At 40.8% G+C, this 72,089-nt stretch overlaps 1 protein-coding gene across 1 annotated transcript; it reads right to left on the bottom strand.

Moving 5' to 3' along the window:
- Window positions 1-41,156: 41,156 nt before the first annotated feature.
- LOC134574675 (olfactory receptor 5AR1-like) lies at window positions 41,157-42,107 on the bottom strand. The gene has a single exon (XM_063433800.1). It carries the CDS (start codon window positions 42,105-42,107, stop codon window positions 41,157-41,159), a length of 951 nt encoding a protein of 316 aa, XP_063289870.1.
- Between the last annotated feature and the right edge of the window lie 29,982 nt (window positions 42,108-72,089).

Raw genomic sequence — 72,089 nt, 5'->3', positions numbered from 1 at the left:
AATGGTTCTTGGAGTATAAGAGCTAAAGTCCTTATTCTTCAAATAAAGTTGTCACAATTTTTTGTTCACTTTTTCAATGTTTAGGATTCTAATAAAACTTGAACTGCTTAAAAAGCTTTTTAAAGTCCTTATTTTTCAGGGTGTAAATAAGAGGATTCAGTATTGGAATAAGTATAATAAAGGGCAAAAAACTTGTCCTGTTCTGGAGAATACATCGATATTCGCCTCATGTACAAATTGATAATTGTTACGGTTGCCTCCAGGCTGGCTGGAAGTTGGACCGTAGAAAAGGATGCTCCTAGCGCTCACCAAAGGACCATCAGCACCGCAGCCACCATAAGCACTGCAGACTCCACGAACCACCGCTGCTGGGCTGGTATCTCGCCGTCTGCTCTGCGCCCTGGACCTACGACCAGGCTCCAGGTTCCAATAGGCGAACCTCTTCCTTCTGTAGAGCGAAGCAGGATCAGGAACAAGAGCTCTTACAAGAGCTCAGTAGCTAAGGGAGTATGAAGAGCATAGCAATCCCTGTAGTGATTATAGCTGTCCCCTACAAACATGAGTCGAGGCTGCAAGTTAGAGGGTCAGAAGAGGTCTGAGATGCTGGAACACCCAGCCTGGCTTTTATTGAGGTTACATGCAAATAGGACACTCCCAGGGGGAGGCATAAAATCACCAATCACACATCTGGTGCAGCCCACACATTCCCTCCCCTCAGATAAACAGTTAAACCAATTATTACATACAATAAAAATACAGTTTTTACACACACACTGTAACTTTAAAACCATACATCCAATTTCAATAAAAGTATTGCATATTCAGACTCAGCATACATCAAATATAAACACTTCCAAAAATCAGCCAAATCCCTCCAGTGGATCAAAAGTTAGCTGGAAGTCCTTTATGACCGACCGCAAGCACAATTTCCTGCCCAAAACAGTTCCATAGATTTGGGCTGTGCGGTCGGTCAATTTCATGCGAAAAAACGACTAAGTCCCATTTCGAACGGGACTTAGTCTCTGGAGCTGCAAGTTCCGTATGGGAGAAGGTAAGGGTCAGCGGTGTTCGGCAAAATGTGTAGCCGATTTTAGTTCCACAGAATCTTTAGCATACACCGCTGACCGCATTCGAGGAAACCAAGATGGCCGCCGCCACGTGCAATTAACCGGCAGTAACCTCACAGCCTGGGAGGTAAATTGCCTGCACACTTTAGCTTCTGGGTGGTCCGCCTGTGTAATACTTGGTTCAGTAAGCCCTATTTACTGAACCAAGTGGGGGAAAGCCAGGAACAAGTTATTTTAAAGGTCTGGGGACATAGTCTTAAAGGGGCATTGTTCAGCAAAGTCACAATATGTCCCCAGACGGTTCTTAAAGGGCCATACACACCCAATAAAAGTTAATACATTTTCAGGGGCACAATCTTCCAGGGGCCATAGTCATGAGGCAGGAGGCTGGCAAATAGGCTTCTCCACAATCCAGGGAAGCAGGGCAATTTTTCATTTAAAGGGCCAGTTACAAATAGCCATTTGTAACATATCTCCCCTTTTGGAGGGAGACTAACCAGGCACCTGACCTTCTGTCGGTCAGTGCCTAAGTTAGTCTCGCAGCCCACCCACAAATAAACATTAGCAGCAAAGTAGCCCCCCCACAATAAATAGTACTGGCCTGTAGGTCCCAGGTTGTAGGGTAAAAATGCAGCACCCGCTGCCTTCCTGGCGCAGCTGGGCAAATAGCTGGTGGTACTTGGGGGGCAGGGGCCAGCGGCACTCTGCCCTGGTGCCAGCGCTCCTGCTGGGGTGGGGGGTTTGTAGGCCAGTCCTGTAGCAAGGGGGTCTGTAGGGCAGAGGCCAGCGGCGCTCTGTCCTGATGCCAGCTCTTCTGTTGGGGAAATTAGGGCATAGTCCTGCCCGGGGGCAAAGGGAACGTGGGGGTCAGTGGGGGTTAACATCTCCACTGTTAACTCTGGGCCCCAGTTAGGAGTTAGCTGAGGAGGGGGGAATTGGCTTACCTCCTCCTCCTGATACTCCTGCGGCTGTTGGGAAGGGAGGTCGATGCTCTCCACTTCTTGTGGAACATGCTGTGGCTGGGGAGAGAGACCGGTTGTCTCCTCTCCCTGGAAGGCACACTCTGGCTGGGGAGGGAGGTCGATGCTCTCCCCTCCCTGTAGCTGGGTCTGTCGTTGGGGATCTGGGCCACCTGCCCAGCATCCCTGTAGGGCCGGTAGAGAGACTGCGGTCCCATCTCTACCTGCCTGCTGGGGGTCCTCCCAGGACCAGTCTGTGAGGCCTGCTGCCTCGGGTATCTCTGGTTGGGGTTGGGGAAGGAGACCGGTTGTCTCTTCCCTCTGCACGGTGCACTGCCGCTGGGGAGGGAGGTCGCTGCTCTCCTCTCCCTGTAACTCAGGCTGCCGCTGGGGAGGGAGGTCGTTGCTCTCCGCTCCCTGTAACTCACCCTGGGGTTGGGGATCTGGGCCGCCTGCCCAGCATCCCTGTAGGGCCGGTAGAGAGACTGCGGTCCCATCTCCACCTGCCTGCTGGGGGTCCTCCCAGGACCAGTCTGTGAGGCCTGCTGCCTCGGGTATCTCTGGTTGGGGTTGGGGAAGGAGACCGGTTGTCTCTTCCCTCTGCACGGTGCACTGCCGCTGGGGAGGGAGGTCGCTGCTCTCCTCTCCCTGTAACTCAGGCTGCCGCTGGGGAGGGAGGTCGTTGCTCTCCGCTCCCTGTAACTCACCCTGGGGTTGGGGATCTGGGCCGCCTGCCCAGCATCCCTGTAGGGCCGGTAGAGAGACTGCGGTCCCATCTCCACCTGCCATCAGAGGTTCCTCCCAGTATACCTCTACGATATCCTGCCAGCTGAAGGGCTCTCGACCTGGCTCTGCTGCTGTGCTCTCCTGGGGTACCTCTGGATGCTGTGGAGAAAGGGGACCGGTTGTCTCTTCCCGGGACCCATTGATGAGGTGCTGGTACTTCCACTCAAGGTCCCATTCGATGGTGACTAGGTACCGCAGATCGGCCTCTAGGTTAATAGTTCTAGGGAGACCCAGCTTGTCTTCCCGGTCATCATACAGGTCCCAAAAGCGTGAATCTGTAGCCCTACCAAAGTCATCATCGTCCATATTCTCCCAGAATAGATCAGGGCCATTGTAATCCCCACACTCTGGGAATTCATACTCAGCCATCTCTGGAGCAAGCTGAGTTGCGTACCACTGTAGCGCCTGGTATGCGGTGTCGAGCCACAGTTCGTTATATACTAGATACTCTAGTTTAGCTACCCACACTGGAAGGGGTTGTTTGCCCAGGAAGGGCATCCGCTCTGCCATTCGAGCCCGGATTTGCTGCTCTCTGCTGGTACTACGATCCCCTCGCCAACGCTGAACTTCCTGTAGGGCTTCTTCCCACAGCTCAAATCTGGCCTCATGTCTGTACCCACACATCTCCTTTTCTGAGACTTCCCAATCTCTCCAGGATAGGAAGCTCTGCAATCTGTCGGGGAACCTCTCCTCCATTTCAACTGCTGTGCAAGGACTTGCCGGCTCCATGCTGCTATAGGTAGGGATGCTGCGCAGAGGCTAGCGTTGCCCTCAATAACTCTCATACGATACCAGTGCTGTTGGGGTGCTGCTCCTTGCGCTAGGACGCCATCCCACCGCTGCCACCAAATGTTACGGTTACCCTTAGGCTAGCTGAGAGCTGGACCGTTTAGTCGTCTGGACTCCTAGTTGCTGAAGAGGGGAGAGCCGATTTCCATAGTATTCCATACGAGTCCTGTAAGTGTAGAATCATCCCACTAGCTATAGCATAGCTAGGATACCTTTCTACCCACAAAACGAGTCAAAGCAGCGATTTGAGGGTCAAGTAAGAACTGAGGACTGGGCTGACCAGCCTGCTTTTTATTGTGGTTACATGCAAACAGGATACTCCCAGGGGGAGGCATAAAATCACCAATCACATATTGGGTACCTCCCACACATCTCCTCCCCTCAGATAAACAGTTAACCCAATTATACAGTACATATTTTTAACCAAGTTCTGGATGTACCCCAAAACCAGGGGGTACCCCTTTAAATCCTACACCGCTGTACCGCTCTTGTTCAGGGGAGCAACATATCCGAAAACCAACCCGTTCGGATGAACGGTTCGGGAGTTAGGGGTTTTCAAAGTTTTGACCGACCGCACAGACTTTCTGGCCGAAAATAGTTCCACACGTTTAGGCCTTGCGGTCGGTCTCCGTTCGTACGGTAAAACTCCACGAACCCATTGCCATCCATAGTTATCCTGGGGGTCGCTGTACTCCCCATGCGAAGAGTAATCGTCCTACCGAACGGTGGGCCGTTCGGTAGGTCCAGCACGAAGTTATGCTATCCTGGAGGTCTCAGCGGTGTTCGCCTGTGTGCGTCTCCGTTTTTAGTTCCAGACGATTGCTGGCAAACACCGCTGTTCGTACGTAAGATGGCCGCAAACACGTGCAAAGTCCCGAAATGGCGGCCACCTATACGTTTACACAAAGGATTCGTGCTGAACCATACCAACGACTGCAAATAAGTCAGAAAGGCGAAAATAGCATTTAAAGGCACACAGTGCAATAAGGTTTTTGTAACAGTTTTTGTAACAATAATTGTTCCGTAAAAGATGATAATAGAGGTCAAGTGAGAGCCGCAGGTAGAAAAAGCTTTATGTCGACCACTTGCTGATTGTATGTTTAGGATTGTAGAGATAATAAACACATAAGATATCAAAGTAAGTATAAATGCACTAACACACACAAGAGTTCCATCAATATAGGTACATAACGCAATAGTAAATGTATCACTACAGGTATGTTTAAGCAATGGGGTTAGATCACAGAAAAAGTGGTCAATGTGGTGAGAACGACAGTAAGAAAAGTTAGCAATTAAAATTATATGTGCTACAGGCTCTAATAAACCTATGACCCACACTGCAAGTATTAGTTGAGCACAGTGCTTTGGACTCATAAATATTGAGTAATGAAGTGGCTGGCAGATTGTTACATAGCGATCATAAGCCATGGCGGCCAATTATAAGCAAAGTACATGAAAAAATACACCTGAATAAAGCAGTCTAAAAAGGATATGGTGTTACACTGAGTGAGAAGCATGGCCAACAGTTTGGGTAGAATGGTCGAGGTGTATGAAATATCAATGACTAATAGGTTACACAAGAAGATGTACATGGGTGTGTGTAAATGAGAGAACAAAACTACAGATGCAAAAATTCGAAGATTACTGAAGACAATGACGAAATACACCGATAAAAATGCTTTAAAAAGAGGAAACTGAAGATGTGGTAAGTCTGAAAAACCTTGTACAGTGAATTAATTTGGATTGGATTCATTTTCTGACATCATATGTAATCTTCTGGTCTACAAAGCAAGACACAAAGGTGTTTGAAGTGGACCAGTCACTTGCGACACTTTCTCACATTAAATTAATGTATTTAAATTGTTTGTATTCTCTTGTAAATTTTTGGCTGCATTAGAATAATTTCAAGGCTTCTGTTTTACATTTTTTCCTGTGCTTTTTGTTTCAAGTACAGAAAAGTAAAGCCAGATACAAACAATAGAAGGTGCTTTTGACAGTGGACAGAGGTCATCATGGGCTCTCTGACTAATCTGCAGCTATGCATCCCCATATGCAGCAAACTGCAATACACTGTCTGTACTGTGCAGAAAACTGCAATACACTATCTGTACTGACACATTTATATCATGACTAGCATTGAGGTTTTTTTTTTTTTTTTTTTTTTAGCAATTTGAGCTTCTGTAACTCTTCTGTGTAGCCTTTGCTCCCCTCAATGAGCCTTAAGTGCATATGATCATGACACTGGTTCGCAAAACTGTCTTTTCCTTGCACCACGTTTGATAGATGCATTCTGGGAACATGCCACGAGACTTGTCATTTTGGAGATGCTCTGACCCAGTCACCTAGCCATCACTATTTAGCCTTTGTCAAGTTCAGTTACATCTTTTTTTCTTGCCAATTTTTCCTGCTTCCAACACATGAAATTCAAGAGCTGACTGTTCACTTGCAGCCCAATATATCCCACTGCTTGGCAGGTGCCAATATAATGAAATAATAAATGTTATCCACTTCACATTTCAGGGGTTTTAGTTTTGTGGTTAATCAGTATAATTAGTCTAGTTGGAGACATTTTTTAACTTAATTACTCTGACCTAAATTTTACAAACTGCATTGGCACAGAAGACAACTATGAGAATCATGGAATTGGAATATTCAACAGAAGAGCAAACTAATTAAACAGCTAGTTGAATGATTCCTATGATATAAATTAAGTATATAATCTAATAAAGTGTGCTTGTAAGGCTTGCTACAGTGTGTAGCTTCTATTTATTTTATTACAGTTAAATGTTAATTTCATAGCTACTATATATTGTTATTTAAATATTAATAAATGTTGCAAAAACAAACTGCCCATTAATTATTGTGAAATAAAATACTTACAATACGGTAAGTAAAATGTAATCAGTACTTACAAAGAGTAAATAATTGTCTCCGTAATACATAATACGGTGTTGTTAAAACTCTCGGTATAAAGGTTCTGCAGATGATTCTGAGAGTTCTTATTCTCCAGTATTATCCATTCTGTGTGCATGTGGCCAACTGTTTACACTTTCCATAGGGAGTATAGAGCATTTAGGGTATAATTACATTTATTCTCTACCATGAGGCAACCTGCTCCACTGTGTGCATGTGTCACTGTGCGCACATTTTCTGTTGGGAAATTGGAGCACTTAATGTATAATACTATGTGTGGCTTCTCAAAAAAAAGAAAAAATATATTAATGTTTATATTTAATAAATGGTTTGAAAATACCCCAAAATAAATAGAACTCTCCTAGCACCCAAAGCCCACACTTCAAAACTTGCCAATATAACCCAGAACTTACATTGCTGCTCAAATTACACAGATAACAATGCAATATAGATTAAGTAATAACTTTTAGGAATCTTGTGTCCAAGGCAACAGGATATGTAAATATTAAGTTGTCCAGAGACACGAAAAAAAGTTAATATCAAATATCTCAGAAATGTACTTGGTATATGTATAAAAAACAAAAAAAACACAAAAACAATGTAGTATTTCCTCTGTAAAACTGTACCCCCAATTTTCTTTTTATTACAGGTTTACTCCAAGCTCCAAGACCACTGCAATCATTTGAAGTGGGTATAATCCCTGAGTCTCTATGTTCAGTATTGTGCCATGCCATGCTGGACATACTGAGTTGAACCCCATGGCTGCTGTAACTTCACAACCGGCAGTGTCAGAGCGGCGTCCTTATCCATCCGACAACAGCCTGCTTTATGTTAATTCTGTTTAAATATTTTTGCACTGTGTGCTGTTCATTGTTCATTGATGTTATATTGCTCTTTCCCCCAACAGATGCTTCTGCTCATTAGACACTCCTCTTCTAATTCCTATGTATCATAGTCAGGGAAAACTGACCATCAAACCGAGGAATTAGAAGAGGAGCACCTGAAGAAAAGAGGCAGGAACCCACTATTTTGTTTATCTACTTTGCATTCTCCACTTTGTCTAAGTCCATCTCTGTCTGCAGTAAAATCACCTCATTCAGTGGAAACCCAGTGAGGTTATTAACACGACCACCTCACCTCCTGTGCCATTAGCATTAGTCAATCAACTGCTTGTGTAGAGGCTAATGTTGCCAAAGCTTCTAAAGATGCAAATACACTCACATCTTCATTAGCCACAAGGCCAAGGGTTGTGGCTAGTAGATCGTGTCAAAGCAAAGTTTGATGGCCTCTCAGAAGAGTGCATTGCAAAGTTCAAATTATGCAGGAAAGAGGTGGATAGTGGGAATATCAAGGGTAAGCTCACTAGTGCTGGTTTGAACCAACAATATTCAAAAACATCACAAGATACTAGATATCTGATTTTCCGCAACCAAATACCTCCTTCGATACCTCCTTCACTACTACCACCCTAATGTTTAGCAGGAGGATCTTAAGCCTAGTGCCACTAAACAACATGGACAACAGACTACCAGTAAACATTATCTATTATAGACAAAGATATAGGGACACCAAAGGACAGATAAAAACAAGTAAGGGAGAAAAAATATATGAAATACAGATACCCTAAGGCAATAGCAGTAAACTCAAAATAAAGTCTAAGCAATGTAAATATTTGAGAGTCTCTAAGTGCCTGGATAAGTATTTCTCCTTCTTCAAGCTTGATACTCACCGAGATGCTCAGGGTCCACAGGTATATGTAAAAGGGAGAGAAACAAGACTCCAATAGAGCAATAAGTCCAAATTAAGTGCACAAATATAGAAAACTTCCACATTTTCTACTCACATATGGTAGAGCTAAAACCAGCTCTAGTGTGAAGCGCATGCAGTGGTTTTGATTCCCCACCTATAGGATATCAATGGAAGGTACAGTCAGCAGATGTCAAAGCAGCCGGGTGATTGTGAAGGCAATGACCAAATGCAGTGTAAATATGGCCCATGGATACTCTCCCAGCTGCAGTATCTCAATGCCTTCCTCTGTCTGATTACAGATTACATATATACTGGGGACAAGTCCAGTCCTCCAGTGACACACACTGCCCTCTTTTTCTGGCACTGCAGACTCTGCTCTCATGTAAGTGCGTTATCTCATGGACATGCCTGCCAGCCCAATCTTGAATAGTTTGCTGTATTTCATGCCACAGACATGTCAAAATAGCAGGCTAAAAAAAGGCTAATCCATGCCTTTTTTTAAGTTTATAAAATTTCATATGCACAGGCATGGACACATTTGGTCCTTTACATTGTAATGCAAGCCCTTTTTTTAGTTTAAAAAATGTCAGATCCACAGGTATAGAAAGAATTCTACCCCACTGGCAAGCAGGTGGCAGAACTAAAAGACTGGCCCAATGTGAAACTTTTTGGATCCATAAACTATACGTGGATATAGATTTAGGTTTTTTTTTTTTTTGAGAGGGGATATCAATTGACTGGAAATATGTGAGATCTCAATAAAATAGAGAAAGGGATAAATATTTTCTTTTAGACAACAATAATATAAAGATTACTTTAAAGTTTATTGTCACTTTAAACATCTACATAATTGTTTAATCTACATAATTGTATAAAAATACAAATATATTTAATATACATTTAGAATAATTAAAAGAAATGATTAATTTAGAAGATTTTTGGATAGGGATAAATATTTTCTTTTTGGGTAACAATAATATAAGATTAAATTAAATTAAAAAACATTATTAAAAAAAACTATTGTTTGGTATTAACATTATAAGGATTTAAATTAACTTATTAATATAGCACTTTAATTGTATTGTCACTTTAAATAATGTATTTACAAAATTGCAAGGAAAACACAAATATACTTTGTGTAGCAAACGTGCTTATGCCACTAGCTCCTGGAGGAGCCTGCTAGCTAGCCCAAGGACTGTGGGCCGTATCCAAGGACCCCATTCGGGAGTTAAACCTCCCCAGCCACTATGAGCAGCTTTCCCTGGGTTCCCCTGTTTCGGCACTTTCCCTTCTTTCGAATTGAACAAAACACTAGCTCCCTAGCGGCCTTCCACATGAAGAAACCTACGAATTGTCCTCAGAAGTACTTAGCCGCGATGGTTATGGAACTAAATTCTGCATGAGGACTTTGTGGGTTTCCGGTCACCTCAGCGGAACTTAGTTGCGAATGTTATGGAACTGTTTTCGGCATGAGGTGACTATGCGGTATATCCAAATCATATCAAGGGTGCACTCACAGGACTTGTAAACTTCAATAGTGTATTTAATGAAAAAATAAACAATTACATCTAAAAATTGATCGACGTTTCGAAACTGAGGGTCTTTCTCAAGATCCCAGACTGTAGAATAACGTGACAATATATACATAAGTGCATAAATCACTTACCAATCTGATGTGTGAAGAGATCGTGTGTTACTCCCACCACCTTCAGACTGATTCAAAACCCGGAAGTGTTGGGAAGCCGCACGTGACATCACATTGTCATGACATACTGCGGGAGTAACATGGTTGTTAAGTTCAGCATAAACTGTGTATACCAGCTAATCAAAAAGGGTAGAAGCAATGAGTGAGGGGGGATAAAAGTATAGAAATACTATATAATGCACCAAGGCAGAGTTTATTATTGAAGAAGCCAGGAGAGTGCCAAACTGTTTTGATATATATATATATATATATATATATATATATATATATATATATTTGTGCTCTGAATCTCTATTAAGTTAATGGAATGTAGAGGAGAAGCAAAGTTGGTTGAGGTGTGCCGAAACCAAAGTATGAGTAGGCCTATAAAAAAGAGGGCCCACAAAGAGAAATGTGTAAAGGAGGGTATAGGTGGGTGGGGTCAAAACAGCTTGAACGGCAAAGGTAAGTAGGGGGGTAGGGTTTATAAAGGGTCATAACTCCTCCCACAAATTCAGGCCAAAGGGCCTTCCAACTTGTGCTCAGAATCTCTATTATGTTAATGGAATGTAGAGGAGAAGCAAAGTTGGTTGAGGTGTGCCAAAACCAACGTACGAGTAGGCCTGTGAAAAAGAGGGCAAAAAGGAATTCAAAGTAAACACACTTTATTGCAAGTTTAAACAGCGAGATTTCTGAAAGCCTGCCTGAGCTCCCTTTCTGGTCGAGGGATGTAGGAGTTGTATATTGAGGATTTCCCAGCCTCTTAATGACGTGTACCGGAGTGTTAGTGCTTGAAGCTGATGATGCTGCGCCGATGCGTAATGAGTGACCAGAGAAGGAAGTTGGGTTGTAGCCTAACCTTGACAATAGAATTCTGATGTGTGACTTAAATTTAGCTGTGGTGAGTGGGTGTCCTTGGAGTAGAAGTAGTGGAGTATCTGGTGAGTGCGTGAGGTGAGAAACCAGGAGCATATCCAGAACATGTACAGGGCACCACAAATTCTCGGTAGGGAAGAGGGGAATGATATACGGCAGGTTGCTTCCACACTGTTATTCTCTGAAGTTCGGCCTGTGCATGACACTCAGAATGACAGGCGGATGCGTATTAGGGACTTTAACTTGTGGCTTGGTGAATGGTGTCGGGAGCAAGGATTTGGCTTTATTGCTCATGGTAGCTCTGTTTGGAATGGAAATAAACGGTACAAAAAAGATGGTTTGCATCTTTCTCAAAAGGGAACAAATGTTCTCAGTGAGCAGTTCAGAGGTTTTGCTAGGATGTATTTAAACTAGGAGGGGGGGGGCAAAAGGGTGATAAAACATTAATCCAATTGTCCCCCAAAACAAGGACAGAAGGTGCCTGTAGCAAGTGTGTTACAAAATGATAAGCTTAGAGTCATGTCTACAAATGCTCACAGTTTAGGAAATAAGATCCATGAACTTGTGGCAATAATGGCAACTGATAGTGTAGATTTAGTCGCTGTTACTGAGACATGGTATAATGAGAAAAATGACTGGGACATAGCAATACCAGGGTACTCTTTATATAGAAAAGGCAGGGAAGGCAAGAAAGGGTGAGGGGTGGCCCTGTATGTGAAGGATAGCATAAAATCTAGCCTAATAAAGGTTAGTGAGGCGAACATAGAACAAAGCAGCCGGGTGATTGTGAAGGCAATGACCAAATGCAGTGTAAATATGGCCCATGGATACTCTCCCAGCTGCAGTATCTCAATGCCTTCCTCTGTCTGATTACAGATTACATATATACTGGGGACAAGTCCAGTCCTCCAGTGACACACCCTGCCCTCTTTTTCTGGCACTGCAGACTCTGCTCTCATGTAAGTGCGTTATCTCATGGACATGCCTGCCAGCCCAATCTTGAATAGTTTGCTGTATTTCATGCCACAGACATGTCAAAATAGCAGGCTAAAAAAAGGCTAATCCATGCCTTTTTTTTAAGTTCATAAAATTTCATATGCACAGGCATGGACACATTTGGTCCTTTACATTGTAATGCAAGCCCTTTTTTTAGTTTAAAAAATGTCAGATCCACAGGTATAGAAAGAATTCTACCCCACTGGCAAGCAGGTGGCAGAACTAAAAGACTGGCCCAATGTGAAACTTTTTGGATCCATAAACTATACGTGGATATAGATTTTTTTTTTTTTTTTTTAGAGGGGATATCAATTGACTGGAAATATGTGAGATCTCAATAAAATAGAGAAAGGGATAAATATTTTCTTTTAGACAACAATAATATAAAGATTACTTTAAAGTTTATTGTCACTTGGTGAAACGGTCCGTTACAATTGGTGGCAAGCGGCGGGATCGTTCCTACAACCAGAGGGACAGCTACAGACAACACCATTCCTGGATTACAAAGTGAGGGCAACGCCAGTACCCGTACAGCGCCCCTATCTACAAGGAACCAACTGCAGCAGAGCAAGCATGGCACCCAGCTACACTCAAGAGGCGTATGACAGAGAGGTCACCGCGGTGCTGGCTATATGCGGACCCAACCTCTCAGAGGAGCTAATACAGTGTGTGAAGAAAGCAGTGCGAGAGTACTTGCCGCGGGAATCAGAGTGGGCCAGGGGGTTTGCAGACCTCCCTCCCCAGCGGCAATGTGTGGCCCAGGGAGCTGATGGTGTCGTCCATCCTCCCCAGCAGCCGTGTGTGTCCAAGGGAGCCGAAGGTGCAGTCCTTCCTCCCCAGCGGCAGGCTGAGTTACAGGGGGCAGAGGTTGTTGTTCCTGCCCCCCAGCAGCAAAGTGAGATGCCAAGAAGGCCGTGTGAAGTGAAGGGAGAGGAGAGCAGCGTCCTCCCTCCCCAGCGGCAATGTGTGCCCCAGGGAGCTGATGGTGTCGTCCATCCTCCCCAGCAGCCGTGTGTGTCCAAGGGAGCCGAAGGTGCAGTCCTTCCTCCCCAGCGGCAGGCTGAGTTACAGGGGGCAGAGGTTGTTGTTCCTGCCCCCCAGCAGCAAAGTGATATGCCAAGAAGGCAGTGGGAAGTGAAGGGAGAGGAGAGCAGCGTCCTCCCTCCCCAGCGGCAATGTGTGCCCCAGGGAGCTGATGGTGTCGTCCATCCTCCCCAGCAGCCGTGTGTGTCCAAGGGAGCCGAAGGTGCAGTCCTTCCTCCCCAGCGGCAGGCTGAGTTACAGGGGGCAGAGGTTGTTGTTCCTGCCCCCCAGCAGCAAAGTGATATGCCAAGAAGGCAGTGTGAAGTGAAGGGAGAGGAGAGCAGCGTCCTCCCTCCCCAGCGGCAGTGTGTGCCCCAGGGAGCTGATGGTGTCGTCCATCCTCCCCAGCAGCCGTGTGTGTCCCAGGGAGCCGAAGGTGCCGTCCTTCCTCCCCAGCGGCAGGCTGAGTTACAGGGGGCAGAGGTTGTTGTTCCTGCCCCCCAGCAGCAAAGTGAGATGCCAAGAAGGCAGTGTGAAGCGAAGGGAGAGGAGAGCAGCGTCCTCCCTCCCCAGCGGCAGTGTGTGCCCCAGGGAGCTGATGGTGTCGTCCATCCTCCCCAGCGGCAGTGTCTATCCCAGGGAGCTGATGGTGTCGTCCATCCTCCCCAGCGGCAGTGTGTCCTGCAGGGAGCAGAGACAGTCAGTCTCGCACCCCAGCAGCCGGACAAGAGAATGAAAGGGGAGACAGCTGGTCCCCCTTTCCACCAGCAGAGAGAGTGACAGGGAGAGGAGCCTGCTAACCCCCCTCCCCAGCGGCAGTTTACCGTCCAGAGAGAGGAGCTTGTTACACCCTCTCTCCAGCGGCAGCCTAACCCACCAAGGGGAGATGTTAAGCCCCACATCTGGGCAGATGGGACCGTAGTCTCTGCACTTACAGCCCCAGGGGTAGGGACGGTCGGTCCTGTCCCCCAGCCACAGAGCGATATACCTAAAGGGGAGACAGTCGGTCTCCAGCAGCCAGGCTCCCACCAGACTACTCCCGTGGTAGTGCTGGCAACAGGACAGAGTACCGCTGGTCTCTGCCCCCTCAGCAACCCACCAAGACAGCATATCAGTCTCTCCCACAGCCGTGGGGAGACACCTGAACTTGGACAAAATTCTCCCTCACCCAGGTGTAGTAACTGTTTATTATGGGTGGGCTGCTCTACTACTTCTGTTCTGTGGGTGGGTTGCTGGACTAACCAGGGCACTGACCGGCAGGAGGTCAGATACCCTGTTAGTCTAATTGGTAAAGGGGAGAATTGTGGCGAAACCAACTTCGCCACTGTGGGCTGGAGAAGCCTGGCTGCTAGCCTCCTGCCCTGCGACTATGGCCCCTGGACATATTGCACTTTAAAGACTATATTTGGGCATGTATAATTTATATTGCTGCTACTGGCCCTTTAAAATCAGCGGTGGACATTTTGGGACTAATGTCCCTTTAAGACTTTGTAACATATCACAGTAATACTGTCTTAAATATTATGTAGGTATTTGTGTTCAGTTAAACTGGGGATATGTAGAAATGTGTGTTTTATGTGTTAAATGTATCAGTATGTAATTTTATGTCTTTTACTGTCTTTTTGCAACCATGTGGTTAATGGAGTCTGACTCTAGTCCTAGATAATTGGATTACTTCTCCAATTATCTCCAGGGCAGAAGGGAGGAAGCCGGGATGCATTGTGGGGGATGTTTTACTTCTGTTTGGGCCAGATTGTGCCATGCTGCAAGCAAGGGCCCAAAAGATACTTTTAGTAACTTTTAAACCCCTGGTCGGATTCATGCCATTTTTTAATATGTTGTTCCCCTGAATGGATTGATTGTGGATATGTATTTTTATGTGAATGTGATGTATGGTTTTAAAGTTATGAAAGTTGTGTAAAAGTATATTTTACTCTGTATGCATAATGGGATTATGTGTCACACTAAGGGGAAGGGATGTGTGGGAGGTAACATCTATGTCATTGGTTCTTTTATGCCTCCCCCTGGGTGTGGCCTGTATGTGTGAGTTGGAAATAAAAGCCAGACTGGGTGTCCCAGTCTAGAGTTCCTGCTTAACCCTCAAAATGAAGTGTCGTCTCGTTCTTGGGGGGGATTGGATTGTAAGCTGACTGCCAAGAGTGTAAGCCGATTGTATGCTTTTCTTGTTCAGCTGTTCCAGTTCGGAGTGTTATTTCGTATCCAACTCGTGAGTTCTGATGTTCTGCAGTAACTGTGCCTGTCTCTAGAAAAGGGGATTATCGCCTAAACGGATTTTTCCCCTTTTATGCTGAAACGGTCCGTTACACTTGGCATTGTAGTAAAAACACAGTTCATTTCTCGACGACGGAGCGCGACGTGATGTGACGTGAGCGCGCACCAGGAGGTGGAGCTCAACAGGGGTAACGGAACGGGAGGAAGGTGCAGCCACGAGGGAATGGCGTATGGCGTCTAGGCTGAGTCCGTCCGGGAAACGATAAGCAGCAGCAGCCCAGTCTGGAGTAATGCGGACGCAGCTATGAGGAGATGAGGACTTGGGGTATATACAAATATAAGGCATGAATGCTGTGTGTAGTTATAATCGATTATCCGGCCGTATACTTGACTATCAGCTGGTAAATAACTACAACGATTTTCTTGTTTGGTTTACTCTGAAGAAGTGGCCGATATTATTCTTTGAAATATAATTGTTGTTGGAATTGCAAGAATATAGAGCTGAATTTGAACCCTTTTTTTTTTTTTTTTTTGGCTGATACTAAGGGACTTTTTGCAAACAATCTCCTAAATAACAGGATTATAATAATACTGGATGAAAAACAGTATAGAGGTCAAAATATAATAAGTGGTTTAATACTATGAAAAGTTTATGACCACAAGAATTGATTGCAACGACCGATTGCTCAAATAATAGATGAGCAGAAAAGCTATTAGCTTATCTATCACCTGGTAAACAACTATAAGGATTTCTGTTGTTTGATGAAGTGGCTGATACCACTTAAAATATAATTGCTGGAACTGTAAGTTTATAGGTTTGAAATTAAAAACGTTTGATTTTTTCTGATTGGCATCATTGGACCTCTAATTGGACCTTATTTGGACCTCTGGACCTCTTGTAAATAATCTTGTAAATAATAGGATCATACAACTGGAAGAGAAAAACAGTATAAAGGCCAAAACATAATAAGGGGTTTAGCACTCCAAAAAAGGTTATGACCATAGAAATTGACCAAAAGAACTGATTGTTCCAAGAAAGAGAAAGAAAGGGAGAAATTTTCAGGGATAAAGTGGAAAGAAAAAGGAGAGAGGAAGAGAAAGGAATACAGAATTTCCATATTGGTTTCTTGATATAATATTAAGTAAAGATGGCGATGCCAAAGATCTCAAAAAAAACCAAGGAGGTCAAAAAAGATAATAAAAATGAAAAAACTGTTTCAAACTTCTTCTCACCACATAGTAAACAGAGTGAAGATCTATCTTTTCTGGATGAATCAACATTGGAAGATAAAAGAGGCTCAATAACTAATTTCCAGGACTTTATAAAGATACGTTTAGATAATCAAACTGAAATTTTCAAGAAAGAATTAGAAAACAGTACAGCTCAAATGACAAGACAAATGGAAGAAATTAACAGAAAAATAACTAAAGTGGAAGAAACTCAAGAACAAATAACTAACCACTATAATCTAATTACAGAAGAACAAATTAAAACAAAGGTGGAATTAAAAAATTTAGAAGATCGACTAAACATGATGGAAGAAAAAATGAGAGCTAAAAACATAAGGATAAAAAATATCCCAGAAGCTATTTCGCATGATAAAATCAAGGACTATCTGAACGGTCTGTTTGCAGCATTAAATCTACAACCTCAAGTTTCGGCAGTGTGTATGGAAAATATATATAGAATTAAGAAACCCCAAGGAATCCAGAATGCTTTTCCTAGAGATACGATTGTTACTCTTCATTCCCTGATAGCTAAGCAGCAAATAATAAATGCAATAAGAAGTAAAAAATTTTCAGAAGATGACAAATTCAAAGATATCCAAATTTACCAAGATTTATCCAGAGCAGTAAGAATGGAGAGAAAAAGCTACTTTGAAAAATTGAAACCATTGAAAGAAAGAAATATTGGATATCGATGGGGACCAGGCAAGGCTATTACAATAAACTGGAATGATAGAAGAAAAGTCTTTATGAACCCAAAAGAACTAGAAGAATGGACATCTCAACAATTTAAGTAATAAGGACAAAAATGCAAGAGCTCTGGCGAAAAAGGGAAGAGGAGTGGAGAAAGTGATAAGAGATGGGAGAAAGAAGGGATTTTTTTTTTTTTTTTTTTCTGCCTCTCTTCCCCGCTCTCCCCATGCAATGAGTAATGTTAAGAAGCAATTGGTTGGGTTTCCTAAAAGGGAGGAGGAAGGAAAAAAAAAAGGGGAAAAAAAAGAGAAAATCTTGTATACGGGGGGGAACGGTTGGTACGAGGGGGAAATGTTAAATGATGGTAAAACTAATATTTAAATAATTAATTAATAATAGGTTAATAGGAGTATTGAATGTGATATTTGAAATGTGATTCGTAGTCATGGATAAGCTCAATATGAGATTTCACAAATATAAATACAATGGATGGAGTGGGTTAAGGGATATAATTTGAACGGGATTTTTTTTTTTTTTTTTGTATAAGGGGAAATAGGGAGTAATGGTAAAATAATATGAGCAATTAAGTACCAAGAGTAACACTATATTCTCACCAATGGAGTTATGAGATGTATTTTGGGACTTAGAGAGGATTTTTGATGAAAAGACCAAAGGATCACAGGAGCTATTATAAATAATAAGATGGATATAAAGATATTTGCACAAATGGAGGGGTGATATTTTGATTGTGATATGTTGATAAGGGATATGTAAAAATGGATACATTAACAAGAGATCTCCTAAACAAAAGGGAAAAGGGAAAAAAGAGGAAAAAAAGGAAAGAATTTATACAATAGATGGAGTGTGTTTAGGGGATATAATTGAACACGATAATATAGCACTTTGTATCATTAAGGTGAAACAAGGGATTAAGGGTAAATTAATAAAAACAAGTAAATATTAAGGGAAAATATATAGTTTCACCAAAAGTTTTGAGAGATGAAAAAGTGATCTATGGAAGATTATAAATAAATAGAGTGGATATATTGCTATGTGCACAGTGGAAATGGAGGGGTGATATTTTGATTGTGATATGTTAATAAGGGATATGTAAAAATGGATAAATTAATAAGAGATCTCCTAAACAAAAAGGAAAGAAGGAGAAAGAGAAGGAAGGAAAAAAAAATAGGGAAAAGATCTATACAATAGATGGAGTGTGTTTAGGGGACATAAATGATCACGACAATATAGCACTGTGTATGATTAAGGTGAAATAAGGAATTAAGGGTAAACTAATAAGAACAATTAAGTATTAAGGGAAAATATATAGTTTCACCAAAAGTTTTGTGAGATGAAATAGTGATTTATGGAAGATTATAAATAAATAGAGTGGATATATTGTTGTGTGCACATTGGAAGGGAATTTTTTTTTTCTTTCCTCTTTGTTCTTCTTTTCTCCCCCCTCTCTCCCCTTTCTCTGTCTCACTGAGTGGGACCAAAGGGAAAAAGAGGGAGGGGGAAATAATGGCTGCATATTTAAACAAATATATAAGAATGTTCTGATTGCCCCTGAGTAGCTACCACTTTAAGGTCAGAAACAGACCTTAGCCCTAGACGGTACACAAGATATTGTCAAGGCTTACAGGTTGAAGAGATGATTAATATTTATTATCTCTTGAAACAACAAGTAAGAATGATTGGGAATGAGTTTCTCTGTTTTATGAGAGCTCAGACGTGTGTGAATGATGTGGGAGGGATGGCAGCAGGAATAGGTGTTACTTGAAAAATATAACTAGCATGAAGTGTATTTCATTAAATGTACAAGGGCTAAATACCCCATATAAAAGAGTTATGATGAGAGAATTGCTCAAAAAAAAAGGAATAGATTTAGCGATGTTGCAGGAGACACATTGGAAACGAGAAGATAGGAATAGGTGGACCTATGAAGGATATGAGATAATTTCACAAGCTGCCTTGAATAAGAAAAAGAAAAGAGGAGTGGCTATAATCCTTTCAAAAAATATAAATAGAGAAATCATATACGAAGATGTAGACATAGAAGGACGGTATCAGATACTAATATGTAAGCTGGACGAGATAGTTTACACCTTGGTAAACGTATACCTCCCAAACGTACAACCAACGAAATGTCTTAAAGAGATCATGGAAAAAGTAGATAAAGTCAAAACAGGATTATTAGTCATCTCAGGAGACTTTAATTGTGTGGTGGATACAGTTCTAGATAAAAAAACAAAAAATAATAAACCCATAACTAAACATTTGATAAATCAAGCTAGGATCTTGAGAAATATACTTCTAGAAAATAACTTATTAGATATATGGAGAGTATTTAATTCAGAGGAAAGAGAATACACGCACACCTCAAGGGTACACTCCTCACTCTCCAGAATAGACTATGTGTTGGGGGAAGCTAATTTAGTAGAACAAATTAAAACCATATATATAGAAGAGAATGTCTGGTCAGACCATAGTTATATTATTTTTTCCATAAATGATGTCAAAAAATATAGACCTAATACGACATGGCGTCTAGATGATAGTATTTTGAAGAATAGTAAAAAACAACTACAAATTAGAGAACTGATTCAACTGTACTTTAAAGAAAATATCTCAGAAGAACTCCCAATAACCACTATATGGTGTGCATTTAAAGCTGTAGTACGGGGGTACCTGATTAAACTTAAAAAAAGGATCCAAAGAGATAGAGGTCTGACTAGAGAAAAACTATATATAGAATACTATCTGTTGGCCAGAAGAAATAAAAGATTTTTAAATAATGAATCATCTAAACAACTATCTGAGATTAAAATGAAAATAGAAAAAATGGAGAAAGAACGAATAGAGAAAAATCTAGAGAGGATGAAATCCAATTTTTACTATGATAGTAATAGGATCAATAAATGGTTAACAAAAAAACTTAAGAATACAAAAAATGGTAAAAATAGGATTAGTAGTATTAGAAATGAATCAATAATTTGTAGAAAACCAGAAACAATAGCAAAGGCATTTCAAATATACTATGAAAAATTGTATAATTTACCAAATCAATCAAAAGAAGAGGCTATAAATGATTACCTGAGGGAAATTAATCTCCCCAGGGTTTCTGAAGATCAAAAAATAATGCTTAATGCCCCTCTACAAATTAGGGAATTTACAGGTGCTATTAAAAAACGTGTGAACTATAAGACCCCTGGCCCAGACGGTCTGACCAATAGATTCTATAAGATATATGGAGATATTTTGGTAGAATATTTGACTAGAACATATAATGAAATCTCATTGAAAGGTACAGGCCCTAAAGAATTATTACAGGCAAACATAATCCCTATTCATAAAAAAGATAAGGATCCGCAAGATTTAAAGAACTATCGTCCGATTTCACTTATTAACGTCGATTCAAAACTGTTTTCATCTATATTGGCAGATAGGTTGAAAAAGATAATTATGGAACTGGTAGATAGAGACCAGATAGGGTTTGTCCCAACTAGACAGACTAGTACTAATATAAGAAGAATGATCAATGTTCTGGATTGGAGTGATAGAACGCGAATTCCCCTCCTGACCCTGTCACTGGATGCAGAAAAGGCCTTTGACAGGGTCGGGTGGGGATACATGATGGGGGTGTTAAGGGCAATGGGCATAGATGGTTGGATGTTGTCAGCAATAGGCTCTATTTATCAAAATCCCATGGCGAGAGTAGTCGGCATAGATCTATGCTCAGATTGGTTTCCATTGAAAAATGGCACACGGCAAGGGTGTCCACTCTCACCTATTCTATATATTCTTTCAATGGAGCCCTTTGCAATTAGAATAAGAGAAAACCCAGATATCCGGGGAGTACCAACCTCCGATAGAGAATTAAAAATAAGTATGTATGCAGACGATACCATCTTGACCCTCATAGACCCAACCAGATCAATTGACAACTTGATAAAAGAAATAGAAATATTTAGTACTATCTCAAACTACAAAATAAACTCAGATAAAACAATTGTGTTATTTAAGAACTGTAGCAAAGAGTGGAAAAATGAATTTTTGAAGACATATTGCTTTACGGATGCGAAGAGGAGTTTTGAATATCTAGGGGTAATATTATCAGATAAATTGGACAAAATGGTGGAGATTAATTTTACTAGGCTTCTGAAGTCCACTGGGATATCGTTAAAAAAATGGAACCCCCTGTTTCTTAGTTGGCTGGGAAGGATAAATGTAATAAATGCGTACATAGTGCCTAGATGGACATACTTTTTTAGAATGGTTCCTCTAAAAATCCCATTGTCATGGCTGGAGATAACACAGAGGCTTATTAAAAACTTTATCTGGAAGGGGAAAAAAACCCGGATTAGTTTAGATCAATTAACAAATACTGTAGAGCATGGAGGGGTGAACTTTCCGAATATAGTAGGTCACTATGAAGCCTCTATCATATTCCATACACAGTTATTAACCAAAAAAGATTCTGAAAAATCTGGCTGGTTTGGTTTAGAGACTCAAGACCTAAATGGAAAAGAACTATTTAGATATATCTGGCAACCCAAGAAGATCGGGCAAGAAATTAATAGTGTAATTCTAAAATATTTACTGAATGACTGGAATAAGATTAGAAAAAAACTAAAAATCTTGGGAAATATTTTTGGGTTTATGAAGATAGAAATACTAGAAGCCCTAATGCCAGACCTAAAAATAGATTCTTGGAAGGATATGAAAATTTAATTTTTTTTTAAGATATATTAAGAGGAGATAAAACCAAAGATTTTTTAACTTTATCTAAGGAATTTGGTCTCCCTCAGGCTGAGGTTTTTCGTTATCTAAGAATAAAATCCTTTATAGATAAATCACTTGCTAAGAGTAATCAGTAGTATCCTCATAAAACAGATTTTTGGAAACAATAGCTCTCGGAAAAATATGGCAAATTGCTATGCCCTGATAAGAGCAATCCCTAAAAATATAAGGTCCAAACAAATAAAAAGTTGGGAAAAAGAATGTAATCTAAAAATAGACCCAATAAAGTGGGGAAATATGTTGACACAGTTAAAAAGGAGTGTTCACAATGTTACACTGTTTGAGACACATTATAAAGTTTGCTATCGCTGGTATTTAGTGCCAATGAGACTAAATAGAATTGATCACAATGAATCTAAAATATGTTGGAGATGTGGAAGCAACTTGGGAAGTTTTATTCATATTTGGTGGAGTTGTAGATTAATTAAGAATTTATGGGATGAGCTCTTTAGAAAACTGTATGTTTGGGACAAAATTATGATAGAAAAATCCCCAACAATGGCCCTTTTACACCTTCAATGGCCTGATTTACTAATATACCAACAATTTTTGGTCTGCCATTCTTTTATGGCAGCAAAGATTCTGATAGCAAGAGGATGGAAGAACTCTGTGACAATTGAGGTTAATCACTGGGAGAAACAACTAATACTTCAAATTAAAAATGAAATAGGGCTTTTTAAGAGGAGGGATATTGTACAGAAGTATGAAATGGGTAAGAAATGTCTAAAATTCTTAGAAAATAATGAGCAATAACAATAATTATTTAGGATGAATACACTGAAGTGTTTAAATGATAAAATTTGATTATGTATGTATAACTGATCCTATTGTATGTTGCGGTCTACTCCCAGTTTGTATGTATGCAGGACTTAGAATGTACTTCGACGGAAGTTATATGATATAGCTTGAATGGTTTGATGGTCAATACTACTGTCATAACTGTTTATATTTTTGTATTTGGTATGATGTATGTTCTTTGATATTTAAAAAGTATGATGTATGTTCTTTGACTTAAAATCTTTTTTTAAAATCAAATAAAGATATATTTAAAAAATAAAAATAAAGTTTATTGTCACTTTAAACATCTACATAATTGTTTAATCTACATAATTGTATAAAAATACAAATATATTTAATATACATTTAGAATAATTAAAAGAAATGATTAATTTAGAAGATTTTTGGATAGGGATAAATATTTTCTTTTTGGGTAACAATAATATAATATTAAATTAAATTAAAAAACATTATTAAAAAAAACTATTGTTTGGTATTAACATTATAAGGATTTTTTTTTTTTTGAAAATCAAGTAACATTATAAGGATTTAAATTAACTTATTAATATAGCACTTTAATTGTATTGTCACTTTAAATAATGTATTTACAAAATTGCAAGGAAAACACAAATATACTTTGTGTAGCAAACGTGCTTATGCCACTAGCTCCTGGAGGAGCCTGCTAGCTAGCCCAAGGACTGTGGGCCATATCCAAGGACCCCATTCGGGAGTTAAACCTCCCCAACCACTATGAGCAGCTTTCCCTGGGTTCCCCTGTTTCGGCACTTTCCCTTCTTTCGAATTGAACAAAACACTAGCTCCCTAGCGGCCTTCCACATGAAGAAACCTACGAATTGTCCTCAAAAGTACTTAGCCGCGATGGTTATGGAACTAAATTCTGCATGAGGACTTTGTGGGTTTCCGGTCACCTCAGCGGAACTTAGTTGTGAATGTTATGGAACTGTTTTCGGCATGAGGTGACTATGCGGTATATCCAAATCATATCAAGGGTGCACTCACAGGACTTGTAAACTTCAATAGTGTATTTAATGAAAAAATAAACAATTACATCTAAAAATTGATCGACGTTTCGAAACTGAGGGTCTTTCTCAAGATCCCAGACTGTAGAATAACGTGACAATATATACATAAGTGCATAAATCACTTACCAATCTGATGTGTGAAGAGATCGTGTGTTCCTCCCACCACCTTCAGACTGATTCAAAACCCGGAAGTGTTGGGAAGCCGCACGTGACATCACATTGTCATGACATACTGCGGGAGTAACATGGTTGTTAAGTTCAGCATAAACTGTGTATACCAGCTAATCAAAAAGGGTAGAAGCAATGAGTGAGGGGGGATAAAAGTATAGAAATACTATATAATGCACCAAGGCAGAGTTTATTATTGAAGAAGCCAGGAGAGTGCCAAACTGTTTTGATATATATATATATATATATATATATATATATATATATTTGTGCTCAGAATCTCTATTAAGTTAATGGAATGTAGAGGAGAAGCAAAGTTGGTTGAGGTGTGCCGAAACCAACGTATGAGTAGGCCTATAAAAAAGAGGGCCCACAAAGAGAAATGTGTAAAGGAGGGTATAGGTGGGTGGGGTCAAAACAGCTTGAACGGCAAAGGTAAGTAGGGGGGTAGGGTTTATAAAGGGTCATAACTCCTCCCACAAATTCAGGCCAAAGGGCCTTCCAACTTGTGCTCAGAATCTCTATTATGTTAATGGAATGTAGAGGAGAAGCAAAGTTGGTTGAGGTGTGCCGAAACCAACGTACGAGTAGGCCTGTGAAAAAGAGGGCAAAAAGGAATTCAAAGTAAACACACTTTATTGCAAGTTTAAACCGCGAGATTTCTGAAAGCCTGCCTGAGCTCCCTTTCTGGTCGAGGGATGTAGGAGTTGTATATTGAGGATTTCCCAGCCTCTTAATGACGTGTACCGGAGTGTTAGTGCTTGAAGCTGATAATGCTGCGCCGATGCGTAATGAGTGACCAGAGAAGGAAGTTGGGTTGTAACCTAACCTTGACAATAGAATTCTGATGTGTGACTTAAATTTAGCTGTGGTGAGTGGGTGTCCTTGGAGTAGAAGTAGTGGAGTATCTGGTGAGTGCGTGAGGTGAGAAACCAGGAGCATATCCAGAACATGTACAGGGCACCACAAATTCTCGGTAGGGAAGAGGGGAATGATATACGGCAGGTTGCTTCCACACTGTTATTCTCTGAAGTTCGGCCTGTGCATGACACTCAGAATGACAGGCGGATGCGTATTAGGGACTTTAACTTGTGGCTTGGTGAATGGTGTCGGGAGCAAGGATTTGGCTTTATTGCTCAGGGTAGCTCTGTTTGGAATGGAAATAAACTGTACAAAAAAGATGGTTTGCATCTTTCTCAAAAGGGAACAAATGTTCTCAGTGAGCAGTTCAGAGGTTTTGCTAGGATGTATTTAAACTAGGAGGGGGGGGGCAAAAGGGTGATAAAACATCAATCCAATTGTCCCCCAAAACAAGGACAGAAGGTGCCTGTAGCAAGTGTGTTACAAAATGATAAGCTTAGAGTCATGTCTACAAATGCTCACAGTTTAGGGAATAAGATCCATGAACTTGTGGCAATAATGGCAACTGATAGTGTAGATTTAGTCGCTGTTACTGAGACATGGTATAATGAGAAAAATGACTGGGACATAGCAATACCAGGGTACTCTTTATATAGAAAAGGCAGGGAAGGCAAGAAAGGGTGAGGGGTGGCCCTGTATGTGAAGGATAGCATAAAATCTAGCCTAATAAAGGTTAGTGAGGCGAACATCAAGTCCGTTTGGGTTACGTTAGAATTTGGTAATCACACATTAACTCGAGTAGGACAAATTGAAGAGTTAGATAATCTACTAGTTGAAGAAATAGCTAAAATGACAATGAAGGGGGAAGTTATCATCATGGGTGACTTTAATCTTCCTGATGTGAATTGGAAAACAAAAATAGCTACTTGTGCCAGGAGCACACATATTCTAAACTCCCTACTGGGATTGTCTCTAAAACAAGTCGTTGAGGAGCCAACTCGTAAAGACGCCATACTAGATTTAGTGTTAACAAATGGAGATTTGGTATCAGATATTACTGTAGGTGAAAGTTTAGGATCCAGTGATCATCAGTCAGTGTGGTTTAATATAAGAACAGTGACCGAGTCACACCACACAAAAACAAAAGTTTTAGACTTTAGAAAAACAGACTTTTCTAAAATTAGAATATGTGTAAAGGAGTCATTATCAGACTGGAGCTATTTAAATGGTGTCCAAAAGAAATGGGATTATTTAAAAGTTGCACTACTGAAGGCAACAGAAAATTGCATTAGGCTCATCAGCAAAAGCAAAAAATTCAAGAAACCACTGTGGTACTTCGCAGATGTGGCCAAAATAGTAAAAAACTAAAAGTTAGCATTTAGTAATTATAAAAAAAAACAGAGTGAGGAAGACAGAATGACCTATAAGATTAGGCAGAAAGAGGCTAAGCAAGTTGTAAGAGCTTCCAAATCACACACAAGAGAAAATAGCACAGTCAGTAAAAAAGGGGGACAAAACTTTTTTTAGATACATAAATGAGAAAAGAAAAGTAAAACAAGGATTAGTTAGATTAAAAACAAAAGAAGGAAGATATGTAGATGAGGATAAAGGTCTAACTGACTGACTCAATGAATATTTTTGTTTGGTATTTACAGATGAAAATGAAGGAAAGGGACCTCAGTTAAGAAAAAGGATAAATGGGTCATTTATTACACGTGAGTTTACAGAGGAAGAGGTTCTATTTCAACTGTCAAAAGTAAAGACAAATAAGTCAATGGGACCTGATGGAATACACCCAAAGCTATTAAAAGAGCTTAGTGGTGTACTAGCAAAACCATTAACAGATTTATTTAACCAATCATTGTTAACAGGAGTAGTCCCAGAAGATTGGAAGTTAGCGAATGTTGTGCCCATTCACAAGAAAGGTAATAGGGAGGAGTCGGGCAACTATAGGCCAGTAAGCCTTACTTCAGTAGTGGGGAAAGTGATGGAAACCATGTTAAAGGATAGGATTGTTGAACACCTAAAACCACATGGATTTCAAGATCAGAGACAACATGGGTTTACTTCAGGGAGATCATGCCAAACTAATCTTATTGATTTTTTTGATTGGGTAACTAAAATTATAGATCAGGGTGGTGCAGTAGACATTGCTTACCTAGATTTCAGTAAGGCTTTTGACACTGTTGCACATAGAAGGCTTATCAATAAACTACAATCTTTGAGTTTGGATTCCAATATTGTTGAATGGGTGAGGCAGTGGCTGAGTGACAGGCAACAGAGGGTTGTAGTCAATGGAGTATATTCGAAGCTTGGGCTTGTCACCAGTGGGGTACCTCAGGGATCTGTACTTGGACCCATTCTCTTTAATATTTTTATTAGTGATATTGCAGAAGGTCTTGATGGTAAGGTGTGTCTTTTTGCGGATGATACTAAGATATGTAACACGGTTGATGTTCCAGGAGGGATAAGCCAAATGGCAAATGATTTAGGTAAACTAGAAAAATGGTCAGAGTTGTGGCAACTGACATGTAATGTGGATAAGTGCAAGATAATGCATCTTGGACGTAAAAACCCAAGGGCAGAGTATAGAATATTTGATAGACTCCTAACCTCAACGTCTGAGGAAAGGGATTTAGGGGTGATTATTTCTGATGACTTAAAGGTAGGCAGACTATGTAATAGAGCAGCAGGAAATGCTAGCAGAATGCTTGGTTGTATAGGGAGAGGTATTAGCAGTAGAAAGAGGGAAGTTCTCATGCCATTGTACAGAACACTGGTGAGACCTCACTTGGAGTACTGTACACAGTACTGGAGACCATATCTTCAGAAGGATATTGATACCTTAGAGAGAGTTCAAAGAAGGGCTACTAAACTGGTTCATGGATTGCAGGATAAAACTTACCAGGAAAGGTTAAAGGATCTTAACATGTATAGCTTGGAGGAAAGACGAGACAGGGGGGATATGATAGAAACATTTAAATACATAAAGGAAATCAACACAGTAAAGGAGGAGACTATATTTAAAAGAAGAAAAACTACCACAACACGAGGACATAGTCTTAAATTAGAGGGACAAAGGTTTAAAAATAATATCAGGAAGTATTACTTTACTGAGAGGGTAGTGGATGCATGGAATAGCCTTCCAGCTGAAGTGGTAGAGGTTAACACAGTAAAGGAGTTTAAGCATGCGTGGGATAGGCATAAGGCTATCCTAACTATAAGATAAGGCCAGGGACTAATGAAAGTATTTAGAAAATTGGGCAGACTAGATGGGCCGAATGGTTCTTATCTGCCGTCACATTCTATGTTTCTATGTTTCTATGTTTCTATGATAGTGGGATAGGCAGAGTGATTAGTTTTGTAGAAGGCAAAGAGAGTCTACTTTCTTTAAGTGAGAAAGTTTGAGGCATCGTACTGTGTCCCTTTGACGTATCACGGTGAACTCTCTAGGTCTGAGGAAACCGTAGAAAGCCAAAAAAAGGCAGATTTCAAGACTAAATTAGTATTATGGTCAAACAGGGATTTGTCCAATAAGTCGCTAAGGAGCTGGAATATTGGGCCGTCTATTGGTAGCCTAGTCGTGCTAGGAGGGACTGTGACCTTGAAAATACCTTTGAGGATTTTCTTAATTGGGTAGGAAGACAGAAAAGGAGCTTGGTTAGGGAAGCTAGTGAGGATGTAGAGTTTGATGGTATTATGTGAAAGTTTTAGGTGTAAATGGCAAAAGGAGGAAAAAGCCACCATGGTTTTGATGGAAATGTCACCTTGTAAGCAAAACTCGGCTGTGAATTTGTTAAAGATAGTCAGTGCCCTAGCGTAAGAGATTGTGGTGTTGGGAGACAGTGCATGGTGCGTGAGTGTTTGTGCGTGGAGTAATAGTTCATTTAAACCAGGGTTAGCCATAGGAACGATTGTGCCCCGGCAGATTGGAGGTGTGCCGGATGGGGAGCCGGCCGGAGACCTGCAATTTAAGAGCATAAAAGAGTGTTAGAAGCTGAGTAGAGGAGGTGTAGTGAATGAGGTGTAAGATATATCTATCTTGCTTAAGCATGTATCCCTACATAAAAAAAAGTGGGGTAATGCAAGTGAGACAGAGGGGTCACAACAAACAGAACCCAGTGGAGCGCTAAATTAGCGCTCCACTGGGTTCTGTTTGTTGTGACCCCTCTGTCTCACTTGCATTACCCCACTTTTTTTGCACGCTATTGTGTTAAGGTTTGGAGGTACTTACACGTGTGTGAGCTGCTTAGCGGAATCAGGTTCTTCACCACACTATATTTGAAGCGCCTAAAAAGCACGGTTTATTTGTTATTACTTGTCTGATGTATCCCTACATGCTGGAATAGTGCAAATTACAACAAAATTATACATTGGTATGACAGAAACTACTCCAGGATCTGGAGGGAAAGAAAAAGGATACAAAAATGTCAAATCACACTTTATTACTTAGAGTGCAAGTAAGCAGCCCCCCGAGATGGGTCAGGTTGCGAAAGGAATGGGCCATTGTCTGGACGTGGTGTCATCGTATGATTTAATGTGTGCTGAACCAGCTTATTTGTTAGGTGTCAGACGGGTCGGGCACATAGACTTGGTGTGGGCTCTGAAGCATATGGAGCAGATGTGCAACAACCTGCATGTGCTGTAGCTGCATATGCCTGTGTTAAAGTTATTGCACACCTGCGCCTTTCCCAAGAATGTGATTGGTCTGCCCAGCTTGTCTCTCTGGACACCTTCCTGTCAAGGGAGTGGGGTGAGGGAGTGGTGGGGTGATAAAGTGGAAGTGAAAGGGTCTGCGTCCCCAGGGCATAGATCGGTGGAGTAGTATTTTTGGAATAGTCCAATATCTTAGGGATCTGGGAGTAGAAGGAGTGAGGGATTCCACTGGAGACCCAGGCCTGGCTGGCGTGCTGGAGATATCGTCTGATGGGGGATCGATGATTGGTTCTTGAGACATCCTGAAAGGAATAATGATATGGATAAGTAGGGTATAGTGGAGGTGGGATGAAACCTCCGGAGAACTGGCCTGCTAGCTAATGCCGAAGTGAAGAATTATAATTAGAACCAAGTGACAGATGAGGCCCTGCTATTGCCAAGCGGCAGTGAGAGGCTCTACCTATGATTTGGGCCGAGGGGGTTTTGTGGCCACCAGAACGAGGTGGCAGGAAGTCAGCCTCTCGGTGACTGTAAGAGATTCAAAAACGTGTGGCCGTGACATGGGAAGCCCTGACTGTAGCCCTAAAGAAGAGCGAGCGAGATGGCTAGCTATGATTTGGTCGTGGGGCATAACTTCCGTGTATGAGGTACGGCTGTAGACCTTGCAGACCGCAGTATTATTGGGGGAAGCTAGGGCCAGCACCTGACCCTGAAAGCCAGTTCTCTACCCTAATGGGGGCTTGTCTCTTGAAGGAAGTATATAACGTATGTAGATACTGACCTTAAGTGTTTGTTCTGTATATTTGGATAATGCTCAGGGCGACTTCAATATATATGTCTATATATACTGTGAAGAACAGATCCAGTCCAGGAACCTAGGGGTAAGAAAGATGCTGGTAGGCCTGAGGCGTGCCATTGGTATGGAATGGTGTGTAACAGTAAAACTGTATCATAAACACTTGTGCAATCAGAGGGACCTGAACGTTGGTCCAAATTTGTGTGACAAGCTCCTGGGATCCCACATTTGAGCAGTATTTTTTGACAGATATGAAGGCTAAGTGAGGCCTTAGAAGGATGTAATAGTAGTGAGTAAGATTTAGGGATACCTGCTACTGAAACATCGGGAACCAGGTAGCCTGATGGTCGTTGAAGGTGTAGTGATCTGCGCAATGGTGCAGGTCTAAGTAACGATATGTAGAAATTAAAACAGAATTAACATTTAATATAATAGTAACCTGGAGATTGAGGCATCTTTAACCTGGTGTGTTTAAAGTTTTGAGCCCACTTTGGGAGGTGGGAGGGTATTGTAAAAAAGGCTGTGGAGGCTGAAATGAGGCCACAGGAGAAATGTACAAATTTTTAACCTTGTTTACCTGATACCGTGACACGGGATACGGGAACCACCTCCTGAAGTCTTCTTGAAAAATGAGTAGTATAACCTAAGACATTTTCATTAAGTAAAATAAGGAACCTGAGTATAGTATTACAATATAAATAGAGATTGGAAATAAGAGTTACTGAAAAAGTGAGCGTGGAGCTTGATAACTTTAAGAGGTTTGATGGGGCTCAGCCCTTTTAGAGAGGAGAAAAAAAACTGTAAAGGGGATAACTGTTACTTTAAGAGAATACCCCTGGGGATATATACATAAATATATGTGACAATGAGTGGCGGAAAAATGCCATTAAGAGTAAGGGAAAACATAGGTAGAACCATGAACATATGATGTAAAATAATACATAGAGGAAGATACTTAAATGTAAAAATTAAAAATGCATAGAACCTTATGCTTTCGGCTACTGAACGTGCAAGAGAAATATAATAGGACCCCGTGTGTTAGATTAACTAAATGCTAGTGACCCAGCCGTTCGTATGTGTTTCGTCTAACGAAAGTGAGAAACAGGCGAACGTAAGGTGAGTATAAGCGTTCGGTAAAATTTTATTAACGGAAGAAAAGAATGAAAGGCGTGTGTACTCTGCGGTCGGCTAAAACCGCCCAAATGCAGAAGTACACGAACGGCGGATAACACGAACAGGTAAGTAATATATCTAGGGAGCCTATCCCTGCGTTTTTAGGCCCGAACGTGGGAAAGAGCCGAACGCTATTTCCCACGTTGAAGCTTACGTTTGCGTGCCGGTCTCGTGACCGGAAGCTTGACAGCCGGGTAGCGAGTAGGAAATGCCGTGGGGCAGCCGGTGGATGAGCCCGGAAGTCTGCGGTAGGTGCTGCTGGAGGGAGACTGTTTGCTTGATGCAGGATTTGGCGGGAACAGCTGACCGGAAATGCAGGTAACTATGGTGACAGTCAAAACAGCTTGAACGGCAAAGGTAAGTAGGGGGCAGGGTTTATAAAGGGTCATAACACCTCTTACAAATTCAGGCCAAATGGCCTTCCAACATATGTATATTGTAATATTTTAAACAATATATTTGTAAAACAAATTAAAAATACAAAATACTCACCAGTATGAGAGGTCGGTCTGGGAGAATAAAGGATAATCACCAGGATTAAGAGCAATGTTTAGGTAATAATCCAGTTACTTTGGATATAATAGGGAAAATCCAGAAGGTTTGTTAAAGTCCAATCCAGTCCTATCAGTAAATCAGTCCATAGGAATATCCAGGAGAATGGTTAAGTCCAATCCAGTTCAGCAACTGTAAATCAGTCCATAGGAATATCCAAGAGAAGGGTCAAATCAAATCCAGTTCAGCAACAATTAATAAGTATATAAGGAGAATCCGTAAGAAGTGTCAAAGTCCAATCTTGGTCAGTAACAAGTAATAAGCAAATCATTTTAACTAGGATTAAACTTTGAGGGGAATTGGAAGAGTCACTGGGACTTGGTAGAAAGGTACCTGTAGCAGAGTAAATAGGTGTCTACTGCACACAGGTAAAGACACATTAATTGTGCACTGAGACATTGAAGTTGAAGGTTTAAATAGGTGGATCCATGAACGTCAATTAGACTCTTAAAGTGATAGATTGGAAAGTGAACCATTTAAAGGAACCGTTACACACCCTCACCCATTGATTGTGTGAGTCATCATACCATTTTCATTTGACAAGATATTCAAGTCTACGTTAAAGAATTTTAGAATCCAATATCTGCTCAATTTCGTATTCCTCCTCATCATTTACAATAGGTTGGGGAGGAGGAATGGTAGGTGAAGTATCATCAGTAAGGTAGAGGTTTAAAGGGGATGAATGGAATACAGGATGAATTCTTAGATTTTGATTTTGAATTTTTAACGGCACTTCATGAATTGTTCAAAAAATTCAAAAGGACCAAAAAGGTGGAAGATAGTTTTTTAGATGGAGTTTGAAGTTTGAGGAATCAGAATTTTATCAAGCTGAAAATTTTTAGAGGTAACAATTTAGGGTTATAGCCATAATTGGAATAGAAAGGAGATAATTTTGTTGATGTTTGAATGTTATTGTTGTATAAAAACTCAGCAACAGATAATAGGGAAGTCCAAAAGTCCAATTATCCTGTTGGTGAGTGGTGTAAATACAGAGATATTGTTATAAAATACAGTTTAATCTCTTACTTTGCACATTTGTTTGGGGAGGAAAAACAGTGGATAATTTATGTTCTATTTGTAGATTTTTTGTAAATTCTCTCCAGAAGAGAGAAGTAAATTGAACTCACCTCTCTGTAATAATCTCCCCAGGAATTCCTTGAAGACAGACATATTCCTTTATGAAGATTTTAGCAAGTGAAGATGCAGAGGGAAAAGAAGGAAGGGAATGAAATGAACCATCTTTATGAGATGGTATACAATAGTAAGAATATAAGTATTACCCTCCGACAAAGGGAGGTCAACAATAAAATCCATACTTATGGAAGACCATGGACGAAGAGGAGTTGGGAGAGGATGTAATAGGCCAAAGGGAGGAGTGGAAGTTTTTTTCTTCCTTTGACACTCCTCACAATTTTTTCAATACTTTTGTTGGATTTGGGCCACCAGAAGTATCGTTTACATAATTGAATTGTTGTATTGATCCCTGGATGACCAGAAAGAAGTTTGTCATGAATATAAGACATTATTTTCCTTCTTAAGGGGAGACGTACATATAAAAGAATACCTTTGTACCATAACCCATCTTTCTTGGTTAATTTAAGATCAGGGGAAGGATCGTTGGGATAATAGGAAGTCGCAATTTCCTGAGATAAAGAAGTCATTAAACCAATTATGGTATCAGAGTGGAAAATAGCATCAGATGTATTCTTAATAAAGCATCAGCTTTACCATTTTTATTACCTGGACGGTAGTTCAGGATTTAACCTTTTTACTTATTGTCCTATAACTTGCACAAAAAAAAAAAAGCAAAAAAGCATGTAAACACTGGGTGTTTTTAAACTCAGGACAAAATTTTGAATCTATTTAGCAGTTTTTTTAATTACCGTATATACTCGAGTATAAGCCGACCCGAATATAAGCCGAGGCCCCTAATTTTTCCCCAAAAAACTGGGAAAACTTATTGACTCGAGTATAAGACTAGGGTGGGAAATGCAGCAGCTACTGGTAAATTTCTAAATAAAATTAGATCCTAAAAAAAATATATTAATTGAATATTTATTTACAGTGTGTGTATAATGAATGCAGTGTGTGCGTATGAGTGCAGCGTGTGTGTATGAGTGCAGCGTGTGTGTATGAGTGCAGTGTGTGTATGAGTGCAGCGTGTGTGTGTATGAGTGCAGCGTGTGTGTGTATGAGTGCAGCGTGTGTATGAGTGCAGTGTGTGTGTGTATGAATGCAGTGTGTGTGTGTATGAGTGCAGTGTGTGTATGAATGCAGTGTATGAATGCAGTGTGTGCAGGGCCGGTGCAAGGATATTTGCCCCCCCCCCATATGTCCTGACCTCCCCTCCTCCTCCCTCAGTGGTCCTTACCTCCCCACCCCCGTGTTCCTTCACCCCCCTCCCCCAGTGGTCCTGACTCACCCCTCCCCTAGTGGTCCTTACCCTCCCCTCCCCTAGTGGTCCTTACCCTCCCCTCCCCTAGTGGTCCTTACTTCCCCCTCCCCTCCCCTAGTGGTCCTTACTTCCCCCTCCCCTCCCCTAGTGGTCCTTATCCCCCCCTCCCTCCCATAGTGGTCCTTATCCCCCCCTCCCTCCCATAGTGGTCCTTATCCCCCCTCCCTCCCATAGTGGTCCTTATCCCCCTCCCTCCCATAGTGGTCCTTATCCCCCCCTCCCTCCCTCCCTCCCATAGTGGTCCTTATCCCCCCCTCCCTCCCATAGTGTTCCTTTTCTCCCCCCCTCCCTCCCATAGTGGTCCTTATCCCACCCCCTCCCTCCGATAGTGGTCCTTATCCCCCCCTCCCTTCCATAGTGGTCCTTATCCCCCCACCCTCCCTCCCATAGTGGTCCTTATCCCCCCCCTCCCTCCCATAGTGGTCCTTATCCCCCCCCTCCCTCCCATAGCGGTCCTTATACCCCCCCTCCCTCCCATAGTGGTCCTTATCCCACCCCCTCCCTCCCATAGTGGTCCTTATACCCCCCCCCCCCACAGTGGTCCTTATACCCCCTCCCCCACAGTGGTCCTTATACCCCCCCCCCCCACAGTGGTCCTTATACCCCCTTTTTTTTATTATTATTTTTTTTTATTATTTATTATTTCTTATTTTATTTATTTTTCGTCCCCCCTCCCTGCTTGATACATGGCAGGGAGGGGGGCTCTCCTTCCCTGGTGGTCCAGTGGCAGTTCAGTGGGGGGAGAGGGGGGCTGGCAGAGCTGTAACTTACCTGTTCTGCAGCTCCTGTCAGCTCTCTCCTCCTCTGCGCCGTCCGTGCAGCTCCTTCTATCAGCTCACACTGTAAGTCTCGCGAGAGCCGCGGCTCTCGCGAGACTTACACTGGGAGCTGACCGAGGTGCTGAACGGACGGCGCGGAGGAGGAGAGAGCTGACAGGAGCTGCAGAACAGGTAAGTTACAGCTCTGCCAGCCCCCCTCTCCCCCAGGCTGTATTATGGCAATGTAAATTGCCATAATACAGACCTTGACTCGAGTATAAGCCGAGTTGGGGTTTTTCAGCCCAAAAAATGGGCTGAAAAACTCGGCTTATACTCGAGTATATACGGTAGCTTTTGTAGATAAGTAAAATACTTTCCAAGTAAAAGTAAAAAAAAAAAAACATGTTTTTATTTTCAATTTTTCACCATATTTTATCATTTAAAAAAAAAAAGCAAATTATATGAGATGATACAAATAATGGTATGCAAAGAAAGCCCTTCTTGGTCTGAAAAAAACAATATATAACTTGTATGGGAACAGTAAATGAGAGAGAGGAAAATTACAGCTAAACACAAACACCACAAAAGTGTTAAAACAGCTCTAGTCCATAATGTACAATATGGCCAAAACAGTCCGGTCCTGAAGGGGTTAAAGCCATTGGTGTTTTTCCTGTCCTATCGGCTGTAAGGGGAGGAGCTAACCGATTTGTATATGCAGCCATGATTAGCCAGGAAATATATATACATATATACACACATTCTGGTTGTTTTCATATATAGCGCCAGCATGATTCTGTAGTACCTTAAAAACATTCAAAAATGTTTACAAATATTAAAAAAATGTTTGAATATTATGACCTGAATTATATGTTTTTTTGTTATGTATTTGTTAAATTAGGTATTGTCTCTTATACACTGGTATGTGTAGAGACATTCTCTCTTCCTTTGTCTGCTTTTCTTCATTCTTTTCTCTTCATTTGCACCAACACTATTCACACACCTTTTCACCTTTTCACTTATATAACTGTGGAATTGTTTAGTTAGCTTTATTTTCATATACAGTGGGACCTACGTTTACAAACGACTCGGTTAACATAATTTTTTGGTTTACAAATGAAAATCCATTGAAAATAATGCCTTGGTTTACACATTTTTATCGCAATACAAAGCAAGTTTTCCCAGGATGCATTGCACCTGGGAGGTTTATAGCACCGCCCCCTGCATGCTGGAGCCTGTGGGTAGCACATGGCGTCGAGTGTGGAGTTTTTGGAGGTGTTGGAGCGGCTTTTGCATCAAGTTTTGGAGCCATTCTGGAAATTGTTTGCAGTTGTTTTGGGTCTTTTTGGTGCACTTCTCAAGCAGTGAAAAGGTAGGGAACTGAGCTTCATCGTTTGCATGCCTTTTATTGTGTGTTCTGCATTGTGGGTTGGTTTCCATGCCAGCTCATTTTGACTTTTTTTATGACCTCCAGAACGGATTAATTGGTTTTCAATGCCTTCCTATAGGAAACCATGTTTTGGTTTAAAAAAAATTAGCAATAAAAAACGTCCCGGAGAACACATTAAATTAATAAACTGAGGTCCCACTGTACTCTTAGCACTACTTAGTATGACACTTTTTACTTTTCTTTCACACACAGACACTTTAACATCTCTGATCTATTTACATCTTTTTCATCTCTTCATCTACTCAATATTTAACTTCTGACACTTCTTCTTTTGCTTTTTTCATTAGATCGTTCTCTGTACTAATTTTTCTATTTGTTTACTTCTAGTTACATAGTTACATAGTTACATAGTTACATAGTTACATAGCTGAAAAGAGACTTGCGTCCATCAAGTTCAGCCTTCCTCACATATGCTTTTGCTGTTGATCCAAAAGAAGGCAAAAAACCCAGTCTGAAGTGCTTCCAATTTTGCAACAAACTAGGAAAAAATTCCTTCTTGACCCCAAAATAGCAGTCAGATGTCTCCTTGGATCAAGCAGCTATTAGCCCACTAATTAGAAATTGTATCCCTGTATGTTATGTTTTTGCAAGTATTTATCCAATTGCAATTTAAACATCTGTATAGACTCTGACAAAACCACCTCGTCCGGCAATGAATTCCATATCCTTATTGCTCTTACTGTAAAAAAACCTTTTCTTTGCCTTAGATGAAATCTCCTTTCTTCAAGTCTAAATGTGTGACCTCGTGTCCTATGTATAGCCCTGTTTATGAATAGATTTCCAGATAATGGTTTGTACTGGCCCCGAATATATTTGTATAATGTTATCATATCCCCTCTAAGGCGCCGTTTTTCCAAACTGAAGAGATTTACATTTTTTTTACCTTTCTTCATAACTAAAATGCTCCATTCCTTTTATCAATTTTGTAGCTCGTCTCTGCACTTTTTCTAGTGCTATGATATCCTTCTTTAGAACAGGTGCCCAAAATTGCACAGCATATTCAAGGTGTGGTCTTACCAGCGATTTATAAAGAGACAAAATTATATTTTCATCTCGAGAATTTATGCCCCTATTTATACATGACAAAACCTTACTGGCCTTAGCAACGGCAGATTGACATTGCATATTGCTATAGACAATTTGTTGTCTATAACAATTCCCAAATCCTTCTCGTGTGTGGTTATCCCTAGTTCACTACCATTTAGGGTGTAAATTGCTTGTGCATTCTTAACCCCGAAGTACATAACTTTGCATTTTTCTACGTTAAATTTCATCTGCCATTTTAGTGCCCAGTCCCCCAATCTATCCAAATCCCTCTGCAGCAAGGCAATATCCTGCTCACATTTTATTACTTTACAAAGTTTTGTGTCATCTGCAAACACTGATACATGGCTTTCAATGCCCATTTCAAGATCATTTATAAATATGTTAAATAGAAGCGGTCCCAAAACAGAACCCTGAGGGACACCACTTACCACTTTTGTCCAGTTTGAAAATTTACCATTTATGACAACTCGCTGTACTCTATCCTTAAGCCAATGTTCTACCCAAGAACAAGAATATTCATCTAGACCAATTTCTTTTAGTTTGAAGACTAACCTATTGTGAGGAACCGTATCAAATGCCTTGGCAAAATCCAAGTAGATCACATCCACTGCAACACCCTGATCTATATTTCTACTTACTTCTTCGTAGAATGCAATTAGGTTAGTTTGACATGACCTATGTTTCATAAAACCATGCTCATTATTGCTAATAACACAGTTCTTCCCAATGAATTCCTGAATATTATCCCTTAATAGCCGTTCAAATAATTTCCCAGTCACAGAATTTAAGCTCACAGGTCTATAATTTCCAGGCAAGGATTTTGAACCCTTTTTAAATATAGGAACAACATCTGCCTTCCTCCAATCCTCCGGTACAATACCTGGTATAGGAACATGTTGTTTTCTTTTGATAGTTAATTCTTATATTATCTTCCTTGAGTATGGTTTTAATTCCTTTGCACTTTTCACATTTCACCTCAAGGCTGACAGGTTTCTGTCACCATAGCAACCTGATGCCATCTAGCTAAAGAGGTCATAAGGGACTACGTCATTACGCACGTAGGGGTGTTCCATTTGTTGTACCGGCAGCCGGCGCACAGCACTGGGCACTGTTGTTTCACCGGGTTTAGGGTAAGTTTAATTAATTATTTGATATTTGTTATAAATACTACACATTGTAAACTGTTTAGCATCTTGATAAAGGTCGGTTGTCGGCCCAAACGTTGATCTTTTAAATGTGATTGTGAATACACTTTTTTTTTTACTTTACAAAACCATTGAGTGCACTCATTGTTTTTGGTTACATTATTTGTGCTGGGAAGCACTCTGGTATTTCAATAGGCTGTGTGGAAGAGGGAAGAGTGCCAGAAAACTACAATTTGTAAATATATATATATGTTATATATATATGTTTTTGAGGTTGCAACGGAGGTAGAAATTGCATTGTTGCTAAATATTCTAAAGCACTTTGTTTTGTTTGTTTTATGCAATAGCACTTTGGAGGTAATGTTTGAGAGTCACAAGCACTTACAAGGGAATGGGATTCAGTTGTATTTTAGACTGTATTGTACAAAAATGTTTGTTTGTTTTGTTTACTTTATTCTATATACAGTTGCAAGAAAAAGTACGTGAACCCTTTGGAATGATATGGATTTCTGCACAAATTGGTCATAAAATGTGATCTGATCATCATCTAAGTAAGAACAATAGACAATCACAGTCTGCTTAAAGGAATAACACACAAAGAATGAAATGTTGCCATGTTTTTATTGAACACACCATGTAAACATTCACAGTGCAGGTGGAAAAAGTATGTGAACCACTAGACTAATGACATCTCCAAGAGCTAATTGGAGTGAGATGTCAACCAACTGGAGGCCAATCAATGAGATGATTTTGGAGGTGTTGGTTACAGCTGCCCAGCCCTATAAAAACACACACCAGTTCTGGGTTTGCTTTTCACAAGAAGCATTGCCTGATGTGATTGATGCCTCGCAGAAAAGAGCTCTCAAAAGACCTACGATTAAGAATTGTTGACTTGCATAAAGCTAGAAAGGGTTATAAAAGTATCTCCAAATGCCTTGCTGTTCATCAGTCCATGGTAAGACAAATTGTCTATAAATGGAGAAAGTTCAGCACTGCTGCTACTCTCCCTAATAGTGGCCGTCCTCTAAAGATGACTGCAAGAGCACAGCGCAGACTGCTCAATAAGGTGAAGAAGAATCCTAGAGTGTCAGCTAAAGACTTACAAAAGTCACTCCAAATGCTAACATCCCTGTTAGCAAATCTACAATACGTAAAACACTAAACAAGAATGGATTTCATGGGAGGATACCACAGAGGAAGCCACTGCTGTCCAAACAAAACATTGCTGCACGTTTACAGATTGCACAAGAGCACCTGGATGTTCCACAGCAGTACTGGCAAAATATTCTGTGGACAGATGAAACCAAAGTTGAGTTGTTTGGAAGAAACACACAACACTATGTGTGGCTAAAAAGAGGCACAGCACACCAACATCAAAACCTCATCCCAACTGTGAAGTATGGTGGTGGGGGCATCATGGTTTGAGGCTGCTTTGCTGCGTCAGGGCCTGGAAGGATTGCTATCATCGAAGGAAAAATGAAATCCCAAGTTTATCAAGACATTTTGCAGGAGAACTTAAGGCCATCTGTCTACCAGCTGAAGCTCAACAGAAGATGGATGTTGCAACAGGACAATGACCCAAAGCATAGAAGTAAATCAACAACAGAATGGCTTAAACAGAAGAAAATACGCCTTCTGAAGTGGCCCAGTCAGAGTCCTGATCTCAGCCCGATTGAGATGCTGTGGCATGACCTCAAGAAAGCGATTCACACCAGACATCCCAAGAATATTGCTGAACTGAAACAGTTCTGTAAAGAGGAAAGGTCAAGAATTACTCCTGACCGTTGTGCACGTCTGATCTGCAACTACAGGAAACGTTTGGTTGAAGTTATTGCTGCCAAAGGAGGTTCAACCAGTTATTAAATCCAAGGGTTCACATACTTTTTCCACTGGCACTGTGAATGTTTACATGGTGTGTTCAATAAAAACATGGCAACATTTCATTCTTTGTGTGTTATTCGTTTAAGCAGACTGTGATTGTCTATTGTTGTGACTTAGATGATGATCAGATCACATTTTATGACCAATTTGTGCAGAAATCCATATCATTCCAAAGGGTTCACATACTTTTTCTTGCAACTGGATGTATTACCTGAGTTGTGAACACTTTGTAATTTATTGAGAACATGAAATGTTTGCATTGTATTTATTGAGATATGAAAGGTTTGCATTATATTTATATTTAAGTACTTTATATTTAACCACTTTGTTATTCAGGTGTGTTTTTAAGTGAAGAAAAATGGAAGCTATAACATTTCACAAGGCTTTTTACATAACAGGTATTCTTTCAAGACTGCAGGCTCTATACTTGTCCTTCAGGTGCACATATTATGCTTTCAAAAATCGGAAATAGAAAGCATTTTGAATGTTACTACTTTGCAAACCATGATGAAATATTTTTGACTCATCATATTTTGACTTTCTGACACCTGATTCTTTTTTTTTTATTGAACTTAATGTTTGCAGGTATGGATCATTTAACTACTTTAATATGTAGTTCAGTAGAAAACAATGTTTTATTAATCTTTTTAAAATATTGTTAAAGTCTTTATTCTTCAGGGTGTAAAGAAGAGGATTCAACATTGGAATAAGTATGATATATAAAAGGGCAAAAAACTTGTCCTGCCCTGGAGAATACATAGATTTTGGTCTCATATACATACTGATAATTGTTCCATAAAATATAATAACACAAGTTATGTGAGAGCTGCAGGTAGAAAAAGCTTTATGTCGACCACTTGCTGATTGTATGTTTAGGATAGTAGAAATAATAAACACATAAGATATCAATGTAAGTATAAATGCACTAGCAGTGAAGAAAGTCCCATCAATGTAGGTACATATCTCAATAATAAAGGTATCACTACAGGTAAGTTTAAGCAATGGGGTTAAATCACAGACAAAGTGGTCAATTTGGTGAGAACGACAATATGAAAAATTAGCAATTAAAACAGTATGTGCAACAGGATCGAGGAAACCCATAACCCACACCGCAAGTACTAGTCGAACACAGTGCTTTGGACTCATAAGTATTGAGTAATGAAGAGGGTGACAGATTGCTACATAGCGATCATAAGCCATGGCAGCCAGAAGTAAGATCTCTGTACAAGCAAAGCACATGAAAAAATACAGCTGAATAAAGCACTCTAGAAAGGATATGGTCTTACACTGAGTGATGAGCATGGACAAAAGTTTGGGTAGAATGGTCGAGGTGTAGGAAATATCAATGACTGATAGGTTACACAAGAAGATGTACATGGGTGTGTGTAAATGAGAGTCCAAAATTATAGATGCAAATATTATCAGATTACTAAAGATAATGATGAGGTATGCTGATAAAATTGCAGTAAAAAGAGTTATTCGAAGATGTGGTGAGTCTGCAATACCTTGTACAGTGAATTCATTTGGATTGGATTCATTTATTGGCATCATTTCTAATCTTCTTCTCTACATTGCAAGACACAAAGATGCATAATGTGGACCAGTCACTTGTGACACTTTTGACTCATTACATTTACCTAAAAAGCTGTTTATCTATACTTTGCAGTTCTGTTGTTTCAAACTGTACAAGATGTTTGGAGACATTAAGTGAAAAATATATAATCAATTAAAAAGCCAAACACAAAAGATACATAGCAAACCATACAATCAATAAATAATCACCTTGTATTACTCTGTTTGAGGAAATGCCGGGTGGACTGCAGTGGTCATGGGGCAAAAGCCAACAAGGGAGCTCAAAGGATCAGCAACAGATCACAGAGGGCTTTCTGCCCATTATTGTTTGATGGGGAGATTAAATATCTCCCTCACTGGCCCAGCAAACTCTAATGGCAGGGGGAAGGGATTCTGTCAGCCTCTTATCTACATCTCTGCTAGATGCAGACTGTGTGTATCTATCGCCCGTGCTTCTCTTCTCCTCTGGCCACATGGGCAGACCATTCTGCATGGCTGTATTGCCTCAGTCCTTGGGCAGCACGTCCCGAATGCTCTACGTGGCCGCGCAGAATGAATATAACGCTTACCTTTGGTCTCGCGAACGGCTCCCTCTGCTGGTTTGTGGGAAGAAATACAACCCCTAAAAATAAAAGATAAAACCATTACGTCATTACCTTAAAGGGACCACGTTCCCGCTCTCTAATGGCACACGCCAAGGCTGCCCCATATTACCACATATTTTAATACTATGTTTAGAGCCTCTAGACAGACAACTTAAAGCTAGAACAAGGAATAGAGCAGCATTAAACAAACTAAGAACACTAGGATGAGAAGCAGCACACAAGTCAAACAACAATATACAGGTAGCGCCAAGAAAAATACTCCCAAAACAATAGTATATAACAATAAGAACAATAAAATCAATAATAGCAATAACAAACCCCACAGGATATAAAAACAGTCCACAAAAAAACTTAAAAGAATAAAAAATACCAAATGGTACGGCACAGTCTCAAAGGTGGCAATATATCTTGTCTAGTCCTTGTCTAGTCCTGGTATGGGACTTTCTTGGTAGCTTTGCTTAATAGCAGAATATGAAAAGGAAGCAAAAACAGAGGCAAAACAATAGTGCAACACGGTAGTACGTGGTAGGACAAACAATACTTAGATAAGATGTAAACTCACATATGGTAGAGCTATAACAAGCTCTAGGTAAAACAGCATGCAGTGGCATACAATCCCCACTTGCAGGATATCCCTCTGGTTTTGGTACACAGTAAAATGATGGTTAATCACAACTGGATAACGATGAAGTAGATAATATGGAATGACAAAAAAAGCAGCCAAGAGTGCTCTGTATATAGATAGGTAAGTATCAATAAGGTAAATAAAAATATTCTTACAATAAGGTAAGCAGACTAACCACTCTATGTATCAAGCCTGGGTGGTATAATACCATCTCATCCGTACTCTGTACCATCCGTACTCTGTCTACTCTGTCTTCTTCTCTTTCTCCACCTCTCACTAAAATTCTCAATCTCTCTCTCTCCTCTGGTATATTTCCATCACCCTTCAAACATGCAACTGTAACCCCAATTCTAAAGAAGCCCAATCTTGACCCTAACTCCCCATCCAACTATCGTCCTATATCGCTACTGCCTTTTGCATCCAAGATCCTTGAAAGAATTGTGTATGCGTGATTGACAGACTTCCTTGAATCAAACTCTCTGCTAGACCCGCTTAGTCTGGTTTCCGCGCTAAGCACTCTGTGCAAACGGCACTGACCAAAGTATCCAATGATCTACTCGCTGCAAAATCTCATGGTCACTATTCTATCCTAATTCTCCTTGACCTGTCTGCGGCTTTTGACAATGTTGATCATCAACAGCTTCTTCTCATCCTCAGCAATATCGGTCTACAAGATATTGTCCTCTCCTGGTGCTCCTCCTACCTCTCCCAGCGCTCTTTCAGTGTCTCTTTATCTGGCTCTGCTTCTTCTCCCCAACTCCTCTCTGTTAGTGTCCCTCAAGGTTCAGTCCTTGGTCTCCTACTGTTCTCCATCTATACTGCCTCCCTTGGTAAACTCATTAGCTCCTTTGGCTTCCAATATCATTTCTATGCAGATGACACACAAATCTACCTGTCCTCTCCTGGTCTCTCCCCATCCCTCTTGACTAGTGTCTCTGACTTCCTCTCTGCTGTTTCTAACTGGATGGCTGCCCACTTCCTTAACCCTTTAAGGACAAACCTCTGGACTAAAAAAGAATAATGACATGTCACACATGCCATGTGTCCTTAAGGGGTTAAACTAAACTTGACCAAGACTGAAATTCTGGTCTTTCCTCCCTCAAGTGTTGTTACTCCTGTGTCTGTCTCCCTCCAAGTCAATGGTGCTACCACCAGCTCCACCACGCAGGCTCGCTGCCTAGGTGTTCTCTTTGACTCCGACCTCTCCTTCAAGCCTCATGTTCACTCTATCGCCAAATCCTGTCATTTCCATCTCAAAAACATTGCGCGCATCCGCCCCTACTTAATGCCAGATGCGACTAAGGTGTTGGTCCTTTCTCACCTTGACTACTGTAATCCGCTTCTCAGTGGTCTTACGTGCTCCCAACTTGCGCCTTTACAGTCCATAATGAATGCGGCTGCGAGGCTCATCTTCCTGTCCGCCCGCACCTCCCATGCCTCACCCTTCTGACAGTCCCCACATTGGCTTCCTATAAAATATAGAGCTCAATTTAAAATTCTGGTTCTTGCTTTCAAATCTCTACATAATGCTGCTCCCACCTATCTCTCCTCCCTTATACACAAGTATGTCCCGTCTAGGCCCTTACGATCTGCTGAAGACTTACGTCTGTCTTCTGGCCGTACTCCCACCTCTGATGCTAGCCTTCAAGACTTCTCGAGGGCTGCACCGTTCCTGTGGAACTCGCTTCCCTCCTCCGTTAGATGCTCACCCAGTCTCCACTCCTTCAACAAATCGTTAAAAACACACTTCTTCATAAAAGCATATCAATTAAACTCTTAATAGCTCCCAACTAATTCCTCTTCTGAAACTGTCACTAGTCTAATACTATCCTTACCTTTTGTGTAATTTTACCCCACTCCCTCTAGCATGTAAGCTCATTGAGCAGGGCCCTCAACCCCTCTGTTCCTGTGTGTCCAACTTGTCTGGTTACAACTACATGTCTGTTCGTCCACCCATTGTAAAGCGCTGCGGAATTTGACGGCGCTCTATAAATAATATAATAATAATAATAATAATAATATGGAATGACAAAAAAAGCAGCCAAGAGTGCTCTCTATATAGATAGGTAAGTATCAATAAGGTAAATAAAAATATACTTACAATAAGGTAAGCAGACTAACCACTCTATGTATCAAGCCTGGGTGGTATAATCCCCACCAAGGATTTCTTTGGTTGGTTGTCCATAGTAGGTGATGGGTTCAGATGTCACGTAAAAGTATAAAAATACATAACAATACATTCTAAAAATACATGGCTAAGGCAGGTAGTGAAGTAGTTAAAATACTTTTTTTTTAACAACAGCATAAAAACCACAACACATTTCTCCCCTTAGGGCTTTCTCAAGTAGTAAAAAAAAACAAAACCCTTTTTTTTTTACCACTTGATAAAGCCCTAAGGGGAGAAATGTGCATTAAGAACATTCTGACAACAAAACATATACGGCTCTCAAATTTTACACATCTTTCTGCCATGGGCAGATCTTACATGCTTGGAAAACACAAAGGGAAGTCCTTAGCAGAACGCTATGCAAACTTATGTAACCTTGTGTGGTTTTCACTCACATTTCATTGAGCAATCTCAGAGCTCAGCTGTACTGCTCATGGACAGAAAATACCTGTCTAAGGATATATGATGTTAGGAACATAAAGTGCAGTATACAGGACATATATAGGAGTGAATACAAAAAAGAGATACTCCAATGGTGAAGTAAGTACTATTAGATCTATTTTCTGCCCAAGATCCATAAAAATTTAAAAAGGAAACTCCAGGATGACCTATTGTCTCCGGCATTGGATCTCTTCTTTCAAACTTATCAGAATACATTGATATTTTATTGCAACCCTACATCGTCAAAACAAAATCATACCTCAAAGACACCATACACAATTGTATGCGCAATTGAGTTAGCTCAATACAATGTGAGTGAAAACCACACAAGATTATCCACTACTTATTCACTGTACATACTGTACTGCACTATTATTATTTTTTTTTATCTCTGAGGTCAACTGTGTATACAACCCTAAAAGACCTGTGTATGTATAAATTTCTGTACATATTTTTAGGCGCAGTTTTTCCTACCTTTTTTACACCACATTCAAATGCCTCCACATCCCTAAATTCAAATGCCATCGTTACACACAAATCCACATCTACATTCACACATACCTACCCCATAAATAAAAACAAGCTTACATTCAAACACACAAACATTGCTAACAAACCTAGCCCTGTTAGCAATGTTTGTGGCAGGATAACCATTATGGGAATTATACGACATTTGAGGATCAACATTTTAGCCCCCTTTGTGCTATGGGCGATGGGCTATAAATGTCTTTCTCCAAGACCCTGTCTGTATTAGTTCCCCCACTGACTGTCACTTTACCCATTTTTAAAATCCAGATTGATGTGAGTGTAAAATCTCAAATTAAGCATTTTAAAACATTTAAGTAAACAATAAACAATACAGCATAAAGCTTTTAGACTTCTATCATTTTTTTCTGTAGTATGTTTCTAATAGTTTAAGATGTATAAGAATGCATGCATTGTAGATTTAACAGTAAGTACAAATTAATGATTGCAATACAGTTTGTGGGAATAGTCCATTTTGAAGGACTTACGAAAACATATTAATAGTTACTGTAATTTTCTTTTCCTGTTAAATCCATGGCAGCGTTACAAATGGGTAGCTCTTCCCTCTTTGGTAACAGGACAGTAAAAACAAACTTTAAAAGAAACCTATTCTCACTTGGCCCCCAGTCTAGTAAAAAGTACTCAGCAATAAATGAAAAAGGTGGTGAGACCTGATGCTGCCGTGAATTTATATAATTAAAGAAAAACATGCACAACCAAAATCAATAAAGGATCACATTTTATTTCAATGTAATATTTCATCTATATATACCTAAAATAATGGCAGATGTACCACAGTTAATCTGCACAATATACAAGTATCTGACAAATATACAAGTATCTTACAAATAGTTCAAAAAGTTAATAGTTGATTAATTACACAAGAAAATATAAGCAACAAAAGAAATATAATTGCTGTACAATATGACCTGACAAGTGTCCAGAGCTAGATACCCAACGTTTCAGCTATGGAGCCTTTTTCAAGGGTAAAAGCTAGTCACAACACTATAGGTATTTATAGGCATACAAACGATTAAGAAAAGTGGTGAGACCTCCCCCTTGTAGCAACCACACTGGACCCAAGTAAATTAAACACACGTGAGATACCTAGTAATGCAGGAATAAGCTCAACCCCAGGGTTAGAGATAATGTTCTGTTGCTATAGCAACAGAACACATCAACCAATATGCGCATATCTTTAAGTAACCACATTGCTAATACGTCTGCTGGTGACCCCCATTTGCAGACTCTTAAAATCTACAAAAATAATAATAAACCTGCTAAAGATCCGGGTATAAATCCGGATATAAATGTACAATAATCTTGTGTGCCGCAGTTTTGGTACAGAAGCCTCCACTGACCAATAGAGTGCATTGCGCATGTGCCATGGATTTAACAAGGAAAATACAATTATAGTAAGTATGAATACATGTTCCTTATTCCTGACCAATCCATGGCAACATAACAAATGGGACATCCCCAAGCTAATAACAATGAGAAAGGGAGGGTAAACAAAAATTACTTGTACACCAAAGTACAAATGCACTATACAATTTTCAAATGATTAACAAAAGAGTTTAGAACTCCAAGACCAAACTGTGAATCTTTAGAAGATCTAATATCGAGACCATAATGTTTTAACAAAAGTGTTTGTGGATGACCAAGTGGCTGCTTTGCAAATACTCTCTACTGGAATTCATGCTGCAGCTGCCCATGAGGATGAGAGATACCTAGTTGAGCATACTTTAATTACTACTGAAATTTTAACATTCTGGTACTCATAGGCTTTAATGATTGCTGATGCTCAGGGTGGGTTTGGATGCAATGTTTCCCTTTTTAGCACAACTAGGAATGACAAAGAGACTTTCTACATCTTGGTGCATTCTAGGTAGATAGAAAGACATCAGACTATGACCTGGTTATGCCATCAAAAATAGAAAATGAATCCAGGCACTCCAAATGAATTCCAACAAAAAGGCAATTTATTGGAACCAGCAGCTACAAAGCGACGTTTCAACCCCTAAGGGTCTTTATCAAGCTCAGGGGTTGAAACGTCGCTTTGTAGCTGCTGGTTCCAATAAATTGCCTTTTTCTTGGAATTCATTTGGAGTGCCTGGATTCATTTTCTATTTTTACTATTATATTTGGTCCATTTTGGTACTGGGACATATCCAGTGAAGCACCCTGGATTCCTTGGCAAGGGGTGGAGTGCACTTCCATCAATTTTCTACATTTATCTGGTTATGCCATCAGACCTAATCTTCTGTTTGAGGTTCTGGCAACATAATCTCTTGATTTGGATAGAAATTGGAGACCACTTTTGGGCAAAATTCTGATGCAACATGAAGTACCACCTTATCTTTATAAAACATAGTGTATTGGCTCAAACTAGAGAGGGAATGCAATTCAGAAGCTTGTCTAGCCGAGGTTAAAGCTACCCGTACAGGGGTCTTCAAGGTTAACAGTTGATCAGAAATTTACTAGAGAGGGTCGAAGTGAGAAGAAGACAAAGATTTCAGGACCAACAGCAGGGAGGCATCTAACCTTCATGACTGCCTTTAGAAAATGATACCTAACAGATTCCCATAAGGGCAGATAGTGTTGACATATGAAGATGGACTGTTCATAGACTTAATCCCATATCTATGCTTTCTTGTAGAAACTCTAAAATCTCAGAACAAGATGAAGATAGAATTTGACAAAGTCTTGGGCAAGCCCATTCTGCATATTTCATCCAAATCCTATGATAGGTTGCAGATGTAGATTTTTTTTTACATGCCTGAAGAAGGGTGGTTACTACCTAAGTCTCTTAAAGACTGCCTTTCAACTTCCATGCCATCAAACATAGTCTGCTTGGATCCTTTTAAAATAAGGGATCTTGAGCGAGAAGAAACTTGCTGATCAATAACTCCCAAGGGTATTCTGTAGAGAAATGTAACCAAGGCCTTTTTAGTCAGAATGGTATGATTGCAATCACCTCCACTTGTTTCTTCCTGATCTTTTTTGAGAACATGCCAGCTGAGAGGTATTGGAGAAAACACATAGCCTAGGTAAGACACCTACTTCATGGACAGGGCATACGTCCTGCATGAAAGTGGATGGAATTTCCTTCAGAAGAAAGCTGGAACTTGACAGTTCTGAACTGTGGCCATGAGATTGATTGAAGAATGACCCCACTTTCTTGTGATCATGTTGAAAGTCATGGGTTTCAAATTCCATTCTGATCTGCTCAGGAAATCCTCTTGCTTGTTCTTGGTCCCTGGAAGATATATTGATGATATTCCCAGAATGAATGTCTAGCGCCAGATCATAATAGGTGAGATTTCCCTCATTAAAGGCATGCTCCTGGTGCCTCACTGCTTGTTGATGTACATTTATGCCACTTGATTGCCTATACAAATTGGAATCCGGTGATTCTTCAGAAAGCATTGGAAACGTACCAGGGCTTGAAAGACAGCTCTCAGCTCCAGAATATTTAATGACAGGTGGTTCCAGTTCTGCTGCCATTTTCCTTGAGTATAGACATGGTCTAGATGAGTGCCCCAACCATTACTCACTGAACATCCTCCAAAGTAAAACCTGTGCTTAGATGAATCCTTGAACACCACAATTTCTGTTCTGAATCCAGATGATTTTAAAGCAAATTTTTTGGCACAATTCTTCTGATTCTTGTTTGAACTGGGATAGTAAAGTTTTCTGAAAAGGACAAAGATGTGCCCATCTTACCAGTCCTATAGCAGAGGCTAATTGTCCTATTGGACTCATCATCTCTTTTGCTCCTGATTCTTTTCTCTTTCTGTTCTTCTAAAAGGGATATTGAGTAGTTCATTGTGAAAACACCCAGAAAAACTATTTGATTCACAGGGGCAATTTGACTTATTGTCATGTTGACAATCTATCCAATGCTAATGCCTTTCCACTATAGGAATGGGGAAATAGGCATCTCTCAGTTCTACCGAGACAAGCCAGTGTGATAGACCTGAGAGATTCCATTTTGAATTTCTTTACATTCAACATTCTGTTGACCAAACTGAGGTCCAAACCTGGTCTCCATTTACCAGAATTCTTGGGAACTAAGACCAGTGGTGAATAAATTCCAGTCCAATGCTCTATTTTAGTAAACTTTCTGATGGTCCCATCCTTTAAGAGATTCTGTAGAACTTCTATTTGTGCTCTTCTTTTGGCTGGGTTTGCTGGAGTGCGTGATTGAACAATATTTTTTCGAAAACAGCAGAATTCCAGTCAGTATCCTGCTGATATAATTGATTACATCAGCCTGCCTGGCTGTGTGTATGCCCAGGCATCCAGAAACTATTGGCTATTTTTACAATTTTAAGAACACATTTTCCAACTTTGCTTCACACCCTGGAAGGTATTGTCTATTGTCTCTGAAGTTGGAATGATCTTTGAATGTATTTCTATCTGACCACAAGTTTTTTTATGCTTTCCTTTCTTGTGGAGGGAAAACGTTCCTGACTTTAGCCGCTCTCTTTATTGCTTCTTTAAGTGGTTTGCCAAACAGTAGATCACCTTGTAAAGTTAGATTCACTTAATTGATTTTTGAAAAAAGGTCAGAATTCCATGGTTTTAACCACAAAGCCCATCTGGGAGCTACTAATAATGCCATATTCCTGGCTAAAATATGTAATTGAAATAATTGAATCTAGAATGTTTGATCTACTTATGCTGTTATCAATGTCTTCCTTTAAATGAGAAATTAATTTCTGTAGAGCCCTTGAGACTGCAGTTAAAGCCACAAAAGGTTGACATGCAGATCCTGCTGCTAAATATGATTTGGTAAGACTGGTATCTATACGTCTACCCATTGGGTCATGGAAGGCAACTATATTGTGCATGGGTGACATAGTTTTCCTCCCCAGATGTGTAATTGCTGCATCCACCTTTGGAAGAGACGTCCAGAAAGCTGAATCTGAACCCAGAATTGGATACAAACAAGCAATATTACCAGTAAATGCCACCTTTTTTTCTGGCTTTTTCCACTCTTCACCAATCAACAGCTTTATAGTCTCATGCATTATAATTGTAGATCTTCTTTTGCCTAATTCAGAGAATAAATTATAACTAACAGGCTTATCAGATACAAATCAAGGGTACATCTAATGTCCTTAATCAATTTGTCAATCATATGGTCATTCATATTTACTGTATCAGACATCCTAATAACCTCAGACATAAAAATACCTTCTTCCTCATCAGAGGAATTCTTGATTAAACTTCTGTGAGGTTATTCTGTTACTGATTCTGTTGGGGAAGAGTTTTTTTTCTTGGATAAACTTTCCTCCAAGCTGGCATTTACAGCTTGACATATCCAAGCCATAATCTCTGCAGGAAAGGTCTCGGTAGGGCCAGCTGCTTCAATAAGACATTGGTTGCATAACTTTCTGCCTTCCGCAGCAGATTTGGTACAGAAAAGATACAGGGAAGAAGTGCCTTCTGGGTGTCCTCAAACTCGTGTGGTGGTTTGTTAGTATGGAAAATATGAAGATAGAAAACAGAATATATTGTAGTATATTCTATAGGTGGTAAGGTAAAATAAGAGAAATGCCATTTACAATTTTCTGGAGCTTATGTTCAGCTTCTTTCTGGAGCTTATGTTCAGCTCCAGATATATGCACCTGGGCGGTATAATCCCTGTCTGTGGATATGTCACTCAGCTTGGTTTCTTGTAGACGGTAGGTCAGGCCAAACTGCAGTGTCACAGATATTCACCAATTACATAGAATGAGAATAAAAACTGAAAAATAGTGCTCTCTGTGAAAAAAAAAAGTCTAGGTGGTTTCCTCCCCACCAAAGAGGTAATTAGTGTGGTAATTAGTGTGTCCAGATAAACTCTTCAGGGATAAAATCACGAAAGTCCAGATAAGGTAAAAACTAATTTTATTTAAAACAAAGGTAATAAAACCAATGACATAAAAACACTAATGGCTTTCAACCGAAGGGGCTTTTTCAAAGTTTTACAGTACATGAGGACCTGTCCTGTTTAAATAGCCTCCACAATTGAGAATTAGGGGTCAGGTTGTGTCACAGGTAGAGTTGAGCGGACACCTGGATGCTTGGGTCCGGCGGGTTCGGACCAATTTCAGAAAAAAGTCCGGGTTCGGGATCGAACTTGACCCCGAACCCCATTGAAGTCAATGGGGACCCGAACTTTTGGGCACAAAAATGTCTCTAAAAAAGTCCTGGAAGGGCTAGAAGGCTGCAAAAGGATGTAAAATGAGGGTAAGAGACAAATGCCCTGCAAACAAATGTGGAAAGGGAAATCACTTAAAATAACATAAAATACATAAAATAAGCAGCCGCTTAGTAGATAACTTCCTAATTCCCACGGTATTAGGGAGCTATCTACCAAAAGGCTGAAAGACCTAAATTGGTCTTTCAGCCAAATTTACTAATACCAAGTAAAGGTTACTTAGTATTAGTAAATTCAGCCCCTACTCACTATACCGCTGTAAAAAAAATATATATTGCCCCCACCCCTGTGCGATGGGTGGAACCCTAAAAAAGAATGTGGAGGGGGACCTACTGTCCTCCCCCCGGCCCCCACCCCTGAGCAGCGGGCGGGGGCCCTAAATAACAATAAGGGGGGACCTACTGTCCTCCCCCATGGCCCCCAGCCCTGAGCGGTGGGTGGGGGCTATAAATAAGAATGTGGGGGGGACCTACTGTCCTCCCCCCCATCCCCACCCCTGCGTGGTGGGTGGGGGCCCTAAATAACAATAAGGGGGGACCTACTGTCCTCCCCTCAGCCCCACCCCTGAGCAGTGGGTGGGGGCCATAAATAAGAATGTGGGGGGGACCTACTGTCCTCCCCCCCTAGCCCCCACCCCTGCGCGGTGGGTGGAGGCCCTAAATAACAATGGGGGACCTACTGTCCTCCCCCCAGCCCCCACCCCTGTGTGGTGGGTGGGGGCCCTAAATAACAATAAGGTGGGACCTACTGTCCTCCCCTCAGCCCCCACCCCTGCGCGGTGGGTGGGGGCCCTAAATAACAATGGGGGGACCTACTGTCCTCCCCCCCAGACCCCACCCCTGTGCGGCAGGTGGGGGCCCTAAATAACAATAAGGGAGGGACCTACTGTCCTCCCCCTGGCCCCCACCCCTGAGCGGTGGGTGGGGGCCCTAAATAACAATAAGGGGGGGATCAACTGTCCTCCCCCTGGCCCCCACCCCCGAGCGGTGGGTGGGGGCCATAAATAAGAATGTGGGGGGAGGACAGTAGCGGTGGGTGGGGGACATTAATAAAAATTGGGGGGGGCCTACTGTCCTCCCCCCGGCCCCCACCCCTGTGCGGTGGGTGGGGGTCCTAAATAACAATAAGGGGGGGGACCTACTGTCCTCCACCCGTCCCCCACCCCTGAGTGGCGGGTGGGGGCCCTAAATAATAATTTAACCCCCTCTCCCCCCAAAAAAATAAACCCCTACCTACACCCCTCATCCTAAAAATAATGAGGGGGGACCCTTATCTAAATACCTGTAAAAAAAATAAAAATAGACTTACCATTTGATGTCTTCTTTCTTCTAAACTCTTCTTTTTTCAGCCCCAAAAAAGGCCAAATAAAAATCCATTATAACCAACGCACTTTAAAAAAAAAAATGAGCGTCGCGGGTGGGGGCTTAGGAGTGTTCACTGTTTAATAGACATGCCCCTACTCGTGGTATAGCAAGTAGGGGCATAATTTAATAATACTAAGTAACCAGCTTATATAGAGGCTGGGTCACATGCTGCACTGGCCAATCATAGCCATGCCATTAGTAGGCATGGCTGTGATGGCTTCTAAGGGCACACAAGTCAAATGCTTGTTGATTGGCTGCCCTGAAGCCTTTTATTAAATCGCCGAACTCCAAACCGGACATCCAGTGATATGTCCGTGTTCGGGTCCGGGGTCCAAAAAACGTAATGTTCGGTACGAACCCGAACTTTTTACAGTCCGTACTCTAGTCACAGGTCATGTGACTTACAGGTAGTCAGCTACAAACAATTTTAAAATACAAGGTACTATAAAGCAGTGAAAGAGATTACAAGTGTGCAGCTAGACAATGAATTCATTTTAAAGTACCCTTGGTGTATATATATATATATATATATATATAATGTATAGTCATGGGAAAAAGAAAGCACACCTTATTTTACATACAATTATCTGTTCCTTAGCAGGTCTTACAATTAGGTAAATACAATCTCAGATAAACAACAGCACACACCATATTATGCAGTGTCATGATTTTTGGAAAAAAAATTTTTTAAATCTACAACACTTTCTATAGGGAGTATAAAGCAACCTGGTCCACTGTGTGCATGGTCACTGTGCATTCACTTTCTGCTGGGAAAACTGGAAAACTATGTGGAAGTTTATATTTAATAAATGTGTAATGTTTGCAACTGAAAGGCTTTAACCTCTTCAGGACCGAGGACGGTTCAGGACCGTCATCGTCATTTTTGCATTGCCGACCGGTGACGGTCCTGAACTGTCCTAACGGTCTTAGTTACTTACCCGATCGCCGTCGTTCCCCCGGTGGCGATCGGCGGTGCTCCCGTTGTGGGGAGACTGCCTGCAGCCCTGACAGTCTCCCCATGGCAGATTAGGACCCCGGGGGCCATGTGATCGCTCAACAGAGCGACCACATGGTCACAATAAGTGTCCATGTGTCTGCCTGCAGGGGGACTGTCTGTGCTGACAGGCAGTCTCCCTGCTAGTGTAAAATCAAAGAAAAAATAAAGTTAATGTTAATTTAAAAAAAAAAAATATTATATATGTGTATATATATATGATATATAGACATATATTATACCTATATAATATATGTCTATATATCATATATATATATATATATATATAATGTCATGCTAAGTGTATTTTTATATTAATATGTACATATATTAATATAAAAATACACTTATAATTAAATTACACACATATACATATATAATATATATATAATAACTATATATATTGTATATATATATTATTACAAAATACAAATAATAAGTAAATTAAATAAAAATAAATAAAAATAATAATACAAATTTTAAAAACAATTACATATCTATATGAAATTTTATTCTAACTGTATTTTGATATTAAAATATATATATATATTTATATCAAAATACACTTAGAATAAAATTGTATATATATCTATGTATATATAAATAAAAATAATATGAAATATACATATGTCCATATACAAAATTACATAAATAATTATATAAATATACACGTAGACTTCAAATATATAAATATGCATATATATTTAAATTCTACGTGCGTATTTATGTAATATTTTTACATAATTAAGTAATTTTATTAATTGCAATTTGAGGGACCTGCCTGCCAACCCAGGCCGAAATTCCAGAGAATTTAACTGTATTTTACCCTGTAACTTTCTATTACACCCTAAAACCTGTACATGGGGGGTACCGTTTTACTCGGCAGACTTCACTGAACACAAATATTAGTGATTCAAAACAGTAAAACCTATCACAGCGATGATATTGTCAGTGAAATTTACTTTTTGTTGCATTTTTCACACACAAACAGCACTTTTAATGATGATATTGTTGTGATAGGTTTTCCTGTTTTGAAACACTAATATTTGTGTTCAGCAAAGTCTCCCGAGTATAACAGTACCCCCCATGTACAGATTTTATAGCGGTTTTGAAAGTTACAGGGTCAAATATATGGGTCAAATATTTTTACATTGAAAATGGCCAGGTTGGTTACGTTGCCTTTGAGAGCGTATGGTAGCCCAGGAATGAGAATTACCCCCATGATGGCATACCATTTGCAAAAGAAAACAACCCAAGGTATTGCAAATGGGGTATGTCCAGTCTTTTTTAGTAGCCACTTAGTCACAAACACTGGCCAAAATTAGCATTCAATTTAGTTTTTTACTTTTTTCACACACAAACAAATATGAACGCTAACTTTGGCCAGTGTTTGCGACTAGGTGGCTACTAAAAAAGACTGGACATACCCTATATTGAATACCCTGGGTTGTCTACGTTAAACAAAAATATGTACATGTGGGGTGTTATTCAGAGATTTTTGACAGATAATAGTGTTACAATTTCACTATTGATAAATTTGAAAAAATTTATGTTTTGAAACCGCAATATCCTACTTGTACCTATAGCCCTATAACTTGCAAAAAAAGCAAAAAAGCAGGTAAACACTGGGTATTTTAAAACTCAGGACAAAATTTTGAATCTATTTAGCAGTTTTTTTATTCGCTTTTGTAGATGAGTAAAATATTTTTCAAGTAAAAGTCAAAAAACATGTATTTTTTTAAATTTTTCATCATATTTTTATTTCTTTTTTAAATTAAATGACATGAGATTAAATAAATAATGGTATGTAAAGAAAGCCTTTTTTTGTCCTGAAAAAAACAATATATAATTTGTATAGGAACAGTAAATGAGAGAGCAGAAAATTACAGCTAAACACAAACACCACAAAAGTGCAAAAAGAGGCCTGGTTGCAAATGTACAACATCGCAAAAACAGTCCAGTCCTTAAGGGGTTAATGCATGATGGTTACTCTACAAACTATAACAGCTGATTGTAGTGTTTATGGCATAAGGAGTCATCGGGTGCAATCCATCCATTATTGGTTGAACAGTTTCCTAGTGGTTTGAAAAAAAAATAAAAACAACAAAGCGAGAACTCTCCCAGCACCCAAAGTCCACACCTCAAAATCTGCCAATATAACCCAGCACTCAGAGCTTGTCTTTGCTATTCAAATAACACTGTTAACAATGCAATATAGATTAAGTTATAACTCACAGTAATCTTGTGTCCAAGGTAACTAGATATGTAGATGTTAACCTGGCCAGAAAAAAAAAGGAAATATCAAATATCAGATATTTCAGAAATGTATTTGATATATGTATGAAAACTCACAAAAACAATACATTATCTCCTCAGTTAAACTGTACAGTCATTATTAGATTTGAATTTTTTTTATTAAAGGTTTACTTCAAGCACCATAACCACTGCAATCATTTTAAGTGTTCATAATTCCTGAGTCGATATGTGCAGTGTTTTTCCTTTGCCACGCTGCATATACCGGGTTGAACCCCTTGGCTGCGGGAGGTAAAACTTAGTCAGTGCCAGAGGGACATCATTAACCCACCAATGAAAATAATTCCAGCCTTGTTAACATTAATTCTCTGTAATTGTTTTTGCACCGTGTGCTGTTCATTGGCTGAGAGTGGTCAGCTATTGCTCTCACCCAAAAATATGGTGACTGGATTGGCTTCCAGCTACTATAGGTCTGCAGAAGCCAGAAGAGTGTCACTGATGAGGAGAGGATCCTCAGATCAGAGCCCAACAAGGACCCAAGTAAGATGCCAAACTGTTACGGGGGAACCGGGCCAGTTTACTCTAGGCATCATAACCACTACAACAGGCTGTAGGAATCTAGTTATGTGAACTATATTGCTCTTCCTCCACCAGTCCAGACAGTTTAAGTCCAATGCCTCTGTTCTTTAGACTCTCATCTTCTAATTTATCTTTATCATAGTAAGAGCAACTGGAAGAGGAGTATCTGAAGAACAGAGGCAGCAGCCCACTATTTTGTGCATCTATTGTGCATGCTCCAATTTGTCCAAGCCCATCTCTATCTGCAGTAAAATCACCTAATTTAGTGGAAACTGTTGGAGTTTCTTCTCCTACCAGTTTTAAAAGTAGCTTACCCAGTGAGAATATTATTAACACCACTGCTAATATTTTTTTTATTCATTGTTATTTTTCATTATATATTTTGTATTATTCTTCATCATTTTTTTAAATTATTTGTAATTTCTTATGTCTCAATCCTGTTTTTCATTTAAAAAAAAATCTTGTTTTTTGATACAATTTTGGTAATGTTAGTCACATTGATCTGCTATGTTTCCATTTGTTAGTTCTCTATTAGGTTGGCATTTGTATTAATGTACTTATTGTATCATTATATTGCAGTACTGTGTAACTATCCCACGAGTGATCCATTTGGATATTATGTATAGTGCTGAACTCGTGTATTTTTGCTCAAGTTCGGACACATGTTCGATTTATTCTGGCACCTGAACAAATTTTGGGAGCCATGTTTCTGGTTGCCAGATTTGGCTGTGGGATACAAGGCTCTTTTGTTCTTTTGACTTGATTTTTTAATATAGTGTGCTTCCTTTCACACATGCTGGACCTGCCAGCTTCCTCCTGACACTTTTTGTGTTCTGGGATATGACCAATGTGCCGGACTACAACTTTACGGTTGTTTAGTCCCTGCACATATGCGACCATTGATGTTGCCGTATGGGATCCCGGTGGCCATCTTATTGGTGGAGGGCTATGGCACAGGTCTGAGTATGCATTAGTGGGAGCAATTAATTCCTGCTTGGAGACATACAAACAGGTGGACTTTTCAATTAAGAGGCTACACACCTTCCTTAAAAAAGTCATATTGCCAAAACTGATCGGAGGAATGATACAGGAGCCTTCTTGGACCCTGCATATTTGTGATCTACTCTTTTTACCAGATTGGAACTTTCCCAGTGATCTCCAGAAACCAGTGTCCAGACTTACTGTTGGAGAATCGTTTGGAGTTCATCACTCCCGGTGGACTTGATCCTTATGATGTCTTTCATATTACTCATATTGTCACTTCATGTGGCATTTATGTTTGTGAGTGTATATACTTTTTTGTTGTTGTTGTATTTGTTAGTAATTATGGTAATTATTACACTCAACATATTATTTATTTTTAAGCTATTAAAGAATATATTTTTTCAGTCAACAGAATTATTCACCATGACTATTCCTGTTCTCTGCTCCGCGTATGTATATGAAGGCTTTCACTGTTTGTATATTATCCTTTATGTAAGGTATCCCATGCCTCTTGTGTACTTCATCTGCAATACGTATTATCTTCATTCGAAAAATTCACTATGCCGGTTATTTATGCTTATTTCCACACTACCCTGTTTGAAATTTTACTTGTTCACTATATGTTCAGGGTTAACCGGTGTGTGGAAACAGGGAGGGTATCACTCTATATAATTTTGTGTTGTTTTTTTCAAACAAATTTAAAATAGATTTTTTTTAGAGTAGTGTCGTTATGTGATTTGTTAATATTTAAGAGCAATGTTTGGTGAGATGACCCTGACACAAACACTCTAACACAAACACGAGTGTCAGTTCTTTTGTATTATTCATGTTAATCTGTACAGTGTGGTATAAATTACTGGCAAGTATGTATATTAAAAATATATAAAATTATTGCTTCAGGTTCTTAAAAAGGATGCATTATATTGGATAAAATAAAATGTATCAAAACTATAGTAGTACACACAATTTTAAATTATTGATGAATTACATACAATTAAAATTAGGTGAGAATTCCTATCCAGATGTAAACCTGAAAAAAATAAAAGTCATATCAAAAGCGGGGCAAATGTAGATTCTCATACACTAGGCAAATGATACATCTGTATTTAATGTGGTCTGTTTGGCATCTCATAATGTCTATCATGCACCACACTCAGCATTATGGAAATCATGGTTATATGCCCACCATTATTATTATTATTATTGCCATTTATAAAGCGCCAACAGATTCCGTAGCGCTTTACAATATTATGAGTGGGGGGGGGGGGGGGGGATTTAACTATAAATAGGACAATTACAAGAAAACTTACAGAAACTATAGGTTGAAGAGGGCCCTGCTCAAACGAGCTTACAGTTTATAGGAGGTGGAGTATTTAACACATTAGGACAGGAAATAGCAGTTAAAATAAGTGGGAGTGAAGCAGAACTGGAGGAGAGAGTCGAGTGCTGCCCTTTTGGAGAGAGCAAGAGACAGGTATATGAGGGTGAGGTTACTCTGGGAGGAAATACGTTTTCCTAAAGAGAAATGATTGAAGACTAGGGGAGAGTCTGATGGCGGTAGGCAGGCTATTCCATAGGGAAGGGAGCCACTCGCAAGAAGTCCTGCAAGCGTGAGTACGGATGCGAGCAGTGGACAGGAGAAGGTCACGGGCAGAGTGGAGAGACCGAGAAGGGGCATACCTATGGATCTGTGATAAGAGGGAAGACCAATAAGGAGAGGGTTACAATAATCCATGCAGGAAATTACTAGAGCATGGACAAGCTCCTTCGTACATCTTGCGGAAGAAAGGGGCTATGCCGGCTATGTTTTTAAGATGGAATCTACAGGATTTGGCAACATACTGGATGTGAGGCTCAAAGGTGAGACCAGAATCAAGCATGACGCCAAGACAGCGCGCTTGCAAGGATGGACTTATGTGGATACCACTAACTTGAAGGGAGAGCGAAAGAGGAGAATCAGTATTAGGAGGAGGAAAGACAAGGAGCTAATTTTTAGAGCGATTGAGTTTCAGAAAGCGGGAGGATATCCAGTCAGAGATGGAAGAAAGACAAGGAGTGACACGTTGCAGGACAGCAAGGGTGTCATCAGCATACAGGTGGTAGTGGAATCCAAATGAGGTAGTAAGTTTGTCAAGAGAGGCAGTATAAAGAGAAAATAGAAGGGGACAGAGCTTTAGGGGACTCCAACCGAGACAGGACGAGGGGAGGAGGTATCAATAGAAAAGGAGACGCTGAATGAACGTTGGGACAGATAAGAGGAAAACCATGAGAGGACAGAGTCACAGATACCGAGTGATTGAAGAGTTTGAAGAAGGAAAGCATGCTCAATTGTGTTAAAGGCAGCAGAGAGGCGTGTCCTGGCGGCGGTACTGAGCGGTCGCATGTGCTGAGCGCTCCGCTCCGACGGCACCCACAAAGGAGCAATTTGGCAACAAAGGCACACAAAAACAGGGCCCCATATACCCCAAACAATCATGTCTCAGGCTAAAGGGAAGAGGCAAGCTGAGAAAGCAGAACGGAGTGCCTTTTTTCCCTCACGGACACATCAGGGGAGACAGGCCTTGTTGCAGGGTGAAACCCAAGATGGCGCCGAGGAGGCTAGAGAACAACAGCACACTGACCTAGAAGCGGACGCTCCTCTCACACAGGAGATGATGCGGACAATGCTGGAAGAGATGTCTGCAAGAATAGAAAACTGCTTCAAAGCCACAATTGGGGCACTACATAAAGACTTAAGAGAATTGGAGGTGAGAACTGCTGGGACAGAAACTAAAATGGCAGAGCTGAATGAGGCACATAGGGGAATGGAAGAGGAGATGGCAGGGCTGCACAATTGAATGCAGCAGTATGAGACAAAGTTAGCAGACATTGAAGACAGGGCACGCCGCAACAACCTGCAAATTTGTGGGGTGAGTGAGGAAGTGGGACCCACGGAACTGGCGGCCTACTTGACAGGCCTACTAAAAACGCTGGCGACAGACATACCGCTAGATCTGCTGCTCATGGACAGGTACCACCGGACTTTCTACCCCAAGACACCCCAAGAGACATTCTCATCAAAACGCACTACTACCACGTGAAAGAAATAGTGCTTCAGGCAAGCCATATGAAGAAGACGCTCCCAGACCCGTATGGTGGGCTGTTAGTGTTTGCAGACATATCAACATTCACGTTGAAACGAAGGAGAGAATTTAGAGAAGTTACAGAACAGCTCCGGCTCCACAAGCTGCCATACCACTGGGGATACCCGGTGAAAATACTGGTGTCCAGAGGAGGAAAAGTGTCAGCTATCAACACGCCAGAAGAAGGAGCCCTAATGCTACAAAGATGGGGACTCACCGAACCAAACCAACAACGAAGCCCACAGAGGACACACAATACCTTCAAGGACTGGAGAAAGTCCAAGAGACTGACATAAAAGGCAACACCACGACTACAACAGATCTGTGAGTATTCACAAGAGTCTGTTGAGAGACTGGTCCTGACAAATAGACCATGGAGTCAACCAGGGGTATAGTATAACTGTTATAAAGCCATGTTAAATGTTATGCCAAAGTTATGCAAGGCAGGCCACTGAGGGAATCTTTAAAAACGCACACAAAAAAAAAAAAAACGCACACAAATAATAAATAAAATCAAAACAAAGATATATATAAGATATATATATATATATATATATATATATATATATATAAATAAATATGTACATGTATATAATACACAATTCTCAATTACACCCTACAGAGGGCACTACTGCCCGGCTATGCGCCAAAAATAAAAGACCACTTAGCAAGTTATACAGTGGGTCGACTCGGGGAATGCACCCCACAGGGAGGAAGCTAACACTTCCGCCCCCACAGGTACCAGGAGTACCTAAGCCGAAAATGGCACACCAGTTTCTTACGCATCTGTATTGTATATTTTCCCTGTTATCACCATGTTCCCCATCCCACCCCAGTCTAGCTGGGACCAGGCAACCCACACCCCTCCCCGGTACCTACAGGGAGTTCACACAGCTGGCCAAACCCACTGGATCACAAATTCTACAATGGTACCCCAGTTCACCCAACCACCCTTAACTCAGCGAGTGAGATATGCCCGAATCCTACCCTCAACTAGGGGAATGTCGCTCGACTTGATGCTGCTGGGGCGAGCGAACCCCCCGTACTGGTTCTTAATACCTACTGTGACCCTTACCAAATCCATTGGATATAAACCCCCATGAAAATCTTTTCTCTAAATGTAAGAGGGTTAAACCTACCGGTTAAGAGACACCAATTATATAGAGAACTCAGGAAAACAGATGCGGACGTCATCTGTCTTCAAGAGATACACTACAGAACTGACAATTATATCCCACCGACAGTTACAGAATACCCACACCAATACCACGCAACGTCCCCCACGAAGTCCAAAGGGACGTCTATACTGATCTCTAAGCAGGTAGCATTTACCATGATCTCCGCAGAGGTGGACACCAATGGGAGATATATAATACTGAAATGCACCATTAAAAACACGACATATACAATCACTAATCTATACTCACCCAACTCATTACAAGGAACGTTCCTACGACAGAGAGGAACCTATTTGGGATTTATTTTTATTTGAAGACTCCTTCTGTTCTTATTATAAGACATCTTCAAGATTTATTCACATCCCATTCATGAGCTAATACTCTATCTCTCCATACTCAGTTATTATTACTTTATTTTGTTTTCTCCAATTTCAGGATTTTTATCTCAGCGTTATTAAAAGTTAAGTTTTATTATATACAACTCCTCTCAGACCTATTAGGTCTGTTCCTCTTTATCCACATATGTGAGGGTTACCCCCTATATTGGTCGCCCCAGACACACACCAAGCTTATTCCCCCAGGGGTATCCAGCTTTCTTCTCTTTTCAAAACTATTTAAGGTTTTAATACCTACGTGTGTCATATGATACATTTCTTGAGTGATCCCAACTATGGCTATTTTTTTTAACCAATTAAAAGATCCAAACCAATGGTGTCTAGACGCCGAAATTGTGTTCACAGACAAAGAAAGTACCTTTCTCTCCCACGATACCAGTATCGATTCTAAATTTAGACACGTTTCCAATATATGCAAACAACAAATCAGGTTGGGGTGGGAAGTTTCGTCCATACAAAACTACCTCAGTAAATCCATGATCCCTAGGGGTCTTAGGATACAAACTATGCCTAACATACAAATGGAAGATGCAGCCCTCCTAAAAGAGTGGGAAGAGGCAGCCAACCTATGCTCACGCACATTTATGGACATTATTTGTTGATTCGAGAGTCAAAGATTAACATTGATCAATGAAAATGTCAAAGAGGCAGTAGAGGCCGTTCAAAATCACAAAGACGATCCAAATTTTATCTCTCAGGAACTCAAAATCCAACAGAATCTGAATAAATACAAAGATTCAATAAAAAAACGTAAACATAAAAAGTTCTTGAGAGATAGTTAAGACTATAAGAATGCCAAGGTATATAGAAGATTCAGAAAAAGTACACGAGTCGACTCAGACCAATATACTACCAATATACTACACGGAATATGAAACCTCCGATACTGACAATGAGGTTACTAATATCTTCAACATCCTCTAACACCACTCAAACATGAGGTATCTTGAAAAAAGGGGTGTTTTTTTTAGGCCAGAACCCCCGAGAGGGGGAACCCCAACTACCACTCAGGCAAACAAGATACAGGGGGAGGGCACAAAAACATTACTGAACTTAAATACCAAAATCATTAACCTCTCTGATGTAACACTCACTACACCCCAAAATCAAGTACTTATGAAAGGACTATCATTTGTCCCTGTGCCTTCCTTTAATAGATTTGAATGGGTAAAAGATATTCACCTTTTTGGGAGAAAGCTAGCCCTGTTTAAGTTCTTCCTTATAGAGAAGGAGAAAAAAGCCAAGGATCTTGGATTCAGTACCAGGGAATATCAATGTCTCAATGACCTAGTATCCCTCCTTGAGGAAAACGATGATATAAATACACTACCATACACTGACCTTCGATCGAAAAGCAAATTAGAGACTTTAAAAACATTGACATGTTCGTGGACTCAACATGTAATATGATACGGAAGATAAGGGTTGACTCATTACAACTTCAACCACACAGTAACCTCTCTGGTAATGAGTGGAGAGCCCTCTGTGAACTGCAAGACAACGAGGACCTCATCATTAAACCGGCAGATAAGGGGGGTAACATTGTAGTGCTTAATAGATCACAATATATTCAATTAACCACCGACATACTCAAAGATGATACTAAATATAAAATTTTGCCTACAGACCCCTCTACTAAATATCTGTCAGACTTAAAGAAATTACTTGACTCAGCTTTTGATGACGGTATCCCGGGGAAGGACGAATACACATATATTTATGTTAAGAATCCGACAGTGTCGACCTTCTATTGCCTACCCAAGGTACACAAACAATACAAAAACTTAACAGCTAGACCAATTGTATCTGGGTCCAATAATATGACGAACAAAGCGAGTATATATATCGATAAGATACTCCGTCCGTTCGTAGAGAAGCTACCCTCATACCTCAGGGACACTAAAGATACATTAAAATGTCTAGCCTCCATTCATCTACCAGAAAATGCTCTACTGTGTAGTCTAGATGTGGAGGCTTTATATTCATCTATCCCACCCTCTCTTGAACTAATACACATTAGGCACTACCTAGAGACACGGGGGCTTAGACATAAACGTCACACTTCTTTTGTGATTGATCTACTGCATTTTGTGTTGACCCACAATTTTTTCCTATTTGACGGCCAATACTACCACCAGGTGCAGGGTACAGCTATGGGTACATCTTGTGCCCCGTCATATGCTAACCTGCACCTGGGCTGGTGGGAAGAGTTTGTGGTTTTTTCAGATACAAACCTCGAATACACGAGATTTATCTACATGTGGAAGAGATATATAGATTATATCATTGTGGTCTGGACGGGCACAGTAGATTCATTTAAGACATTCGTGGAAAGACTGAACTCCAATCATTTAAATCTTAAATTCTTGATGGAGATTGGGGGCTCTTCCATCAACTTTCTTGACTGTACCTTCCATACCACTCCTCAGTCTAATATTGAGACTACACTCTTTAGGAAACCAACCTCGACAAACACTATGTTGAGGTGGGAGAGTCACCACCCTACGACCTTAAAGAGAGGAATCCCGGTGGAACAGTACCTCCGTCTCAGGCGAAACTGCTCCACCGTGGAAGAATTTATTATCCAGGCAAAATCTCTCAAGACTAGGTTCAAGGAGAGGGGATACCCCAACCGTTGTTTGAAACAGGCCTATCAGAGAGCTTTACAAAGTGACAGAATGGATCTCCTTAAAGATCAACCGGTACCTGATGAACAGGCACCCATTCGCTGTATTGCAAATTTCGATTCCGGATGGGATCAAGCTAAAAAGATTATTGGGAGATTTTGGCCACTTATCTCCCAAGACCCCCAGCTCAAAGGAGCTGTCACTCCATACGTATCACTTACAGCAAGGAGGGGTAGAAATCTTAAGGAGTTTTTGGTACCGAACCATCTTTCCAACAAAAAGGTTGGTCACAACTGGCTCTCTGTACAAGGAACCTATAAATGTGGTAAATGTGTGGCCTGTAGGTACATGTAAAAGATTCCAAGTGTCTAACAAATTCAAGTGACCAAATTGTGTGTACTGTAAAAAAATGTTTAACTGTAACACTAAAGGGATAATCTACCTTCTGATCTGCACATGTGGCCTTAGGTACATTGGAAAAACCGTCCGTCCCTTTAAAAGGAGAGTGATGGAACATATACACTCTGTCAGAGACAACTCAGTGGCAAGACACCTTAGGAGTCATCATCACGGTGACCCAAGTGGTGTTAGATTTGCAGGCATTGAAAAAAGTGACCCTTGGACGACGAGGAGGGGAACTTGATCTTACCCTCCTCAAGAGAGAATGCTATTGGATATATAGGTTCAAAACATTAGCCCCAGATGGATTGAATGAGGGTTTTACATTTACCCCCTTTACTGAGTAATAGGATCACCAAGACTCTAAGTTATATTTCTTCATTTAGTTTATTTCATCTGTATATATACAGTTCTTTTCATTAATTTTGTAAATACTTTTCCCCTAATTACTATCTTTCTCCTTGGTCAGCTATACCAGTGGTTCTTCTAATCTTGACCGTATTAGATCATTACTCTCTGCTCTATACGAACGCACTTTTATGTAGTAGGCTTATAAGAAGAGTTGTTAGTGTTTTTTGATGTTATTACTTATAGAAATATCAATTTATATATTTATACTCATTGACATCGTCCACATCTATACAATATCTTCTAATGACCATAATACTCTATACTAGACCTAAATCATTGTAGAGATGCTTCTATTTATGGTTTAAGGCTAATTACGAAGCCCTGCAAAAAGAGGTGGAAACCAGTTTGACCTCATGGGGAGATAAATACCTCTCCTGGCTGGGTAGGATGGCAGCATTTAAAATATCTATCCTCCCCAAACTACAATACTTATTTAGAACACTACAAATAGACCTGCCAGCCTCCTACTTAAACAAAACACAGTCGATGCTTACTAAATTCATATGGGCACACAAACGAGTGAGAATAGCTGCCAAACACCTGTATAGACCCACTCACCAAGGGGGTCTAGCCCTACCAAACATCAAACTCTATTACCAGGCAACACTACTAGCCCCAGTGTTAGGGATACAATCTCCATCCCCCACCCCACAATGGCTAGAAATAGAAGACCATTGGCTTCAGGGGACAGACCTCCGCAGATTTTTGTGGGTACCTAAAACAGTGCGCCCCAACCAACCTAATATCCTACCCACCACAAAAACACTGCTGACGACTTGGGACAGAACACATAAGACAATGATCTCTATGTCACCATGGTCACCGGCAACACAATTACCATGCCTACATGTAGCACATTTGACTATAGAGAATGGACAAAGAGAGGCTGCATGCATGTCAGAGACCTCCTGGAAGCACAAAAGCTACTACCGTTCCCTACCATCCAGGAAACAATCAATCTGCCCCCCAAATTGATATTCCCATACCTTCAGCTGAAATCCATGCTAGGGGCCCAAACGACCACATATAGTGGAGGGGGAGAACACGCTCACGGAGTTTGAGAGAACTTGTTTGAACCCAAAGCAGAAGAGGGGAATGATCTCCATGTGCTACTCACTCCTAAATGTAGGCGACCCAGTACACCTAGACAGATTCAGTGAAGCTTGGCAGGCAGACCTAGGGAAGCATTTCGATGCAACCCAATGGAGAAACGCGACCACGGCACACAAAGGAAGGACAACATGCACGTCACACCTAGAGTTAATGCGCAAGATATATCACATGGTGCCGGTGAGACTGGCAAAAATCTATCCAGGAACATCAGCCAAGTGCTGGAGGTGTGGGGAGTCAGAAGGTAGATGTACCACATATGGTGGTCTTGTGGGGTACTTCGACCTTATTGGGAGTTGGTAGAAAGTATGCTTAATGAGGCAATAGATGTTAACATTACACTCACCCCAGAAACGAGCCTACTGTTCATGAACATGAACAGATTCCAGGGAAGCAAAGCAATTCTAGTCTTCCACAGACACAGCACCAACAAAACTAGCCCTAACAAGGCAAACTTCCACCAACTTACACTATGAACTCACAGCCAGGAAAAATCAGGGCAACACACGCAGGTTTGAGGAAGCGGACATTAGGTGGGAAGGCATAAATACGGCCAGGGAGATCAGGAACAGAGACTAACCCAAGTGACACAGACCCAGCCCACCACGAAAAATTTATAAGGCCAAAGTGTAAGAGACCCCCACAAGATTATGGGGAGTCCAGGGAATTGGACCACTTGGGGAAGAACGAGAATAGGCAGGAGTCACCAGACAAACAAGAGAATTGAAGGAACATAACACAAACATGGAATGAATAGCACAATACCGGTAGGGAGAGCGGGCATGCCACAATCTCTCCCCCCTAACCCTCCTCCAGCTTGTATCCTCCTTCACCCCCCCCCCCCTTAGGAACGTTAATCTGGAACAAGAGTACATTTTCATCTAGTACAGGGATGACACTAAAGGGAGACCAAAGGCAGAGATGATTAGCAGAGGGGCATCTAAGCAGGTCCCAGAACAGGGGCAAGAGAGCGAGGCGAATGCAGACAATGTGAAAAACTATGCCCTTGTGAAATTGTGTACACTGTACTGTATTATGTAAAGCTGGATGACATGTAAATCGAGATTATGTGATGTTTCCTCCCCCCTCCCTTTCTTCCTTCTGTATCCCAAGTTTGCATTGAAAGAGAAAATAAAAATTGTCAAATTGAAAAAAAAAAAAAAAAGGCAGCAGAGAGGTCAAGGAGAATAAATATGGAGTAGTGGTTTTTGTATTTAACTGCGATTAGGTCATTTGTAACTGCAGTTTGCGCTGCGGTCAGCGCTGTTTTAAGAGCGCAACCGGACCCCAGTGATGATGTCAGAGCTGGGAGGTAGCTGTCACTTCCTCCCGCCAACAGAGTGCTGTGCAGGAGGAGAGGAGGGAGTCAGATTGGGAGCTCTGACTCCCATCAGCATGAGGCAGCCTTTGGACCCCAGGGAAATCACTAATTGTTTTAACAGTTTGTGTGTGTGTGTGATAGAGAATGTCTGTATCAGTATATCTGTGTGTCTGTATGTGTATGTCTGTGTGTCTGTGTGTGTGTCTGTATGTGTGTTTCTCTGTATGTGTGGGTGTGTGTCGACTCAGTTTCTTTTGGCACAGGTTGCAAATGGCATCGCTGTTGTCAGAGGCAGACACACAAAAAAAAATGCCACACTGCTGAGCTCTGCAATGACGGCATTCTGATGGTGGCAACAGCATTCGTTGATTGGCGTGCTGTCTGGCTGACCCCGGGTGCCGATGCATACTGTCTGACTGTGCCACTAGCTCCTTTTGACGACCTCCCCCTGCTTCCAACTCGTCTCCTCCTCCTCTCTGTCTCCCCATCTGAACTTTCCCCCTGTTCTTCTTCTCTTCTAGCGGGCACCCACGTGACATCCATGGACGCATCGTCATCATCAACCGCTTCACTTGTATCTGACAACTCAGCAAAGGAAGCAGCAGTGGGTACAGCATCATCATCACGCCATACGTCCATGTGTGTAATGCTGCCTGACTGAGACATATCCCTGTTATCTACATCCTCTGGCAATAATGGTTGCGCATCACTCATTTCTTCCAACTGATGTGTAAATAACTCCTCTGACAGATCAAGTGAAGCGGCTGTGGTGCTAGTGTTGGTGGTGGCGGCAGGCGGGCGAGTGGTAACTTGAGAGGTGCCCGAAGCTAAGCTGGAGGAGGATGGTGCATCAAGGTTCAGAGCGGAAGCTGTAGAAGATTGGGTGTCCTGTGTTAGCCAGTCAACTATGTCCTCAGAACTTTTCGAGTTCAGGGTACGTGGCCTCTGAACACTGGGCATTATTCTAGGGCCAAAGGGAATCACAGCACCACGACCACGACGGCCCCTGCGGGGTGGCCTGCCTCTGCCTGTCATTTTTTTTCGATTAGTGGTACTGTGCGTGCAAGCCACTGTGACAACAGATATGAGTGGCACTGTGCACTGGCAGAAGTTGGCAGACTAGACGCTGTAGGCCTGACACACACGCTTGCAGACAACTTACTGCTATTCAATCTATTACAGTCAAAATTTTTATTTTATTTTTAAATGTACACTACTGTTACACCAGATATGAGTTGCACTGGTGTGACACTGTGCCCTGGTAGGCCCTGAAATGCACACATGTGAAGGAAACTGACTGCTATTATTTCACAGTCAAATTTCTAGTTTTTTTTTTTTTTTATGTACACTACTGTTACACCAGATATGAGTTGCACTGTTGTGACACTGTGCCCTGGCAGGCCCTGAAACGCACACGTGTGAAGGAAACTGACTGCTGTTATTTCCCAGTCAAAAAAGTGTTGTTGTTTTTTAAATGTACACTACTGTCACACCAGATATGAGTTGCACTGGTGTGACACTGTGCCCTGGCAGGCCCTGAAATGCACACATGTGAAGGAAACTGACTGAAAAGTTTTTTGTTTTTTTTAATGCAAGCTATTGTGACACCAGATATGAGTGGTGGCACTCGGCAAGTGGGCACAGTATACTCTGTGAGCCTGACACACACGCTGGCAGGCAGGCAACTGCAATTAGATTACACAGAAAAAAAAAGAAAAAAGCAGACTGATGTTCTAGCCCTAAAAAGGGCTTTTTGGGGTACTGTCCTTACAGCAGAGATCAGAGGAGTCCTTCAGGACTGTAGTGGACACTGAATACACTAGCCTAGCTATCGATTTCCCTATTAAATCAGCAGCAGCTACACTGTCCCTCCTCTCACTAAGAATGCAGCTTACGAATGAATCTAAAATGGATGCTGTCCAGGAGGTGGGAGGGTCTGGGAGGGAGGGTCTGCTGCTGATTGGCTGTAATGTGTCTGCTGACTGTGAGGTACAGGGTCAAAGTTTACTCAATGATGACGAATAGGGGGCAGACCGAACATCGCATATGTTCGCCTGCCGTGGCGAACGCGAACAAGCTATGTTCGCCAGGAATTATTCGCCAGCAAACTATTCGGGACATCACTAAGCCTGAATTCATTGCCCTCTTGTAAGTGCAATTCTAAGCATTAAAGTGTCTACTTTTACTATATTACGCTATTGGCTTTCTTTTATTGTTTGCAGTGGTCAGCTGAACTTCCATTTCATACAAAACCCCTTATTGTGGGGAGACAAGCCTGAATTACCAAACGCCTTGTGAGTTTTCTCACTTCCCCCCTTCCCCCCTTCCTATTTATTTTGTCTATACTGTGTAACGCTATGTATAGTTTTTTCTTCCATAGATGTCTTGATTCGGACATTATCTAAGTAATGGAATATGTGAATGCCCAGAGTTCTTATGAAGGCAATTAGAGTGAGAAAAACATTGGAAAAAGTCCTCGGAGTCATACTTAGACCAAAGGGGAGACTGCAGAACTGAAAATGATTGTTCAGGAATAAAAACCTCAAAAAACGCTATTGCCTTTTCACTATAGGAATATGGAAATTGGCATCTCTCAGTTCTACCGAGACAAGCCAGTCTCCTTGATAAATTGCCTGTGTGATAGACCTGA

The sequence above is a fragment of the Pelobates fuscus genome, chromosome 10, assembly GCF_036172605.1.
Source record: "Pelobates fuscus isolate aPelFus1 chromosome 10, aPelFus1.pri, whole genome shotgun sequence".
Taxonomy (NCBI): domain Eukaryota; kingdom Metazoa; phylum Chordata; class Amphibia; order Anura; family Pelobatidae; genus Pelobates; species Pelobates fuscus.
The sequence above is the reverse complement of the archived record's forward strand: the minus strand, read 5'-3'. Positions and strand labels throughout refer to the sequence as shown.

Excerpts from the sequence above, each read along its gene's own strand:
- LOC134574675 (XM_063433800.1), bottom strand. The coding sequence starts at position 42,107 with ATGATGCCAATAAATGAATCCAATCCAAATGAATTCACTGTACAAGGT.